We start from the raw sequence: 72,089 nt of genomic DNA, 5'->3' as shown, positions 1-72,089 counted from the left end.
GGAGCTTGGAATTATTGGTCAATAGGTCCCCGGGGCAGCTCTATTAACACTAATCAATATAAGAGTTGATACAAGGGTTAAACTGTGAATGTGCTATTTGAAAAAAATATTTATTCTTCAGGATAAATGTTTAATTATGTGATAATTGAGGTTGCAAAATTTATTATTGCATTTGTGCAATTTTTGAAATTGTGTAGAAATAGAATAAATTGATTTTAATCAATTATTTTATTTAAGTGTGAATAAATGAATATCGATAATCAAAATTAGTTTTGATTATTATATTTATTTAATTAATAATAAGATGATAATGGAAATTCAAATTTTGAATTTTGAATTTTGAAATTTAAATTGTTATCATCCTTAAAAAGATGATACCTTATTTGGATATCTAATTATTAATTAATTGAAATAAAAACACATGAAAAAATCAAAATCTCATTTTTTAGGGATAGGCCACACGCATAGGGCTTGGACTGCTTTACATGTGTGGCACATCTGATGTTATCAGATTGGTTTTTTATTTTTATTTTTAATTAATTAATAAATTTTTTTAAAAGTGGTTTGAAAATAGAATGTTAGATTTTGATCTATTATCATTACTATTATTATTATTATAAAAGATGATTGATTTTATTATTATTATTATTATGGTAATAATGCATATATATTCTATATGATAGAAAATAGAAACAACAAGTTTTTAACAGAGAAGAAAAAACTATAATCTTTGTCACAAAAGCAAAACCCTTTTCTCTCTAGCCTATAACCAAAAGTCTCGTGTGTTGAGAATACTTTTGATTCACAAAATTGATCATTTTTCTCTATTTGCCCACCCACATCTTGAGGTGTAGAGAACGTCTTGGAAGATCTAGGTGTGAGTACTCTAGCAGGGATATGAAGATCGAAATACATACAAAAAGATTCAAGGATTCTTGATAGGCTACAAGAGGTATATCATTTTGTATTATTTTTCATATACATATTATATATATATTAATTAACATATTGCATATTAAAAGATCTTCATATAAATTTGTTTATATGAAATTTTTTTGTTGTATACCATTATCGCAACTTCCGCTGCGCACTAGGAACCGTTCCTAACAATTGGTACCAGAGCGAGGTTTAATCCCTGCATATGTTAATTACTGTGTGGGTATCATACACATTTTTATGTTATGTATGATATATGAATGGATGGATGTTTGTGTATGAATCGTTTATGTTCTTAAGGTTTGGTTTTCATGGTGTTTTTTGGGTGAGGAAAATTTCTTAAATTTTCTAGATATACAAAAATTGTAAGTCATTTTGGGGCATAGGAATTTTATAATTTATTTTTTTTAAATTCTGAAAAATTGTGTAATGGCCTGAGCCCCGAGCACAAACTCCGAGGCCCGAGTCGCTGCCCCTACAGCCGTGTGCATGCCTGCGCGCCCAGCGCCCAACCACCTGCGCACCCAGCGACCCCGTGCACCTGCACCCACCTCCAGCCGCACCCCTGCCAGCTGCAGCCCAACAATGGACACACCCATTAGGTTATGTGTCATGCAAACCTTATTGGATGAGTAATTATCCATTTGGGCATGTTTAAGCCCAATATAGTTAAAAGTGCTTTAATTATATATTTTGAATTAGTTGTAATGAGTCCAAATTCTAATTGGGCCTCAATAACTTGTTGGGTATTAAAACCCAAAGTTTGATTATTTTAAATTTTTTTAAAATAATTAAAAGATTATTTAATTCAAAATGGTTAATTAAAATGGTAATGGCCCAAAGACTAAAAGAGAAGATCCAAGATCAAAGGAGTTGCTCTTTATTAGGCCTTAGTTAGTTTAATTATTTTTGTGTATTTTTTTGCAAGTGTTATAATTTTCTAGAATTACCCAAAACACTCAACCCACATTTATTTATTTATTATTTATTTTCTGGAGCATGATTAAATTTTTAATACTTTATCATGCATAATATCAAGCCATACATATTACCACATAGTACATATTAAGCATGCATTTTTTTTTATAAACATGCTTATAATTTATTATATGTTTTTATTTGATAACTCATACAATTATTTTAGTCTTAATTAGTTAAGATGGTAAATAGAATTTAAAGTTTTTTATTTTCTTATTTTATTAAATAAAATGGTATTCTATTTAAAAAAGGAAAAATAAAATCTAGGGCACGATTATTAATTTTGCATAATATGATTAGTATTTTTTTGAATATCATTTGGTAAAATTAATTTAATTAGTTTTACAACCTAATTGAAAAATATTGATTTTGAGATTTTTTTTTTTAAAATAGTGAGTGGGAGAGAGAATTATGACAATAAGTCTCATGGTCTCCATTATTGGTTGAACAACGAGAGGCAAAGGAAGGGCCTCATGCTGCCTTCATTGTGGCCTCCCTAAGGGAAGACTTCTGAATATGTTTATTTTATCTCAAGGTTGACTTCTCATAAGAGAATATAAGATTAGTAATTTATTTCAAGTTATACTGACCCTAAGACAAACTCTTGAGTTAAGTCATTGATCGAAAAATAATGGGTTACACTCTGAAGATGTATCTAGTCTTTTGAACGCGACTAGTGCATCTCGGCCAAAATAATGGTAATTCATGTCAAAAGAGAAAAATGAGTATTTAAGTTTTCACTTATGGAGTTGAGATCTTGTCTCAAGGTTAATTTGTGATTAGTCTGACCTACCATAAGGTGGTCAATTAATTTTTAAATTAATCTATCGTGGACTAGTAATTAATTTTTTGTGTGTTATTTTATATGTTGCATTCATGCATCATATTTACTATTCCAAATATAAATTGATATTTATTATATGAATTAATTCATTATATTTTATTTATTTAATTTTAAGCAATATGTCTAATTCAAACCCTGTAACTACTTTACTTGCTAATGAGAAGTTGACTAGTGATAACTACATGAAATGGAAATCAAACATGAACATTTTTTTGATATGTGAAAATCAAATGTTTGTCCTTAATGAGGAATGTCCTGAGGTTCCTGCTCTCACTGCTGCCAAAGCTGCTAGAGAGAAATATGACAATTGGATCTTATCTAACAATAAGGCCAAATGTTATATGCTTGCTAGTATGAGCGATGTGCTCAGAAAAATGTTTGAAACTGTTGAAACAACCTATGAGATTTGCAAATCTCTACAAGGCATGTTTGGCCAGCAATCTGATAAGTGCAGACATGATGCTACTAGAAGCTTCATGAATATGAAAATGAAGAAAAATGTTTCTGTCACAGAACTTGTCCTAGACATGATCAACATATTGCACGATGCAGAAATCCATGGTGCGACAATTGATGAGAGAACTCAAGTAAGTGTAATACTTGACTTTCACACCAGCTTTTGCGACATTCACTACCAATTATGCTATGAAATAGTTGGAGTACAATATGACCCCAACTGTTGAATGAATTGAAAACTTTTGAATCTCTAAATAAAAGTTCCACCAAGGTTAAGAAGGAAAATGTTGCTGAGACCAAGCCTTCCAATTCAAATGGTAATTCAAAGAAAAGGAAGGGTGGCCAAGGAAAGGACAAGAAAAATGACAAACAACCAGAGAAGATCAACAACTCTTCCAAGAAGAATAATTCTGCAAAGAACTCCAAAAGAAGGCACTGAAAGGCGCATGCTTTCATTGTGTAGTTGACGGTCATTGGAAAAGGAATTGTCCTAAGTACCTGATTGAACTGAAAGACAAAAAGAAGTGTAAATTTGATTTACTTGTTTTAGAATCTTGTTTAGTGGAAGGTGATTTTTTATATCAGATAGTTGATTCCGAAGCCACTAACCATGTTTGTTTTTCTTCGTAAATTCTTAGTACGTCAATAAAGCTGGCTCATGGAGAGGTGACCATGAGAGTTGGAAGTGGATATGAGATCTTGGCAACTGAAGTTGGAAAAGCTCGCCTAGATTTTGATAATAATAAATTTATTGTATTGGACAATGTTTATTTTATTCCTGGATTTACTAGAAATTTTATTTCCTTATCAAAATTGCTTGAACAAGGTTTTAATGTTTCTTTTAATAATAATTTGATTGTTATTTAAAAATATGGTTTTCACATTTGTTCTGCATAGTCTGAAGGTGGAATTTACAAGTTAAAGTCCAATATCGAGCATGTTTATAATTCTGAATTATTTAAAACAACAAATCCTAGATCTATTAAAAGACAAAAGACAGATTTCGATAGTGAAAAATTTCTGTGGCATTTGAGATTGGGACATATTGGTATAGACAAAATTAACAGACTAACAAAGGATGGTCCTTTAAGAGAACTATCTATTGGTTCTCTCCTAGTCTGTGAATCCTGCCTAGAAGGCAAAATGACCAAGAGACCTTTCTCTGTTAGAGGTTCAAGAGCCACAAAACCACTTCAACTTGTACATATGGACGTTTGTGGTCCACTAAATATCCAAGCTAGAGGAGGTGATGAATATTTTGTCACTTTCATTGACGATTATTCAAGATATGGTTACCTATACTTAATGCAAAGGAAATCTGAAACCTATGATAAGTTTAAAGAATTCTGAGTAGAAGCTGAAATGCAATTAGGTAAATCATTGAAAGTACTTCAATCTGATCAAGGTGGGGAGTACTTAGATTATGAATTTGAGGACCATTTGTGTGAGCATGGAATTCAATCCCAACTCACTGCACCCGGAATGCCACAACAAAATGGTGTTTCAGAAAGACGAAACATAACCTTATTAGATATGGTTAGATCGATGATTAGTTTTTCATCATTGCCTTTGACATTCTGGGGTTATGCAATAAAATGTGCTCTATACAAAATCAATGTTCCATCTAAGTCTATTAAGAAAACACCATTGGAATTATGGAATGGTACTAAACCTAGTTTATGCTATTTTCGTATATGGGATTGTCCTGCACACGTGCTTAAAGGAAAGACTGGGAAGTTGGAATTACGCACTAAAGTGTGCATGTTTGTAGGATATTCCAAAGAAACAAAAGGTGGTATATTTTATAGTCCTAAAGATAACAAAACATTTGTATCTACGAATGCTACTTTTCTGGAACATGACTATATAAATAACCACAAGACCAATCACTAGCAATGGCAAGAGAAAAACGACCAGAGGATATCGCCAGTTCTAGTCAGAAAAATAGAGAGCTTCGTCGTAGTGGGAGGGTTGGTAAACAACTAGTACGCTATGAACATGAAGTTCAGATGCTTGTGTATGACACAAACAAAGATGATCCATTGACTTATAAAGATGCAATGGAAGATTCTCACAAAGAAAAATGGCTAAACGCCATGGACCTTGAAATGGAATTGATGTATTCCAATTCTGTCTGGACTCTTGAAGATACACTTGAGAATTTTAAACCTATTGGTTGCAAATGGATATTCAAGAAGAAGAGAGGAGCAGATGGGAAAGTAGCGACTTTCAAAGCAAGGCTGGTAGCAAAGGGCTACACACAACAAGAAGGAGTTGATTATGAAGAAACTTTTTCACCTGTGGCCATGCTCAAATCTATCCGCGTACTCTTATCCATAGTTGCATGCATGGATATTGAGATTTGGCAAATAAATGTCAAAACAACTTTTCTGAATGGCTATCTTGACTAAACTATTTACATGTCTCAACCAGGAGGGTTCGAAGCTAAAGGTCAAGAGAAAAACGTTTGAAATCTTCTTAAGTTTATTTATGGACTTAAACAAGCTTCGAGATCTTGGAATCTTAGATTTGATGAAACAATAAAAACATTTGGTTTTGAACAAAACGTTGATGAACCTTGTGTTTACAAACGGATCAAAGATAAGATTGTGGTATTCCTTTTTCTTTACGTTGATGATATTCTACTCATTGGGAATGACGTAGAAACATTATCAAAAGTAAAGAAATGGTTAGCTGAGCAATTCCAAATGAAATATTTTGGAGAAGCCAAATATGATTTGGGAATTCAGATCTGTAGAGATCGAACGAACAAAATTTTGGCACTGTCTCAAGCAACTTATATTGATAAAGTGCTAGAACACTTTGGCATGCAAAAATTCAAGAAGGGCACTATGCCTACCCGTTCAGGAGTTAAATTTTCTAAAGAACAATGTCCACAAACACCTTAGGAAGAGGAGGACATGAGACAGTATCCCTATGCCTCTGCAGTAGGCAGTCTAATGTATGCAATGTTATGCACCAGACCTGACATCTGTTATGCAGTAGGGATAGTCAGCCGTTATCAATCCAATCTTGGATTGAGTCATTGGACAACAGTAAAGAATATTCTCAAGTATATTAGACATACTAGAGATTACATGCTTGTGTATTCAGGTGGAGACTTGAACCCCACTGGATATACTGATTCTGATTTTCCATCAGACAAAGATAGTAGAAAGTCGACATCTGGATCAGTTTTCACACTTGGAGGAGGTTCTGTAGTTTGGAGAAGTATTAAACAATCTAGTATTACAAACTCCACCATGGAAGTGAAATATATTGCAGCTTGTGAAGCAGCTAAAGAGGCTCTGCGGCTCAAGTTCTATATTGATCTGGAAGTTGTTCAACGTATGGATCAGCCACTTGTTCAGTACTGTGATAACAGTGGGGTAGTAGCTAAATCAAAGGAACCCAAAAGTCACAAGAGGGGAAAGCACATCGAGATGAAATATCACTTTATCTGAGAGATAGTCAACCGAGTAGAAGTTGTTGTCTTAAAGATTGCCTCTGAAGATAATCTTCCCGATCTGTTCACAAAGACTTTATCAATTCAATATTTTCAGGGTCATGTAAGAAGCATGGGGTTAAGTGAAATGCCTCATTTGCTTTAGGGCAAGTGGGAGATTGTTGGGAATTGTACCCTTAAAGAAATTATAGTAAACAATGGTTTTAATGAAATAAATGAATGAATTGAATTATTGTATATATGTAGCTTATGTACTATATTATTGCTAATAATATTAAGTAAATATCAGAAAATTCCCAAGTTCATCTATGTGGTCTCAATCTCATATTGGCATGAGAGGATAGAGGTTGAGAAAATGAACTGAAATAGTTCGCAATAAAATAAAGTTATGGAATCTGTAGATTAATTACTACTAGTACAGTCCACTAATATTATAAATACATGTGACCTAGATCCAGGTTACTAATGTAGTAGGACACTTTAGTGAAGGTACTTTACATGCTGAGAGTATGTAGAACTGGACCAGATGTGATTTAATAATACTTGTTTAAATATCATTTCGTAGTATTATAAAACACATCATCTAATGATCATATACAAACTGATCTTATTCCTTAAGTTACTATGAACTCGTATCTATTTCATTTGATCCTTTGGTTCATGCGTTACGGTTTGTCAGAATGATCGGGCTAAGAACTATTGTTTTAGGGTCTCAATGATGTATATGGATGAGGACATAACTTAATAGATATGGAATTTATACCTTCTTATAGATTGAATGATGATTCCCTATTGGGTTGGCTTTTGGAACTGAAAAGGTTATTGACGTCAAATTCATAATCAGATTATGAATTAACCTTCACTAGTAAAGTCAGTACAACACGAGGAATCAAGATATAATTAAAAGGGTTAAAGGGTAATTTTATTCCCACTTAATTATAAATCATCAATAGATGATTAATTTGTATGTAATGATTATATCAATAGACACTTTATGGTTACAATAAAGTATTTAGTAAATATATGACTATAATTCTCAAGAGTTTGGTCTCATATTTATAGTAGAATAATCATGAGATTAATAAATATGATTATTGAATCAAAGAGTTTTGTTTAATAATCTTTTATTTATTGGAGCTTGGAATTAATTAAAAGGGTAAAAGGGTAATTTTATTCCCACTTAATTATGAATCATCAATAGAGGATTAATTTGTATGTAATGATTACATTAATTGACATTTTATGGTTACAATAAAGTACTTAGTACATATATGACTTTACTTCTCAAGAGTTCAGTCTCATATTTATAGTGGAATAATCATGAGATTAATAAATATGATTATTGAATCAAAGAGTTTTGGTTAATAATCTTTTATTTATTGGAGCTTGGAATTATTGGTCAATAGGTCTCCGGGGCAGCTCTATCAACACTAATCAGTGTAAGAGTTGATACAAGGGTTAAACTGTGAATGGGCTATTTGAAAAAAATATTTATTCTTCAGGATAAATGTTTAATTATGTGATAATTGAGGTTGCACAATTTATTATTGCATTTGTGCAATTTTTGAAATTGTGTAGAAAAAGAATAAATTGATTCTAATCAATTATTTTATTTAAGTGTGAATAAATGAATATGGATAGTCAAAATTTGTTTTGATTATTATATTTATTTAATTAATAAAAAGATGATAATGGAAATTCAAATTTTGAAATTTAAGTTGTTATCTTTTCCTTAAAAGATGATACATTATTTAGATATCTAATTATTAATTAATTAAAATAATAACACATGAAATAATCAAAATCCCATTTTTGATGGATATGCCACACACATAGGGCTTGGATTGCTCTATGCGTGTGGCACATATGATGTTATCAGATTTTGGTTTTTTTATTTATATTTTCAATTAATTAATAAAATATTTTAAAAGGGGTTTTAGAATGGAACGTTAGATTTTGGTCTATTACCATTATTATTATTATAAAAGATGATTGATTTTATTATTATTATTATTGTAATAATTCCTATATATTCTATATGATAGAAAATAGAAACAGCAAGTTTTTAACAAAGAAGAAAAAACTATCATATTTTTCACAAAAGGAAAAACCTTTTTTGTCTAGCCTATAATCAAAAGTCGCATGTGTTGAGAATACTTTTGATTCACAAAATTGATCATTGTTCTCTATGTGCCCACCCACATCTTGAGGTGTAGAGAACGACTTGGAAGATCTAGGTGTGAGTACTCTAGCAAGGATAGGAAGATCGAAATACATACGAAAAGATTCAAGGATTCTTGATAGGCTACAAGAGGTAAATCATTTCGTATTATTTTTCATATACATATTATATATATTGATTAACACATTGCATATTAAAAGATCCTCATATATAGTTGTATATATGAAATTTTTTTGTTGTATACCATTACCGCAACTTCTGTTGCGCACTAGGAACCATTCATAATAGAATGAGCATTGGTCCAAGGTGTTTGCCAATGGGAATATTGAAATTTACTTCACATTTGGAAAAAATATTTCATTGACCAATGTATTGTATGTTTTGGATATGATTAGGAATCTTGTGAGTGGGCATTTGTTGAGCAAACTATGCATCAAAGCGGTGTTTGAGTCCAGCAAACTAATTCTATCCAAGGGCAACTACTTTGTGTTTGATGGGATGATTAAATTTTGTTCCAAAGAAAATGGTTTTGATAATAATTCATGCTCATCTTCCTCTTATGTGGTTGGTTTTGATTCTATTTCTTTGTGGCATAATAGACTTGCTCATATAATATATAGTACAATTCAAAGAGTTATCAAATGTGGCTTAATCTTATGCAATGATGTTGAGCATGATAAGTGTGAATTATGTGTTAAATATAAGTTGGTAAAGAAACCTTTCCCAAGTGTTTAAAGGAAAACCAACTTTTTAGATTTGATACATAGTGATTTATGTGAATTGAATGGAATAATTACTACAGGTGAACATTGGTATTTTATTACCTTAACTGATGATTGATCTAGATTAACATATGTGTACTTGCTTAAGAATAAGGATGAGGTATTTAGCATGTTTAAAATCTATAAAGACGGAGTTGAAAATCAATTAGAAAAGAAAATAAAAGTGATTAGAAGGGATAGGGGCAGTGAGTACTTTTTCAATGAATTCAATGTGTTTTGTGAGATGCATGGTATAATACATGAATGTACAGGCCCTTAGACACCCCAACAAAATGGTATAGTGGAAAGAAAGAATAGAACATATGTTGAAATGATAAATGTTATGCTATTACATGCAAATTTGAGTTTTGCGTTATGGGGAGAAGCCTTGCTTACCGCTTGTAATATTCTAAACCGGATTCCTCTAAAGAAGAATCAAATTTCACCATATGAGATATAGAAAGAAAAGCGGCCCAACCTAGGGTATCTCAAAGTGTGGGGGTGCCTTGCTTATTGCAAGAGCACGGAGCGTAAAAGGACCAAGTTAGGTCCAAGGGCCATCAAATGTGTAATTTTAGGCTATGCCTCAAATAACAAGGCTCATCGGCTATTAGACTTGGAGTCTAATGTGATAATTGAATCAAGAGAAGTTGAGTTCTTTGAAAAATTGTTGTATAGTGACAATCAGCCTCAAGAATTGATCTCATGAAAAGGAACTCAAGAGGAGCTACCTTCAAGGGTTGTACATCAACTAATATTGCCTCGAAGAAGCCAAAGACTTAAAGAGAGTGGATCACAAAATGAAACCTCTTAAGTGGAGACTCTTTACCTAGTAGAGGGAAACCAGAAGGGAGTCACTTGGAAGTATCATATGGTACTTCAAGTGGAGGATGTTCCTAAGACTTTCTAAGAAGTTTTGTCCTCAAGGGACTCTAAATTTTTGAAATAGGAATTAAATGATGAGATGGATTCAATTATGTTTAACCACACTTGGGAGAATGTTGATCTACCTCAAGGATCAAAGCCAATAGGTTGCAAGCGGGTGTTTCAAAAGAAATAAAATATTAGTGGGACCATTCAAGCCTATAAGGCAAGAATGTTGTCCAAAGGTTTTAGACAAAAAGAGGGCATAGACTATTTTGATACCTTTGCATCAGTAGCAAGGACAACATCTATAAGATTGTTGTTTGTCTTATCATCAATACACAACCTATATGTTCATCAAATGGATGTCAAAACGACATTCCCAAATGGTAACCTCAATGAGAAGGTGTACATGGAACAAACAGAAGGATTTGTTTAAAGGGGAAATGAACATATGGTGTGTAAGCTTGTTAAATCATTATATGGTTTAAAACAAGCGCCAAAACAATGGCAAGAGAAGTTTGATGAAGCCATTGTTTTAGATGGGTTTAGACACAATACAACTTATACTCTAACACTTGTGATGACTATGTCATCTTAGTGTGTCTATATGTTGATACTAAGTAACGACATGAAAGGCATAATAGAAACGAAAAAAGTATCTATCTTCTATCTTCAAAATGAAGGACCTTGGAGAGGTTGATACCATTCTAGGTATCAAAGTTATAAAAAATATGGATGGTTATGCCTTAGGTCAAGCTCATTATGTTGAGTAAATGCTTGACAAGTTGTAATGCCCCGAATTCTCTGATGTGGTTTAATGGCGAGACTAGTAGGCCGGAAGGTCCATACTAGTTTAATTATGCCATTAAATGATAATATGCATGTATATGAAGATTATATTATAATATGATGTTAAATGTATGCATGTGGGTCCGCATTTTAATTACAGGGGTGTGATGGTAATTTGGCCCATTGAGGGCATAATTGTATAATTGTATGCATGTCGGTGATATGTTGAGACCACATTATAATGTGGGTTTGTTCGAGCTATTCGGCATGAGACGATCTTGGAATATTGATTAGCGGTCTAGTCACAACAGGTTCAAGTTTGGGGCTCGGGATGAGTCCTGGGGTGATTTTAATGATTAGAGCGTTACCGGGAATTAAAGGGTAATGGGACATGAATTCTTGGTGTTTGAGATTATTGGGAATAGCGGGAATTGGAGAGCGTTAATTATGATTAACGAGATAGGTGGAAAATACAAATTTTGCCCTTGGGAGCATTTAGAAACCTTAATTTGACCTCGGGGTATAATGGTCATTTCATCCCTAGGATAGATATAAAAAAATTTGGCTGAGAAAGAAGTGAGAAAACAGAGCAACTTGGAGAGTCTTCCCGTACCATCTTTTTCTTCAGTTTCCTTTGGGATTTTTGAACCATTCTTGAGGATTCAAGCTTGGGAAGTAAGCCTTGGGAGTTTGGGAGTGTGTTCCACCCTTGAAGAGCATCATAAGCTGAGATTTGGGTAAGTTTCTAACCATTGAATTCTCTGGTTTGCCCTGTTTTAGTTTTGTTTTGCAGCTGAGATTTCTAGGTTGAGATCTTGGTTTTGTTGGGATTTTTGGCTAGGGTTCTTATGGTTGTGATGTTTGGGGTGTGTTAGGATGGTTTTTGGGTTCATTTGGTATCAAAAATGGGATTTGGATGCATTGGAATCAGGTTAGAATCGAAGGAGAATAAAGAAGGACGTTTCAGGGGGCATCAGGTCTGGAGGTAGCGCTATAGCGCCCATCCTAGGGTGCTACAGCGTTACACATGGGTCTTTTGGGCGTGTTAGGGGTTCTGAGTATAGCGCTGGGGCGCTAGGGATCAGCGCTACTCTGTTCCTTCAAAGTCCCGTTTTGGGTGTTTTTAAGGGTTTTTGACTTGGGGTTTCAATCCTTAAGGCCCGGGATCAAATCTACTCACCGTGTGGGCATGTTTCGAGGTCCTGAGAGTAGTGCTTAGGTCAAGACCCTATCCATGTTGATTCTCATTAATGGAGGTTATAATTGGTTATGATTAGGTAATCGCTAAGGAACTAAAAGATTGATCGTTCTCAGGAGTCGTTCTTATTATATTTCTCGCTCGAACACGAGGTAAGAAAACTGCACCCCGTGTATATGACATGCATGATAGTTGTTGAGGCATGCTGATTGATAAATGGGGACACGAATTGCATATTAAATGCTAGTGAATATTGTATACTTGTATATGGCACTGACTAGTCAGGAACACTGACATAAGAGTCAGAAATGGCATAAGCGTCCTGAACGCAGGGCTGAATGAAGATTAGATCTAATCGATATCAGTGTTGAATGGCTCTAAGGCATTAACACTGGACCGACCCTAAGGTCGATGAACTTATAAGCGCTTAGCTAGTCTAAGACTAGTTACTGAGAGCCAGGGCATAAGGCCCAGGTGACTGCTTGTCACATGGCTAGGGAACGATGTTCCAGGGTTATGACTCTATGGTCATGAGGAAGGTTATGTTGGTGACCAGTCATCATGCACCTATCCTGGTTAAGCTAATGAAAGGTTCATTTATCTGTTAAGCCCCGGTGACCCTATCGTCACAAGGCTGAAGGGAGTTATTCCCACATTAGTGACTTTTGCGACTGTCACCTATCTATTTTGGACTGATAGTCCTGAATGATTATTATGATCATTGTTGATATTATATCATGCTATATTGTGTTTTCTTGCTAGGCCTTGGCTCATGGGTGCTATGTGGTGCAGGTAAAGGGAAAGAGAGGCTCACCCAACCTTGAGTGGAGAGCTTAGGTGGTGATGTGTACATATGTGGCCGCTTGACCACCACGGCCAAGGAGTTCTTAGAGGAACTAGGGGGTTTACCCTATTTTTGCCGCTTAGGCCGGCGGGGTTGTAAATTTAAAAAAACAGTAATGACCTTTCTATATTACAAATAACGTGTAAATATTTTGATAAGCTCCCGAACAGTTTTAATAAAATATATCCTTTCCTTTTTATTGGTTTTCCACCTTAACCTGTTAATAACAATTAGAACACGTTTTCAACCAAAGGACTCGGGTAGTGGGTCAAATTTCCGGTTCACCGATCACCGTAACTGTTCTGGGGTAACCAGGGTGTTACAACTTGGTATCAGAGCATGCCAAGGTTAGAGTTCCTGCAGACTGGCTGGGCATGTACACACATCACTGAAGTCAAGCTCGACTCATGGTTTGGTAACTATTTATGTAGTTATATGTATAACTGCTTAAATATAGTATATATGCTTTACCTGTATGCATGAGACACCATGTTAAACCTGTGCCCTGAATTCTTATATCCTCAGCAACTATGTGCTTATTAGTACTGGGAGCATACTTATTAGTATTATTGTTTATGAACTATTATGTGATACATGCTGAGTGCTAAATGCTATAGACATGTATCTGCTTGTATATTTGTATGACTGTGGAATGTGATAATTGTCTATTTGTTCTTGGACCGTAAGGCAGCAAGAGGTTTAGTTATTACTACCTGACTGGCCGTATTGGTCATTATTTCAGCAAGGTATCAAATAAGAATGAATCCAGGGTAGACAGACACTTCAGCTGGCCAAAGTGATCAGGGCCAGAATAATAATAATAATAGCCAGGGTCAAGAAAATGACTAGTCACAGATTCCACAGCCAGCTCCTGTAAACTGGCAGTAGATAGTCAGTGATCTGCAGGGTACAATATTAAGATAGGGAGAAGAGCTACGTCTCCTGAAGCAACAGCAAATGCCTGTAGTGGCTAATGTATCGGAGGCACGTCCTGTGTCGGTGCCAGCAGCTGGGCAGTTGCCTGAGGTTAGAAATAAATGGGAACCTCTCTATGAAAGGTTCAGGAAGCAACAACCTCCAGTATTTGAGGGCAGTGCAGATCCTGCCAAGGCTGAACAATAGATGAGCATGATTACCACTATCCTTGACTTTATGAGGGTAACTGGTAATGAGAGGGTGGCCTGTGCCACCTATATGTTTCGGGAGGATTCCCGGATTTGGTGGGAAGTGATTACCCAGACCAAGAATGTAAATGCCCTGAGTTGGGAAGAGTTTCAAACTCTGTTTAATGAAAAATATTATAATGATGCTATTAGGGCGGCGAAGGCCGATGAGTTCATTAGGCTACTTCAGGGGAACTTATCAGTCACTGAGTATGCCTTAAAATTTGATCGTTTGGCAAAGTTTGCCATGGAGCTGGTGCCCACTGATGTGTTAGGAGTGTGTCCTAAAAGCATGTAAAGACTTTTGTTTTTCTGTGAATAAATAAATACAATGGTTAATTATTATTGTTATATTTAGATTGTTAAATTATTGTAATAATAATTTTGTAAATATCAGAAAAATTCCATATTCATTATTGAGGATGTGATCTTGTATTAGTACGAGAGAATTAAGATAACATGAATGAATAAAAATAGTCAACAACAACAAATTAAAGTTATGGAATTCTTTAATTGGAGTTGTAAGTACGGTTTACTGAGTATCATAATGACACAAATAATCTAGATTCAGATTATTGATGTGGAAAGACATCTCGGTAAAGGTGTTTTATATAATATGATTATATATGACATGAACCGATATGAATTAAATTCTTTATCCAAAAACCATTTAACAATAAAGACTTATAATTCATATCATAACTGATGATCATTTATAGATCAACCTAAATCCTGAGTGTTCATGAACTCTTGTTCATGTTTATTAAATCTTTTGATTCATTCGTTAAGGTCTCTTCAAAGAATGAAGCTAATGACTTTTGTTTTGGAGATTTAATATCATGGATGGCTGGGAACATGTATCAACAATACGAAATCTAATCTTTCCTAACAAATCTTAAATTAGTCCCCTTAAGGGTTAATTCTGGAACTGAATGATTTTGAGCTCAAATCTATAATTAGATTATAGATTAATTATTCACTAGTGAATTAATGGTACTTAAGGAATCCGAAGTAAATTAGAAAGGTAAAATGGTAATTCTTCAATTCTAATTTATGAACTAATTAATTAGAGGGTTGAACTATTGTAAGATGGTTATATCAATGGACGACTTAAGAAAAGATTTCTGTAAAAGTGTATCTATAACATAAAGAGTGCAATTCTGAATTTATAGTGGAGTAATATCAGAATTAATAAATTAACTATTATAATTAAAGAGTTTAATTATTTAGTTTATTTATTGGAGCTTAATGTTATAGGTCCATGGTCCCCGAAATGGCTCAAACAATCACTAACAAAGGTAAATACAAAAATGGGCAAAAATGACATATGTGATAAGTAAAATATTTTTTTATGTATCAAACATAATTATTGTTTAATTATGTGTAATTAATTAATTATTTGATTTAACAAAAATATAATTAATTTATTTTTTGGGATTTTTGGTATTTAAATAATAATAAAAATTGGGAAAAATCACATGCCATCATTGGCATGTGGTACACGTGTAGCACAATGCACACTCACTGTGCTACACGCATAAGAGACTGTGATCAGTTTCTTGGTTCTACAATTTTAGTTATTTAAATATTAAATAAATAATGAGATATTTTAATATGATTAAAATATTATTATTTAAACAAAAATCTGATAACTGATCAGTTATTTTAAATTGTTTAAAATAACAAATATTTTAATATATTGGATATATTAAATATAGGATATCAGTTTTATAGAATTTAACTTTTCAGGGATAGAAAAATATCTAGAAATCTCTCTCAGAGAAAGAGAATAGTGACACAAACAAAAGTCACTATTCTTCACAAAACCTAGGTCCAAACTTTATCAAATCTCATGTGTTGAGAACATCCGATAAGTAGTTTTTTGCCTATTGTTTGTATAGCGAGCCCACACTTGTTCTTTGTGTGCTGAGAACATTTTGGAAGATCTTAGTGTGAGATCTCAAGGATTTAGCCATACAAAAAGATAGCAGCAAGGAAGGACCTGAGGTAATTTTTCTATTCTTGTCTTTGATTCAATATATATATGCATGTGAAGAAGTAGATCTAGAAATCTTTTGGGATTAAACTGACAATTTGATTGTTGTTCCGCTGCGTATAATCTCTGGTTTGATCAATAAAAACCAACAAATGGTACGAGAGCCATCTTCACATATTTATATATATTGAATCTGTGTGAGTTTAATTTTATGCATTTATTTATTTTGATGAATGGATGGATGGCTTAATGTGATTGAATGCATGCGAATTTTTAATCGTTAATTATATGGTGTTTTTGGGTTAGGATTTGTTTATGATTAGATCATTGTGTAAGCCATTAAAGGGCATAGGATTTATGTAATTTTGTTTGGTTTTTGACACCATAAAATTGTAATTTCAATCACACAAAAGTCAGAACGGAGCCCGGGATTCAGAATTCAGCCACCGATCCTCCGAGGCCGACCTCCAAGCCGCTGCCGGGACGTCGTACGGACCAACCCCGGTGGCCCCGTTTGACTCCACGTGTCCCCGCCTGACTGGTCCAAAATATTTTTTATTTTTTTCTGAAATTAATCTGTTATTTTTTTAAAATTTTAAAATGTTTAAATATCCTATTTTTGAAATTTGATATTTAAATAATGAGATATTATTGTTATCTTAACAAACTTTTTTGAATATCTTATTTAATTTTTTTTTTTCAAAATAACAGATTTTAATTTAAATTCATTTTAGTTTTAATTAAAAGTTGTTTTAATTAAAAAGAAAAATAAAATAATGATTATTTGAAAGTTTGTTTTAATTAATCATAAATAATTAGAAAATTGTTTTCTTATTATTATTCTGGACCAACAATGACACATATCCTACCGACAGTAAAGTAAAGAAGCTCGATGGAGATTCAGGCGGTTTTATTTTATTTTTTAATTTTATAAAGTGGTTGTAAAATTAGAAATACCCAAAAGCACCCGGTTCAACATTTATTGTTTATTTATTTATTTAAATAATTATTTTCATGTGATTAATGTGATTGATAACATATTCATGCATTGTATGCCATACATAAAAACCCACACAGTCATAATCATGCATCTCATTAGTAGAAACATGATTATTAGGATTGTCCTATGTGTTTATATGAATTGTTTTGCGAAATCAATTGCATGTAAATTACTTAGTTTTATTTTGAAAACTTGGTAAAATATCACACCGAATTTAAGTCTTTATGACTTAATTTCTTTAAACCAACTTTATTTAAAAAGTGTTCTTTTTTTAGTAAAGTTTAGATGAACATGATTGGTAATTTAAAATTGGATATGGACCTAGAAACTCGCTTTCTTTCCAATTTTAATTATGTTCATAAGGTTTAAAGATGTTATAATTAATTTGGAATTAATTAGGTTAAAAACACTTATTTCAAAATAGTGAGTGGGAGAGGGTTGATATCTCAAACATAACCCATGGTCTCCATTATTAATATAACACCATGAGATATGAATAGCGCCTCGCGACGACTTTGTTTTCGTCCCCATAAGGAAGGTGTCTAGACATATCAATAGCAAGGTTGTATTTCTTACATAGATAGGAACTAATGATGTATTTTAGGCTTGACCGACCCTAAGGCGACATGTCCTAAGTTAAGTCATGAACTCCGAAATAATGGGTTACACTCACAAAGTTATGATTAAGCTTTTCCAGTGGATAATCATAACTAGACCAAATTAAGCGGCACTTTTATGTTTAAAAGAGAAAATAAAGAGTTATTTTAAGTATTAAACAATAAAGATAAGAATGTCTTATAAATTCTCTAAAATTAATTTGACTGACCCTAAGGCGGCACTTTAATTGTTAGAAAATTTTATCGTGGAAATTATTCTTTATTTTATGTGTTTTAATTGTGCTCATGCATCACGTTTAATTTCTGAAAACTTTGATATTTATTTTTCTAAATATAATAATAATATTTGAATTTTTTATTTTATTCAGAATATGTCTATCTCTGGAAATCTCATCACTGCTTTGATTGCACAAGAAAAATTAACTGGTGATAACTTCATAAAATGGAAATCAAATATGAATCTGTTGTTGGTTAGCGAAAACCACAAGTTTTTCCTAAATGAGGAATGTCCTGAAGAACCTGGCGCCAATGCCCCGAAACATGTTCGGGACAAATTTGATGCATGGATTCAATCCAATAACAAAGCCAAGTGCTATATGCTTGTAAGCATGAGTGATGTCTTACGAACAAAGCATGAATCCATGGAAATTGCTTTTGAGATATTAGAATCTCTTAAGGAAATGTTTGGCCACCCATTTGATCAAAGCCGTCATGGGGCTACTAGAACCTACATGAATGCTAAGATGAAGAAAGGTCAATCTGTGCGTGAGCATGTTTTGAACATGATCAGTGTACTTCATGAAGCTAAGACGCATGGAGCAGTCATGGATGAAAAGACACAAGTAAGCATTATACTTGAGTCTTTAACTCCTGCTTTTTCTACATTCACAACCAATTATGTCATGAACAAATTGGATTTTAATATGACACAATTGCTGAATGAATTACAAACTTTTGAGTCTTTGAATAAGACCATCTCAAGTCAGGCTGAAGCAAAACCATCTTCTTCTGAGAAGAAAAGAAAAGGCAATAACAATGGTAGCAAACCTAAAAAGGACAATCCGAAAAAGGCAAAGAAGTCATCCAAGGCACCCGAGAACAAAAAGAACAATGACCCCAAACAAAATGCACCCAAAGGAAAGTGTTTCCATTGTAATGTAGATGGTCATTGGAAGAGAAACTGTCCAAAGTATCTCGCCGAGCTAAAAGAGAAAAAGAAAGGTAAATCAGATTTACTTGTACTCGAAGCTTGTATGGTGGAACAAGATAAATTATCATGGATAGTTGATTCTGGTTCCACTAACCATGTTTGTTCTTGTTTGCAGATGTTTGAGTCCGCAAAGCAGTTGGAGCAAGGTGAGATGACTATGAGAGTGGGAAGTGGAGTGCTTGTTTCAGCTAAAGCATGTGGAACCGTCCGTTTGAATTTTAAGAATAATTTTCTAGTTTTGAATAATGTGCTATTTATTCCTGAAATTACTAGAAACATTATTTCTTTATCTTTGTCACATGAACAAAAATTTGACATTTCTTTTAATAATAATATGATTTTTATTTCAAGGAATGGGAACAAAAGGACGGACTGTACATGCTTAATCCAATAGAAAAATCGCTCAATAATTCTGAATTTTTTAAAGTAGCTGTTCCACAAAGTAACAAAAGACAAAAGGTTTCTAAAGAAAATGACACGTATCTATGGCACTTAAGATTAGGTCATATTAGTCTAGATAGGATAAACTAGTTAACTAAAGATGGACCTCTAAGGGAACTAACAGTTGGAACCCTACCAGTTTGTGAACCTGTTTAGCAGGAAAATTGACTAAACGACCTTTCACTTCGAAGGGAACTAGAGCCAAAGAACCACTAGAGCTAATACATAGTGATGTATGTGGTCTAATTAACATTCAAGCTTGAGGTGGTTATGAATACTTTGTCACATTTACTGACAACTATTGTAGATACGGTCATGTGTACCTAATGCTTAAGCAGTCAGAAACTTTTGATAGGTTTAAAGACTTCAAAGCTTTAGCTGAGATGCAATTAGGTAAATCTTTAAAAACACTTCGATCTAATCATGGTGGTGAATATTTGGATTCTGAATTCAAAGATTTCTTGTTGGAGCATGGAATTCTATCCCAACTCACAGCACCTGAAACGCCACAACAAAACGGAGTTTCAGAGAGAAGAAACCAGACTCTGTTGGACATGGTCAGGTCCATGTTAAGCTACTCTACACTTCCCTTATCATTTTGGGGATATGCACTTCAAATGGTTAACTACATTTTGAATGTAGTTCCATCTAAAGCTGTGACAAAGACACCTCTGGAACTATGGAATGGAAGTAAACCTAGTTTACGACATTTTCGTATTTGGGGTTGTCCTGCTCATGTGCTAAGACCTAAATCTGGAAAACTGGATTCTAGGTCTGAAGTGTGTATATTTGTGGGCTATGCTCCAGAAACAAGAGGTTGATATTTCTATAGCCCAAGTGATCAAAAGGTATTTGTTTCGACAAATGCAACCTTTTTAGAACACGACTATATGAATGATTTTAAACCTCGGAGCAAAGTAGTTTTAGAGGAACTAATGACATATAATATTTTATCTCCATCCTCTTCATTAGTTAATGATAAAACAACAAAAGAAACCCCAATTCCTGAAAAAGGAAAAACCAGTGCAACGTCGTAGTGGGAGGATTGTGAGACAACCTATTCGCTACGAACACGAGGCACACGTTCTTGTATCAGATACTGAAAAGGATGATCCATTGACTTTTAAAGAAGCAATGGAAAACCCTGATGTTGATAAGTGGCAAGATTCCATGAATCAAGAAATGGAATCAATGTATTCCAATTCAGTCTGGGAACTTGTAGATCTGCCTGACAATGTTAATGCCATTGGATGCAAATGGATCCACAAGAAGAAAAGGGGTGCAGATGGAAAGGTAGAGACCTATAAAGCAAGGCTTGTGGCCAAAGGCTACACACAGAGAGAGGGTGTGGACTATGAAGAAACATTTTCTCCTGTGGCCATGCCTAAGTCCATTCGCATACTCTTATCCATAATTGCCATCTATAATTATGAGATATGGCAAATGGACGTCAAGACAACTTTTCTGAATGGCCACCTTGATGAAACCATTTATATGGAACAACCAGAAGGGTTTATAAAGAAGGATCAAGATCAAAAGGTATGCAAATTGTTGAAATCCATATATGGATTGAAACAAGCATCAAGATCTTGGAACTTAACATTTGATGAAACTATTAGAATATATGGTTTCGAATAAAATGTTGACGAAGCATGTGTTTATAAATACATCAAAGGAAAAATTGTGGTTTTCTTAGTTCTTTATGTTGATGATATCCTACTCATTTGGAATGATGTAGAGACATTATCAAATGTAAAGAAATGGTTGGCTGAAAAATTCCAAATGAAAGATTTGGGAGAAGCGAGCTATGTTCTAGGCATTAAAATTCTAAGAGATAGAAAGAACAAGCTCCTAGCACTTTCACAAGCAAATTATATTGATAAAGTGCTTGAAAGATTCTCTATGGAGAATTCCAAAAAGGGTCAATTGCCGACTAGACATGGAATTACTCTTTGCAAAGATCAGTGTCCAAAGACACCACAAGAGCAAGAGGATATGAGAAAGTATCCCTATGCATCAGTTGTAGGGAGCCTAATGTATGCAATGTTATGTACTAGACCTGACATATGTTATGCAGTAGGGATTGTCAGTCGTTATCATTCAAATCCAGGTTTGGAACACTGGATTGCGGTGAAACATATTCTCAAGTATCTTAGGAGAACGAGAGACTATATGCTAGTATATTCGGGTAGTGACCTCGAACCTACTTGATACACTGACTCAGATTTTCAATCTGACAAGGATAGTAGAAAGTCTACTTCTGGGTCAGTATTCACTCTTGGTGGCGGAGCAGTTGTCTGGAGAAGCATTAAGCATTCTAGTATAGCTGAATACATAGCATCTTATGAAGCAGCTAAGGAAGCAGTTTGGCTGAAAAATTTCTACACAGATTTGGAAGTAGTTCCAGAAGTGGAGAAACCACTTGTTCTTTACTGTGACAACAGTGGAGCAGTGGCCAATTCTAAAGAACTAAGAAGCCACAAGAGGGGAAAGCATATAGAGCGCAAATACCACTTAGTCAGAGAAATCGTACGTAGAGGAGATGTGACCATTCTGAAAATCGCATCAGAACACAACCTGGCGGACCCATTCACGAAGACGCTTCCAACAAAGCAATTCGAGGGTCATGTACATAATATGGGATTGAGAAAAATGCTTCACTTGCTTTAAGTACTAGTGGGAGATTGTTAGGAGTGTGTCCTAAAAGCATGTAAAGACTTTTGTTTTTCTGTGAATAAATAAATACAATGGTTCATTATTAGTGTTATATTTAGATTGTTAAATTATTATTTGAATAATTTTGTAAATATCAGAAAAATTCCATATTCATTATTGAGGATGTGATCTTGTATTAGTACGAGAGAATTAAGATCACATGAATGAATAAAAATAGTCAACAACAACAAATTAAAGTTATGGAATTCTTTAATTGGAGTTGTAAGTACGGTTTACTGAGTATCATAATGATAAAAAATAATCTAGATTCAGATTATTGATGTGGAAAGACATCTTGGTAAAGCTGCTTTATATAATATGATTATATATGACATGGAACGATATGAATTAAAGTCTTTATCCAAAATCCATTTAAGAATAAAGACTTGTAATTAATATCATAACTGATGATTATTTATAGATCAACCTAAATCCTGAGTGTTCATGAACTCCTGTTCATGTTTATTAAATCTTTTGATTCATTCGTTAAGGTCTCTTCAAAGAATGAGGCTAATGACTTTTGTTTTGGAGATTTAATATCATGGATGGCTGGGAACATGTATCAACAATACGGAATCTAATCTTTCCTAACGGATCGTATATTAGTTCCCTTAAGGGTTAATTCTAGAACTGAATGATTTTGAGCTCAAATCTATAATTAGATTATAGATTAATTATTCACTCGTGAATTAATGGTACTTAAGGAATAAGAAGTAAATTAGAAAGGTAAAATGGTAATTCTTCCATTCTAATTTATGAACTAATTAATTAGAGGCTTGAACTATTGTAAGATGGTTATATCAATGGACGACTTAAGAAAAGATTTCTGTAAAAGTATATCTATAACATAAAGAGTGCAATTCTTAATTTATAGTGGAGTAGTATCAGAATTAATAAATTAACTATTATAATTAAAGAGTTTAATTATTTAGTTTATTTATTGGAGCTTAATGTTATAGGTCCATGGTCCCCAAAATGGCTCAAACAATCACTACCAAAGGTAAATACAAAAATGACTTATGTGATAAGTAAAATATTTTTCTATATATCAAACATAATTATTGTTTAATTATGTGTAATTAATTAATTATTTGATTTAACAAAAATATAATTAATTTTGAATTAATTTATTTTTTGGGATTTTTGATATTTAAATAATAATAAAAATTGGGAAAAATCACATGCCATCACTGGCATGTGGTACACGTGTAGCACAGTGTACACTCACTGTGCTACACGCATAAGAGACTGTGATCAGTTTCTTGGTTCCAAAATTTTAGTTTTTTAAATATTAAATAAATAATGAGATATTTTAATATGATTAAAATATTATTATTTAAACAAAAATCTGATAAGTGATAAGTTATTTTAAATTGTATAAAATAACAAATATTTTAATATATTGGATATATTAAATATAGGATATCAGTTTTATAAAACGTAACTTTTCAGGGATAGAAAAATATCTAGAAATCTCTCTCAGAGAAAGAGAACAGTGACACAAACAAAAGTCACTATTCTTCACATAACCTAGGTCCAAAATTTATCAGATCTCATGTGTTGAGAACATCTGATAAATAGTTTTTTTGCCTATTATTTGTATAGCGAGCCCACACTCGTTCTTTGTGTGCTGAGAACATTTTGGAAGATCTTGGTGTGAGATCTCAAGGATTTAGCCATACAAAAAGATAGCAGCAAGGAAGGACCTAAGGTAATTTTTCTATTCTTGTCTTTGATTCAATATATATATGCATGTGAGGAAGTAGATCTAGAAATATTTTGGGATTAAACTGACAATTTGATTGTTGTTCCGCTGCATATAATCTCTGATTTGATCAATAAAAACCAACATGATGGGACCAGGAGAGAGAGATTTTTGCTGGGGCTACAGCCCAGATTAGCCCGAGATGTACATATCACCACTGTGGCTGGGGTTACTACCTATGCACTGGTGGTTGAGAAGGCACTCATAGCTGAGGGTGCAGAGAACAGAATCTGGCATGACAGTGCAACCAGAAAGGAATTCAGAAGGCCAGGTCCTTCATTTGTTGGTTCAGGTAGGGGTGGAGGCCCCAGTGATCAGAAGAGGAAGGTTCCTGGCACCTTCCCAGTTCCAGGTTCTGATAGGTGGGCCCGTTGTATTTCTATGGGCCGTCTAGGTGGTAGTGAAGCCTGGAAGTCTTATCCTGAGTGCCCTAGATTCAAGAGACATTATCTGGGAGAGTGTAGGGCAAGGGCCTGCTTCTCATGTGGAGCAGTGGGTCATCTTAAAAAGGATTGCCCTAAGGCAAGAAAAGAAGAACCCAGAAAGGCGGACAGCTCGGCCCCAGCCCGAGTGTTCGCATTAACTCAAGCAGAAGCTAAGGCTTCTCCCTCAGTTGTTACAGGTCACATTCTTAGTGTTGGAACCCCTTATAATGTATTGATTGATTCTGGTGCTACACACTCTTTTGTTGCTAGCAATGTTATTAATAGATTGTGTAGATCCTGTGATTTTTATGCTGTGGGGTTTGGTACTTTGCTACCCACTGGAGAGTTAGTGGTATCCAGGAGATGGGTTAGATCTTTGCCAGTGACGGTGGAGGGCAGAGAGTTGTCAGTGGATTTAATATAGTTGGTTATGACTGACTTTGATATGATATTGGGTATGGACTAGTTGGCAAAGTATGGGGCAACCATTGATTGCAGATGGAATATGGTCACCTTTGAGCCTGAAGGTGAGGATCCTTTTGTGTTTGTTGGTGTTGTGCATGGACCTCAAATTCCTATGATTTCTGTATTGAGGGCTAGAGATCTATTGCAAGGAGTTTGTATTGGATTCTTGGCCAGTGTGTTTGATACCACTCAGGTCATGCCAGTGAGACCAAAAGGGACCAGACTTGTTTGTGAGTTTCTAGATGTGTTTCCAGAAGATTTTCCAGGGTTGCCACCACACAGAGAAATTGAGTTCGTGATAGAATGGCACGAGGGACGGAGCTAGTGTCTAGAGCACCTTACAGAATGGCCCCAGCTGAGTTGAAAGAATTAAAAGTACAGTTGCAAGAACTGTTGGATTTGGGTTTTATCAGACCTAGTTTCTCACCTTGGGGTGCGCTAGTTCTGTTTGTAAAGAAAAAGGATGGTTCTCTGATAATGTGTATTGATTACAGAGAACTGAATAAGATGACAATTAAGAATAAGTATCCTTTGCCAAGGATAGATGATCTATTCGATCAGTTGCAAGGTAAGAAGGTATTCTCTAAGATCAACCTTCATTTTGGTTATCATCAATTGAGGGTCAAGGAGGGAGATATACCAAAGACTGCTTTTCGTACCAGGTATGGGCATTATGAGTTCCTAGTTAAGTCTTTTGGATTGACTAATGCCCTTGCTGCTTTTATGGATTTGATGAACAGAGTGTTCAATGATTATTTGGACCAGTTTGTGATCGTCTTTATCAATGATATTCTGGTGTATTCTCAGACTGAGTCAGAACATGAGTATCACCTGAGGCTGGTTCTACAGAGACTGAGGGAACACAGACTGTTTGCTAAATTCAAGAAATGTGAGTTCTGGTTATCTTAGGTATCCTTTCTTGGGAACATTGTCAGTAAGGAGGGGATTAAGGTAGATCCAACAAAGATTGAAGTGGTCAGAGATTGGCCAAGGCCAAAGAATGCTTATGATGGTAGAAGTTTCCTTGGATTGGCAGGCTATTATAGACGTTTCGTGGAAGGGTTCTAAAATATAGCCAGTGCATTGACTGAGCTGACACGCAAGAGCCAGAAGTTTGTGTGGTCAGATAAGTGTGAGAACAACTTCCAGGAACTGAAGCAGAGATTGATTACAACTCCGATTCTGAGTCTTCCGACAGATCAGGAGAAGTTTGTGATTTATTGCGATGCTTCTCATCAGGGATTGGGCTATGTTTTGATGCAATCAGAGAAGGTAATTGCTTATGCTTCTCGTCAGTTGAAGGAGTATGAAAAGAGATATCCCACTCATGATTTAGAGTTGGCGGCTGTGGTTTTTGCCTTAAAGATATGGAGGCATTATCTCTATGGAGAGAAGTGTGAGATCTATACAGACCACAAGAGCCTGAAATACTTCTTCACCCAGAAAGATCTAAATATGAGGCAAAGGCGTTGGCTAGAGTTGGTAAAAGATTATGACTGTGAGATTTTGTATCATCCAGGAAAGGCCAACGTGGTAGCTGATGCTTTAAGCCGAAAGGGTCCAGGACAGATTCATGGCATGAGGCTGATAGCCAGGGAGTTAGCAGATGATATGACCAGAGCTGTTATAGAGTTGCTGGTGGGCCAGTTGGCTAACATTACGCTACAATCTACACTATTGGAGAAGATCAAAGAGGGTCAGTTGAGTGATCCACAGCTAATCAAGATCAGAGTGGATGTTCTGGCTGGAGCATCCAGAGATTATATAGTGTCTGAGATGGGTTTGTTGAGATACAAAGGGCGAATATGTGTTCCGTTAGACACTGCCTTTAGACAAGAGATTCTGGATGAATCTCATACTACACCTTACTCTTTGCATCCAGGCACCACGAAGATGTATTGGGATGTGAGATCATTGTATTGGTGGCCAGGGGTGAAGAGAGATGTAGTAGAGTATGTGGCTAAGTGCTTAACATGTCAGCAGGTCAAGGCTGAGCATCAGAGGCCGACAGGGTTATTGCAGCCTTTGGATATCCCAGAGTGGAAGTGGGAAGACATCACGATGGACTTTGTGGTGGGCTTACCCAGGACTGTTGGTCAGCATGATTCTATTTGGGTAATAGTGGATCGCTACACCAAGTCAGCTCACTTTCTGCCAGTGAGGACTACATATACAGTTGACCAGTATGCAGATCTCTATGTGAGACCACATTATAATGTGGGTTTGTTCGAGCTATTCGACATGAGAGGATCTTGAAATATTGATTAGCGGTCTAGTCACAACAGGTTCAAATTCGGGGCTCGGGATGAGTCCCGGCATGCTTTTAATGATTAGAGCGTTACTGGGAATTAAAGGGTAATGGGACATGAATTCTTGGTGTTTGAGATTATTGGGAATAGCGGGAATTCGAGAGCGTTAATTATGATTAACGAGAAAGGTGGAAAATACCAATTTTGCCCTTGGGAGCATTTAGAAACCTTAATTTGACCTAGGGGTATAATGGTCATTTCATCCCTAGGATAGATATAAAAAAATTTGGCTGAGAAAGAAGTGAGAAAACAGAGCAACTTGGAGAGTCTTCCCGTACCATCTTTTTCTTCAGTTTCCTTTGGGATTTTTGAACCATTCTTGAGGATTCAAGCTTGGGAAGTAAGCCTTGGGAGTTTGGGAGTGTGTTCCACCCTTGAAGAGCATCATAAGCTGAGATTTGGGTAAGTTTCTAACCATTGAATTCTCTGGTTTGCCCTGTTTTAGTTCTGTTTTGCAGCTGAGATTTCTAGGTTGAGATCTTGGTTTTGTTGGGTATTTTGGCTAGGGTTCTTATGGTTTTGATGTTTGGAGTGTGTTAGGATGGTTTTTGGGTTCATTTGGTATCAAAAATGGCATTTGGAAGCATTGGAACCAGGTTAGAATCGAAGGAGATGAAGAAGGAGGTTTCAGGGGGCATCAGGTCTGGAGGTAGTGCTTTAGCGCCCACCCTAGGGCGCTACAGTGCTACACAGAGGTCTTTTGGGCGTGTTGGGGGTTCTGAGTATAGTGCTGGGGTGCTAGGGATCAGCGTTGTAGCGCTACTCTGTTCCTTCAAAGTCCCGTTTTGGGTGTTTTTAAGGGTTTTTGACTTGGGGTTTCAATCCTTAAGGCCCAGGATCGAATCTACTCACCGTGTGGGCATGTTTCGAGGTCCCGAGAGTAGTGCTTAGGTAAAGACCCTATCCATGTTGATTCTCATTAATGGAGGTTATAATTGGTTGTGATTAGGTAACCGATAAGGATTTAAAAGATTGATCGTTCTTAGGAGTCGTTCTTATTCTATTTCTCGCTCGAACAGGAGGTAAGAAAACTGCACCCCGTGTATATGACATGCATGATAGTTTTTGAGGCATGCTGATTGATAAATGTGGACAAGGATTGCATATTAAATGCTAGTGAATATTTTATACTTGTATATGGCACTGACTAGTCAGGGACACTAACCTAAGAGTCAGAAACGGCATAAGAGTCCTGAACGCAGGGTCGAATGAAGATTAGATCTAATCAATATCAATGTTGAATGGCTCTAAGGCATTAACACTGGACCGACCCTAAGGTCGATGAACTTATAAGAGCTTGGCTAGTCTAAGACTAGTTACTGAGAGCCAGGGCATAAGGCCCAGGTGACTGCTTGTCACATGGCTAGGGAACGATGTTCCAGGGTTATGACTCTATGGTCATGAGGAAGGTTATGTTGGTGACCAGTCACCATGCACCTATCCTGGTTAAGCTAATGAAAGGTTCATTTATCTGTTAAGCCCCGGTGACCCTATCGTCACAAGGTTGAAGGGAGTTATTCCTACATTAGTGACTTTTGCGACTGTCACCTATCTGTTTTGGACTGATAGTCCTGAATGATTATTATGATCATTGTTGATATTATATCATGCTATATTGTGTTTTCTTGCTGGGCCTTGGCTCATGGGTGTTATGTGGTGCAGGTAAAGGGAAAGAGAGGCTCACCCATCCTTGAGTGGAGAGCTTAGGTGGTGATGTGTACATATGTGGTCGCTTGACCACCACGGCCAAGGAGTTCTCAAAGGAACTAGGGGGTTTACCCTATTTTTGCCGCTTAGGCCGACGGGGTTGTAAATTTAAAAAAAAATAGTAGTGACCTTTCTATATTGTAAATAACGTGTAAATGTTTTGATGAACTCACGAACAGTTTTAATAAAATATATCCTTTCCTTTTTATTGGTTTTCCACCTTAACCTGTTAATAATAATTAGAACATGTTTTCAACCAAAGGACTCGGGTAGCGGGTCAAATTTCTGATTCATCGATCACCGTAACTGTTCTGGGGTAACCAGGGCGTTACACAAGTTTAGTCATCTTAATATCAAATAGGCAAACACACCCATTGATTCAAGTCTGAAGCTTGAAAATAATGAAAGGAGAGTGGTGGCTCAACTAGAGTATGCAAGTGCAATTGGGAGTTTGATGTATGTCGCTCATTGTACTAGAGCAGACATTGCATTTGTGGTTAGTAAACTAAGTAGGCTTACTAGTGTCCCAAGTATCTTGCATTGGAAGGACGTGGAAAGAGTATTTGGATACCTTAAAAGGACCAAAGAGTTATGCGTCAAATATTCTAAGTTTTCTAAGACACTTAAGAGATATTCTGACGCAAGTTGGATATCTGGTGTATGAGATAATCTCTCCACAACTAGTTGGGTGCTCACCCTTGGAGGGGGTGCATTTTCTTGGGGATCTAAGAAACAAACATGTATATGTCAGTCAACCATGGAGCCTGAGTTTGTAGCTCTAGCAGCAACCGACAAAGTGGCTGAGAGGCTAAGAGATCTCATGTTGGAGATACCAAAATCCACAGTTGATGTATCGACGATTTTGATACATTGTGATAATCAAGTCACTTTGATTAGAGCTTACAATACGATATACAATGGGAAGTCTGGATATATAAGTCTAAGAAATGATTATGTGAGGGAATTAATTGATAAGAGTATCATATCAATTTCATATGTGAAATCTTGTGAGAACTTAGTGGATCCGTTTACCAAATCTCTCAGGAGAGATTTGGTTAGTTCCATAAATACAGGGATGGGACTAAAACTCCTTGACAAATAGATTTCCCAAAGATTTTAACCCTAATCAAAACTTGTATACATCAAGTGTAGAGTTCAATGGGTAAAAACAAGTCATTGATAATTGAATAGTTTCAATATTAACAACTTAAAGGTCCCAACAAGAGTGAGTTAATGTTGGTTGCTACCGGACGTGAGGGTTAAGGCATAGGCTTTTAATGAAATCTAGTTGAATAGCAACAAGATTCTATAAATGTAGCAAAGATGCTATAAGAATTTCACCTATGCGAACCTAGAGATTGTGTCGGCTCTCAAGAGAGTAAGAGTTTTCTCAATGGATGGTTCATGAATGGATCAAGCACAAGGTCATTAAAAGTTCTAAGCGCAAACAGTGGGAAATACATGAGTAATCAAATAAAGGTGTGTGATACATTACCAACTTTTATCACTAGAAATTTTGGGTTCAATCTTTTAAGAATACCTTAGCATTTCGGTAGATGCTTTGTAGTGTTTTTACAAAGGTAAAGTTCAAACCCAAAAGGTACTTTACTTTATGCACTAATATTGTTTTGCTAGAGAATTGAGGATGTATTTAACCAAGTTGGGGAATGTTATAATTTGTTAAATACATGGTGAAATTGGTTAGGTATGAAGAGGTACAAAAACCATAATGATTTCACAAAAGTTCAAATGTGAGAGTTGACTTTCAGTGTTGGCATTTACAAATCATATTTTTGGGTCAAAGTGTTTCTTTTGAGTCTATGAGAGTATCCAAAATTTTTGGGAGCATTTGGGGATATTTTGAGACAAATTTTGGAGCTTCAAAATAGAGGCATCGACAATGCGTTGCCTAGTGCTAGGCCACACGTCACCCAGTGCTAGACAACACATCGCCTTTATGCGATGCAGCACCTAGGCCATTCATAGGAGTTCGTACAGTGACATGTTTATGGCTCCAAAATTAAAATTAAAATGCTCTAATCTCATTAGTTGACTCTAATAAGGTTCCTATATTATTTAAAGGGTTCATATGATGTAATTAGTGACTTGATCACTCACCTCTCTCTCTCTCTCTCTAAAGAACTCTCTCCTTCTCTCTCTCTAGCATTCAAGATTGCTAGTTTTCTCGAAGATCTTCATCAACAAAGCTTGACTTGTGTGATGGATTGAGGCTTGTGAATCACAATCTTATTCCATTGTAGTGATTTCAAGAAATTCCAAGGAGAAGGCTCACAATAGAGATTTTTGGACCAAAAATCTACATTTGTGTCAAGCCTTGTTACTTTTGTGTTTCACATAAAATCATAGATTTGTGATTGTGTGTTTGAAGGTTGTTCTTCCAGAAAGGTCCACTCTACACTTTGTCTTTTGTTTTTATGTAATTTCTGATTATCTTTCGTTAGATTTAGATTACGTGTTGTTATTACTTTGAGTTGTAATACAAAACAAATGTTGATTATGCCTAACCCCCAGCAATTACTTTGTTGGTGCTTTGGTTGGTGAATTTGGGAATTGTTATGGTGAAGAATTAGGTGCTTTGTGTATCCAAGGGAAGTCTATTTATGATTTTGTAAAGTGAAAAATATGGCACCTAAGAGAAGCATAGAGAATTCTCAAGATGGACCCTCTTTCGGTCCACAATATGATACCGCTAAGTTTGTTTCCGAAGAGGCGTTCAAGCGCTACCAATAGGCCATCACCTAAAGGATCGTGGATTTGATTTAGAGTTTCATCATGCATACCCCAAGATTGTTGATCAAATTTAAAATAGGCATTGGCAGAAATTTTGCTCACAACTCGACGCCACAGTGATATCTATAGTGAGAGAGTTTTATACCAACAGAGTTTCTCATGTTTTCTCCAAGGATATAGTGAGAGGGGTTGGTGTGACTTTTTCATGATCTGCCATCAATCAATTTTATGGGCTTCCTGATATTAATGACGATGAGTATAGCCAAATGGCAGAGAATGTGAATCATGATGAGATCGTCTAATTTCTTTGTCAACCAATAACTCAATGGAATAGGAGTGATTCCGGTGAACCTACGATGTTTAATGAGATGTCATGGGTGTTATTTCACAAGCTTGGCATAAGTTCATTGCAGCAAAATAGCTTCAAACAAAACACTTTAACAAAGTTGACAGACATTGCGGTTCTCCTCTATGCCATCATGAACGGGAAAACAATTGATGTGGGTCGTGTAATTTGGTCTTCCTTCCTTAGAAGCATCAGAAACATGAAAAATGGGTTCTGCCATCCCCATTTGATCATGACATTGTGTGATGAAGCAGGCATTAAATAAGATCCTTTGGCAGCATTGTTGCAACCCATGCACATCTTTGACAAACCTAACATTTTCCACTTCAAGACAAATGAGACCCTTGGGGTGAGCTCTTCCTCTCATACTCAACCTTAACCATCACTAGGGGGAAAAACATGTCTTTGGAAGACTAGATGACTTTAGGGGAGCAAGGGTTACAGAACACGACTCAAGAGTTACATGCCCACCGCAATGAATTCCAAGCACACAAGTAGAGGATGGTAGAGTGGGCCATTTATCCTCCTGGATGTGACTTCTTATCCTTCTGCACCAACTTGGCCACAACCATATCCACAACAAATATCGATGATGTTGGATGATGAAGAGGAAGGTGAAGCTGATGATGATCAGGCATATATGTTTGATGAGTGATTGTTCCTACATCCGAGGGAGTTTTCTTTTCCTCATCTTTAGTTTTATTTTCATTGAGGACAATGTAATGTTTAAAGGTGGGGGAAGGGAAAACTATATTTTTTATTTTTATTTGTCATTTCTTTAGTTGTTATTTGTGTTTGTGTTATGTTTAGTTGCTTTTCGTCGTCATTTTTTAGTTTAGTTTTTTTAGGTTGTGATAAGCATGGTTAAGTTGAAAGACGTGTGTCGATGATAAAAATTTCGATTCTGACAGAAATAATTCCAGGAAATTGTGAGTTCTACATAAATTGTGTGCTTAACTCTTGTTTTGGTTATTACTTAAGCTCGAACTTAGATTTTTCAAATGATGAACACAATTGGATTTACCTTTTCACTAGTATTTGGAGAGATTTATGCATGCTAATATATATATAGTCTTGACCACTCTAGAAATCGTTGATTAATTTTTTGAGATTAAATCATAAGTACACATGATTAGGAAGATGGTTAAGGCAAGTTCTTTGGATCGTTTGAGCCTTTTGCGCCAACCTATGATATCCAATTCCCTAGTTTCTCATTTTTGAGTCATAATGACTAATCTTTTTCTTCTATGAATCCAATATCTAAACATTTGCACCTGTGAAAATTCTATCCCTTTTTGTAACCCATTACACCATGGCTCTATTTATATGTTTAATTTTGGGGGATGGATTGTAATGCCCTGCTAATTAGGGTCTGTTACCACGTCTGTTTAAATTAGTGTGGGACTCGTTAAACGAGTCATTTGGACTAAAACATGTGATTAAGCCACTATGGGTTCATGCATTAAAAATCTTGGTCAACAAATGGACATTTACATTAAAAGAAAAAAACTTTAGTCTTTACATGGGATCCCAAAACATAAGTTTAATTTTTTTTTTACAATTCATGGATTACAAAATAAGCCGACCTAAGTGGCAAAACATGGTCTAACCCTTGTTCCTCTGCGATACCTCAGTCGTGGTGGTCGAGCAGACTGCATATGTACACATCGCCCCTAACGCTCTCCAACTCATGGCTGGACAAGCGTCTCCTTACCTTTAACTGCATCACGAAGCACTCGTGAGCCAAAGGACTCAGCAAGAAAACATACTAACAGATTCAAATAGTAAAAAGAATATAACAACATGCTTGACAGTAATAACTGAAATCGAGCACACATACTATACTAGCAAGTTACCATAGGGTCACACAAGTGCGTGTCGCACTCCCATTCATTCATATGGTATCTGTAACGTTCTACTACTCTGGTATCATTACGCTGTGTATTTCAAATAGTTCTTAACTCGCTAAACGAGTCATTTGGCCATAATCGTGAACTAAGAGTGATTAACGGTTTAGGGTTAAAAAATTTGGTCAAAGATACAATGTTTCACTAAAACATTTGCATAGATGACTAATGAGTCTATCTCTGGGGATCTGCTCCCTGAATAGATGACTAATGAGTCTATCTCTGGGGATCTGCTCCCTGAATAAATGACTAATGAGTCTATCTCTGTGGATTTTCTCCTTGAATTGATGACTAATGAGTCTATCTCTGGGGATCTGCTCCCTGAATAAATGACTAATGAGTCTATCTCTGTGGATTTTCTCCTTGAATTGATGACTAATGAGTCTATCTCTGGGTAGGTGACTAATGAATCACTCTCTGGGTAGAGGACTAAGAAATCTCTCTCTGGGGCTCTGCGCCCTAAGCCATGTGACGTTTCAGTCACTTGAACCGTTCGACCCTGGCTCTAAGTAACCTGCCTCTAGACTAGACAAGCACTTTAGTTTTCTATGACCTTAGGGTCAGTCAAGCAATTAATGCTCATGTTGATTAGATCTAATCATTTTAGCTCTGCGTTCAATACCCTAATGCTGCTCTTGACTCATAGGTCAATTCCATACGACCAGCGCTCAGTACTATTGTCGATCATGACTGATAAGTCAAGACTTCACGACCAGTACTATTACCAATGTCGTTTTTGACTAATGAGTCAGTGCCACTCACAAGTAAGCAATTTATCCATGCATATATCATATGTATAATATCCAAACATAAGGCATTCAACATGCTTCCTCAACATTCACCAACATAATTATGATCATGCACATTTACAGAGGCTCAAGCTCTGACCAATTCCATATTCAATATTTATACCATGCCATAACCACATGTATCATATACATCACATGCATAACATACTGGGTGCAGTTTTCTAACCTTTGGTCCAAGCCCAGGTTACCAATAAATGACCCTCAAGCACAATCCTGTTTCCAAGCCCCTAGCGATAACTTAGTCACAACCATAATATAAAACCCCATAAGAAATGAGTAAATAAATACTTCTGGACCAAGTCCTAGCCTCTAGGACGTCGAATCCAACCCAAATGGGTAGTAGGATCGATCCCGAGCCCTTAAAGTTAAGTTCCCATGACTAAAAACCAAATATGGGCAAAACTGAACTTAAGCGCCGTGGCCCCCCAACCTTGAGCAGCGACCCGCCTCCAGACAGAAGCTAGACCACCTCTATGCTTGCACCTTGCTTCGCGACGCACCTACCTTGCGTCACGATCCTATCTGTCCATCACCAGATTCCATCATCTTCGTCAAGCCTGGGCCGCGATGCCCAAGAATAGGGTCGCAGCCCGACCTCAACCCAGTCATTTTTCCTCAATTTCTTCATTTTAAAACCTTTCATTAACCTATCCAAACAAAGTTCCCAAACATCCCAAATATCCAAAACAATTAAAACCCATTTCTCAAATCATCCAAAAACTCATCAAAACATAAAATCCAATCAAAGCTTAAAAACTTGAAAACTGAAAACTTGGATTACCTTTGATTAAGTTGTTACCCAACTAAATCCTCCAGCTAATAAGCTTTTAATCTTCCCTAGAATTGTTATGCCTCGATCCTTGCTTGAATCTGAGTCCTAAAGCTCGAGTTTCCTTCGAAAATGTGATCAGTGTCAAAAAGGGAACAGGAGAGAAAGAGAGAGAACGTTCTGAACGTTCTTTTTATTTCTAACAGGTTACTTCTAGCTTAAGTAACCTCAAGCAAATCCTAATGCTCGATGTCCCAAAAATGCCCCCGAGGTAAAATAGTCAAAATTTCCAGAATTCCCTCCTGATCTCACTAACTCCCAATTTATCATCAAATATTTATTCCCATTACCCAATATCCCGGTAATGTGCTAAATACCCAAAATACCCCTTGACTCACTCCGAGTCAAGTATGAATCTCGTTGTGAATTTCCCATTAGCTTGCTCCCTAGGAACGTCTCGTGCCGAGTAACCCAAAAAAGCTCCCATAATAATGTGGTCCCACACATATATCACATGTATGCCAAATATACCCAAAACGGACCAAATTATGAAAATTGCCCAATTAGACAGAAATGGGCTCATATGCATATTTAATACGCCTAAACATGCATATCAAGTAATATAACTCACATAATCACATAATGAGGCACATAAATATCATATAATCACATAATTCCATAATTTTCCATCCTAGCCCCCTAATCAAGGCCCTAAGCATTATTAGGAAATTTGGGACGTTACAACATCCGAGCCAGTCAAGAGCATGATGCACTCCTAGGGTGGTGTAGCCATAACGGCATGCGCTTAGCACGCATAATGTTGATCATGACTAATAAGCCGACCCTTGAAAACCCTCGACTCATAAGTCGATCCTTGTGAACCCTAGACTTATAAGTCAAGCCTTGTAAACCCTCGACTTATAAGCCGGGCTTTGTAATCCCTCGACTTATAAGCCGACCTGGTAAATCCTTGATTTATAAGTCGACCTTGTAAATCCTCGACTTATAAGTCGGGCTTGTAAATCCTCGACTTATAATTCGAGCCTTGTAATTGCTCAACTTATAAGCCGACCTAGAAAATCCTCGACTTATAAGCTGGGCCTTATAATTTCTTGACTCATAAGTTCAGCCTCATGAATCCCTCGATTCATAAGTCAAGCCTTGTAAACCCCTCAACTCATAAGTCGAGCCCTTTTTGAATCAAATATACCTTGGACTAGTAGGCCGAGATTTTGGTTATGTACAATAAATAGACTCCTGACTTATAAGACGAGCCTCCCAATCGAGAACAGACATACATATAATATCTTTATCATACATAGATACAACGCATTACAATGTACTTACACCGGTATACACATGCATAAGTATGATCATGCTCATTAGTTGGGCCCGAGCCCTAATTAGGTTAACATTTAACAGTTAGGCCAAGTCCCAATAACATTACGTTTAACAGTTGGGTCAAGCCCCAATCATATTACATTTAAGAGTTGAGCCATGCCCTAATCATAATACATTCGATAGTTGGGCCGAGCCTTAATCATATGTAAAACGCCCTAATCTAGTATTTTATAAAACATTTGAATACGCATGAAATTATAAGAGGAAAGACACTTATTATAAAATCTCAGCAGGGTCTTGCTAAAAAAACATGCAAGTTGGGCCCAAAATTTTAAAAAGAAAAATAGTAGTTTTCATGCAAAGTTCTTAAAAACAACCAAAGTTGAAGTCCCACTGATAAGTTTAGAAAGTCCCATTTAACATAACATTATTAAGAGAAAATGGCATTTAAACTGATCGTTTCTCGTCCATAGGATGCCCCCACGCCGTACACACCACGACGATAGAACTCCCCACATCACCACGCGTGCCATAGATAAACCTATTTGCTACTTGAAAGGGAATGTAAGGGGGGTGAGCTAAAAGCCCAGTAAGGAAGTACAAACAACACACAAGTAAATCACAACAAATCATAATCGCATCATACATCGCCACACATCATAGCATCATTATCGTAATAGCATCATCATCGTAACATAAACATAATCCTAATAACATTGGCATCATATGCAAAATCATCATCATCATCATAACATCATCACATAAACATCATATCCTTGTGATCATGGCCCGCTAACTTGTCCATGTCACCCTTTGAGGTCTTGAATAACCTCGGCGCGTCCGCCCTTAGAGTTACGTCTTGTTATCCTTAGTAACTCGGGTTACATCTTCATATCCTTCGCAACCTCTTTTTTATGTGTCACGTTCATCACGCTAACATCCATTCATAGCATACAACATTCGAAATGACAAACAATCCAATGACATCATCATATTAAAGCATCTCATAATTCATAGTGCAAACTATCATTAATGATAACATTCTCATTCATACAAACGATCTTACCATTCACAGCATAAATAAACAAAATTTATATTTAACTTCCTTACCTCAGGTCCAAGCAAGGTTAAATGACAACTTCACAACGAGCCTATACCATAATCAAAATTGTAACGACCCGAAATTGCTAATCAGGCTTAGGGCCTTGATTAGTGTGCCTGGAGGGCAATAAGTGATTTAATATGCCTATATGTGGATTTATGTGAATATATGATTATGATGCATGTTTAATTGAGTTAAATGTGCATGTGGGCCCCGTCTGGATATTAGGGGCATAAGTGTGATAAATGAGATAAATGTTGTATATATGTGATATGTCTGTACAGCACGATTCGAGACAGTCCAGGGGAGCGGTTAGCCAGAGAGTCACAACGGGGTTGAGATTCGGACTCGGGGCGAGACGAGGGGTAATTTGGGTATTAGATGAGTTATGGGGTTATCGGGACATGAAAATAAATATTTGGAGATATATTTGAGGATAGAATGTCTAGGTGGGAATATTTGGGAAATTTACCATTTTTCCCTCGGGGACGTTGTGGTACCCCAAGCCTTGAGGTAACCCTTTAGACTTAAGTCAAATAAAACAAAAAGGGAGAATTGTTTAAAAACTTGAGGAAACCGACCCATATTTCCCTTGAACTGAAGATAGCTCTTGCATCTCTCTCTCTTTCACTCTCTAAGGCAAAACTCAAAGGGAACTCAAAGGAGTTGGCTAGGAATTAAAGGGATTTCAGCTGGGATACTCTAGGAACTTGAAGCTTGGGGATTGAGGATCAAACTCAGGGACTGAGCTCTGCAAGGTAAGCTTTAATTACTAAGGTTTAGTCTTAAATTTCTGCTGGTTATAAGGGATTGCATGTTAGCTAAGCTTGATTTATCTTTGGGTGTTCTAGCTGAGTTTTTGGTGCATATTTTAATGGGGTCTTGATGTTGTTTCTGAGCTGGAATAATTGTGCTGGATATCTAGGAATGTTGGCCAGGTTTTAGGATGAATTGGCTTGAGGAAAGGTTTAGAAAATGGTGTGAAAATCTGGGTTCGGTGGGGAGCGTCGCGGCCCTAGGAGGGGTACGCCGCGGCCTGTGTGCGTGCGCGGCCATGGGAGGCCGAGAAGCTCATGCGCGCCGCGACGCCTGGTGGGCGCGCCGCAGCCCGTGTGGGAATCAGTAAGGTGCTAGCCTCAGTTTCGAGGCTAGCCGCGGCTCTTGTGGGTGGGGTCGCGGCCCTTAGTGCCAGTTTGGGTTTTTAGGGTATTTTAGGCTTGGAAACTCAAGGGGTAAGGCTCGGGATGGATTTTATCACTCGAATTGATATAATTCAAGGACCCGGAGGTTAGGGTTATGGCTCGAAGTTATTTATTGGATTAGAATTGGATGGATGGACGTTGTAAATGTGTTGTGACTAGGGTTTCGGCGAGGCTCACGTTAGAGGACTGTGCCCGGGGCATCGGTGCTCAAAAAGCTCGGAACTCAGGTAAGAAAACCCTTGTTCCCATAGAGCTTGTGTGCAAGGCTGAGTCCAATGTGTTTGAATGAAACTGATATGTAGGGCCGAGCCCAATATGTTAGAACTGCAAGGTGTAGCCCTTTATCTGTTTATGCTGGAATTCTGTACTTGCTTGATATATTATGTGTGTTATTCTATGAGTGAACGGCAAGAGCCAGGAACGGTGTAGACTGAGAACGGCAAGGGGCCGGGAACGTCGTTGGGCACATTGAGTGCAAGGCCGAGAACGGCCAAGGGCCGGGAGCAAGGTTGAGCACGTGGAGCACGAGCTGCCAGGGCGGGTCCCTAAAAGGATACCTGGGATATCCTTACGGTGTGGTCCGAGAACCTAGGGCTTGGTAAATGCCTGGGACGGCTAGGCCGTATGTGTTTAGCCATTGGTGGCTTGTTTATATGCTTGACTTATGTGTTGCATATGTTATCTGTTTGTGGGTTTTCTTGCTGGGCTTCGGCTCACAGATGCTATGTGGTGCAGGTAAGGGTAAGGAGAAGATCAACCAACCATGAGTACAGCAAGCGTGAGGCGGCGTGTACATGTTTGGCCAGCTTGGCTGCCACAACCAGAGGATATTTTGGGAGATGCTTGTAAATGAACTTGAATTTTGTCGTTTAGCCGACTTAGAACAGTTTTTATGTTGTAAATATTTCAAAACTGTATTTTGGGATCCCAGGTGTCAAGCTTTTATGATTTACTATAAAAGATTACTTTCTCTAATGTTTTTCCTTTGTTTACGGCTTAATTACACTGTTTGACCAAAAACCTCGATTAGCGAGTAGAAATAAGGTTTTTTAAACTCACTTAATAACGGCTCTAAGGTAGTAGGGCATTACAAATGGTATCAGAGCCTTGACCTAGGCGGAAGTGTGGCCGACGGGGACGTCGGGCCCGTAAGGGGGGGGGTTGATTGTGACAGTCAGAATCCCGTGATCTGTCAGGGGAAAGACCGGGTAATCTGTGCAATCCCACACCGCCTGGGGAAGGTCAAGTGTGATGATTCTAAGATTGTGTAGGTATGGGACTACACAGTTGAAGAAGGCTTAAATGGATTGATGGGTACTACCTATATCAACAAGATGCATCTTCTTTTCGGGAGCCCATCACTTGAGAACTCCAAAGTTAAGCATGCTTGACCTGGGGTAATATAGGGATGGGTGACCTCCTTGGAAGTTTTCCTAGGAAGCATGTGAGTGAGGACAAAGCACGCTGAAAAGACTCGTGTTGGTTTGTAGGGCTAGTCGTCATTACAGAAAGCAGCCATAGTGACGTGGGGCGTCACAAATAAATGGTATCAGAGCGAGCCAAGGTTATTGGTTCTGGAGATTGACCGAACATGTACACACGTAGTCAGTGACAGGCTTAACTCAGGGTTGGTTGATAAGATTAGCTGATATGTCTGAAAATGTGTTTGCATACCCTGTTTGCCTGCCTATTTTGTATAGAGCATGATGAATGAATTAGCATATGCATGATGCTAGGGCATGGCCCGTTGTGTGTTATATGCTATATGAGTTATTATGGGTGGATTACTGATGTGCCTCGGAGGTGGTTATGGATGTTGTTATCATGCCTAATGAGCGGCGTCGTTGGTTGCAGGCATATTTGTTGAGATGCCTCGGCAATCAGCTAGACTCCGCGGCAGTAGGGTCGAGGATGACAATCAGGGTCAGGACCCTCCACCTGCCCCACAGAACTGGCAATAGATATTAGCCGAAATAGAGGCTAGACTGCAGAGAACAGAGGAAGAGCTGCGACAGATGAGGCAACAGGCTCCGCCTCAGGTTACTGGGCTGCCAGTGCAGCAGGCTGCAGCGCCGGTGCCAGTTCAGTCTGCTTTGGAGAATAAGTGGGAACCTTTGTATGAGAGGTTCAGGAAGCAGCAACCTCCTACCTTTGTGGGTGGATCGGACCCACTGCTGGCAGAGCAGTGGATGAACATGATTTCCTTGATCTTAGATTTTATGAGGGTCGAAGGGAGTGAAAGGGTTGCTTGTGCGAGCTATATACTTAGGGATGGTGCTCGCATCTGGTGGGATGTGGTAAGTCAGCGGAGGAATGTTGCAGTCATGACATGGGAGGAATTTAAGAGTGTCTTTAATGAGACATACTACAGTGTGGCAGTACGAGCTGCGAAGGTTGATGAGTATATCAACCTGACTCAGAATCGATCAACAGTAACAGAGTATGCAATAAAGTTTGATAGATTGGCGAAGTTTGCGCTAGATCTAGTGCCGACAGATGCGGCCAGAAGGGATAGGTTCGTGCGGGGGTTGAATGTCATGATCGCCCGCGATGTGAATATTACCTTGGATCCAGTGACTACTACTTATGGTTAAGCTGTGGATAAGGCCCTTACTGCAGAGAGGGCTGAGGATCAGATATGGAAGGACAGCGCTGTTAGGCGCGATGCCAGGAGGGCGGTGGCTCCTTTTGTTGGGTCTAGTCGGGGCAGTGGCCCCAGTGAGCAGAAAAGAAGGGTTCCAGATTCATTTACCCCTCCTAGTTCTGATAGGTGAGTGCGAGGTGCATCTACTGGCCGTCAGGGTGGCAGTGATAATTGAAGGAGTTTTCCTATGTGTCCATGGTGCAGGCGTCGACACCAGAGTGAGTGCAGGATCAGGGCCTGCTTTATTTGTGGGAGTGCCAGCCATCTGAAGAGGGATTGCCCTCAAGTTAAGAAGGAGGAGCAGAAGCAAAGTGACAGTCTTGCTCCTGCCAGGGTATTCACTTTGACACAGACTGAGGCGAAGGCTAGCTCCTCGGTGGTGACAGGTCAGATCTCTAGTGCTGGTTCTTTGTATACTGCGTTGTTTGATTCAGGGGCTACCCATTCATTTGTATCTGCTAGGGTGATAGATCAGCTTTGTAGACCTAGTGGTGTGTATGCTAGGGGATTTCAGACTTTGTTGCCAACATGAGAGTTGGTAGTCTCTAGGAAGTGGATTAGGGCATTGCCAGTGGAGGTAGATGGTAGGGAATTATTTGTTGATTTGATTGAGCTGAAGATGGATGATTTTGACATGATCTTGGGAATGGATTGACTATCCAAGTATGGGGCAACGATTGACTGCAGGCGCAGAATGGTGACTTTTGAACCAGAAGGGGAGGTACACTTTGTGTTTGTGGGGTCAGTTAGTGGACCGCGTGTGCCAACGATTTTAGCCCTTAGGGCTAGGGACCTGATGCAGGAAGGTTGCATAGGATTCCTAGCAAGCGTTGTAGATACCTCTAGGGTGGTGTCTGTTGGACTGGGTGAGATAAGGGTGGTGTGTGAGTTTCCGGATTTGTTTCCGGCGGATTTGCTAGGGTTGCCGCCTCAGAGGGAGATTGACTTTGTTATAGAGGTTGTACCAGGAGCGGAGCCAGTATCTAAGACACCTTATAGAATGGCTCCAGCAGAATTAAAGGAGTTGAAGATTCAGTTGCAGGAGTTACTTGATTTGGGGTTCATCAGACCGAGTTTCTCGCCATGGGGTGCTCCAGTGTTGTTCGTTAAGAAGAAGGATGGGTCCCTTAGGATGTGTATTGATTACAGAGAGCTGAACAAGTAAACCATTAAGAACAAGTATCCATTGCCTAGGATCGACGATTTGTTTGATCAGTTACAGGGAAGAACAGTGTTTTCCAAGATAGATCTCCGATCAGGTTACCATCAGCTAAGGATTAAAGAGGAGGACATACCAAAGACCGCTTTTTGAATGAGGTATGGACACTATGAATTCCTGGTTATGTCCTTTTGATTAACCAATGACCTAGCAGCTTTTATGGACATGATGAATATGGTTTTCAAGGATTATCTGGACAAGTTTGTGATCGTATTCATCGACGACATCTTAGTGTACTCTCAATCAGAGATGGAGCATGAGCAGCATCTGCGGTTGGTATTACAACGATTGAGGGAGCATAAGTTATATGCTAAGTTCAGTAAGTGTGAGTTTTGGTTGCCACAAGTTACATTTCTAGGCCATATCGTCAGTAAGGAGGGGATTCTGGTTGACCCAAGTAAGATTGAGGCGGTCAGAGATTGGCCTAGACCGAGCAACGTTCCTGAAGTGAGAAGTTTCTTGGGTCTGACAGGGTATTGTCGGCAATTTGTTGAGGGGTTCTCCAGAATAGCTACGCCATTGACAGAGTTGACAAAGAAGAAGACCAGGTATGTCTGGACGGACAGATGTGAGAACAGTTTTATGGAACTAAAGTGGCGATTGATTACTGCGCCAGTACTTAGCTTGCCGACAGAGAATGAAAAGTTTTTGGTCTACTGTGATGCATCCAGGCAGGGTTTGGGGTGTGTGTTGATGCAAGCTGGTAAGGTGATAGCTTATGCATTGAGACAGTTGAAGGAATATGAGCAGAGATATCCTACGCATGATCTAGAGTTGGCAGCGGTGGTGTTTGCACTTAAGATTTGGAGGCATTATCTTTATGGTGAGAAGTGCGATATACACCGACCATAAGAGCCTAAAGTATTTCTTTACCCAGAAGGACTTGAATATGCGCCAGAGGCGGTGGCTAGAGTTGGTTAAGGATTATGATTGTGATATCCTTTACCACCCTGGGAAGGCTAATGTAGTGGCTGATGCATTGAGTCAGAAGGGCCCAGGGCAGTTGTTTAGCTCAAGGAAGATATCTGATAAGTTAGCTGAGGAGATGACCAGAGCAAGTATAGAGTTAGTGGTTGGTCAGTTGGCCAACATCACTCTTCAGTCTACACTCCTTGAGAGAATCAAGGAAGCACAGGGGAAGGATTCTCAGTTGCGAGGCCATAGGGAGAATGCCTTAGTTGGAGCGACAAAGGACTTCTCCATTTCAGAGATGGAATTACTGAAGTATAAGGGTCGGATCTGTGTTCCGATGGATTCTGATATCCGGCGAGTGATCTTGGATGAATCGCATACCACTCCCTATTCCTTGCACCCGGGTACGACGAAGATGTACCAGGACTTGAGAGCTTTATATTGGTGGTCGAGCATGAAAAGGGATGTGGTGGATTATGTGGCTAAGTGCTTAACTTGTCAGCAGGTTAAGGCTGAGCACCAGAGGCCAGCGGGGTTATTGCAGCCTTTGGGGATCCCAGAGTGGAAGTGGGAAGATATAACTATGGATTTCGTAGTTGGTTTACCGAGAACTGTGAGACAGCATGACTCAGTGTAGGTGATTGTGGATAGGTATACCAAGTCCGCCCACTTTCTGCCTGTTAAGACAACTTATACTGTGGAGCAGTACGCTGAGTTGTATGTGAAAGAGGTTGTTCGACTTCATGGAGCTCCGAGGTCGATAGTGTCGAACAGAGACCCCACCTTCACTTCCAAGTTTTGGGAGAGTTTGCAGAAGGCTATGGGCACGCAGTTACGGTTTAGTACCGCTTATCATCCTCAAACAGATGGGAAGTCTAAAAGGAAGATTCAGATATTGGAGGATCTGCTGCGAGCCTGTGTGCTTGACTTTGGGGGATCGTGGAGTAAGTATCTCCCTTTGATCGAATTCTCGTACAACAACAGTTATCAGGCGACCATTGGTGTGGCTCCGTACGAGATGCTTTATGGAAGGAAGTGTAGATCACCTATTCACTGGGATAAGACAGGTGAGAGAAAGTATTTGGGTCCAGAGATGGTTTAGAGAACAAATGAGGCAGTTGATAAGATTAGAGTGCGTATGCTCGCCTCCCAGAGTCGACAGAAAAGTTATTCAGACCTGAGACGCAGGAGCGTGGAGTTTTAGGTTGGTGATCATGTGTTCCTTAGGGTTTCACCCATGAGGGGTGTGAAACGGTTTGGTGTTCGGGGTAAGTTGAGCCCCAAGTATGTTGGCCCCTTCAAGATTCTAGAGCGAGTTAGTGAGGTAGCATACAGATTAGCGATGCCTCCAGCTTTATCAGGGGTTCATGATGTATTTCAATACTCTATGCTCCGGAAGTATATATCATATTCAACGCATGTTTTAAGTTTTGAGAATTTGGAACTTGATCAGGATTTATCCTATGAGGAGAAGGCGGTTCAGATTCTTGACCGAAAAGATAAGGTCTTGAGGAACAAGACCATCACATTAGTGAAAGTGTTGTGGAGAAACAACAAGTTTGAGGAGACGACGTGGGAACTTGAGTCAGAGATGAGGAAGCGGTACCTCGAGTTGTTCAAGTAATTTCGAGGACAAAATTTTTGTAAGGAGGGGATAGTTGTAACGACCCGAATTTGCTAATCAGGCTTAGGGCCTTGATTAGTGTGCCTGGAGGGCAATAAGTGATTTAATATGCCTATATGTGGATTTATGTGAATATATGATTATGATGCATGTTTAATTGAGTTAAATGTGCATGTGGGCCCCGTTTGGATATTAGGGGCATAAGTGTGATAAATGAGATAAATGTTGTATATATGTGATATGTCTGTACAGCACGATCTGAGACAGTCCTGGGGAGTGGTTAGCCAGAGAGTCACAACGGGGTTGAGATTCGGACTCGGGGCGAGACGAGGGGTAATTTGGGTATTAGATGAGTTATTGGGTTATCGGGACATGAAAATAAATATTTGGAGATATATTTGAGGATAGAATGTCTAGGCGGGAATATTTGGGAAATTTACCATTTTTCCATCGGGGACGTTTTGGTACCCCGAGCCTTGAGGTAACCCTTTAGACTTAAGTCAAATAAAACAAAAAGGGAGAATTGTTTAGAAACTTGAGGAAACCGACCCATATTTCCCTTGAACTGAAGATAGCTCTTGCATCTCTCTCTCTTTCACTCTCTAAGGCAAAACTCAAAGGGAACTCAAAGGAGTTGGCTAGGAATTAAAGGGATTTCAGCTGGGATACTCTAGGAACTTGAAGCTTGGGGATTGAGGATCAAACTCGGGGACTAAGCTCTGCAAGGTAAGCTTTAATTACTAAGGTTTAGTCTTAAATTTCTGCTGGTTATAAGGGATTGCATGTTAGCTAAGCTTGATTTATCTTTGGGTGTTCTAGCTGAGTTTTTGGTGCATATTTTAATGGGGTCTTGATGTTGTTTCTGAGCTGGAATAACTGTGCTGGATATCTAGGAATGTTGGCCAGGTTTTAGGATGAATTGGCTTGAGGAAAGGTTTAGAAAATGGTGTGAAAATCTGGGTTTGGTGGGGAGCGTCGCGGCCCTAGGAGGGGTGCGCCGCGGCCTGTGTGCGCGCGCGGCCAAGGGAGGCCGAGAAGCTCATGCGCGTCACGGCGCCTGGTGGGCGCGCCGCGGCCCATGTGGGGATCAGTGAGGTGCAAGCCTCTGTTTCGAGGCTAGCCGCGACTCTTGTGGGTGGGGTCGCGGCCCTCAGTGCCATTTTGGGATTTTAGGGTATTTTAGGCTTGGATACTCTAGGGGTAAGGCTCGGGATGGATTTTATCACTCGGATTGATATAATTCAAGGACCCGGAGGTTAGGGTTATGGCTCGAAGTTATTTATTGGATTAGAATTTGATGGATGGACGTTGTAAATGTGTTGTGACTAGGGTTTCGGCGAGGCTCACGTTAGAGGACTGTACGCGGGGCATCGGTGCTCAGAAAGCTCGGAACTCAGGTAAGAAAACCCTTGTTCCCATAGAGCTTGTGTGCAGGGCTGAGCCCAATGTGTTTGAATGAAACTGATATGCAAGGCCGAGCCCAATATGTTAGAAGTGCAGGGTGTAGCCCTTTATCTGTTTATGCTGTAATTCTGTACTTGCTTGATATATTATATGTGTTATTCTATGAGTGAACGGCAAGAGCCGGGAACGGTGTAGACCGAAAACGGCGAGGGGCTGGGAACGGCGTTGGGCACATTGAGTGCAAGGCCGAGAACGGCCAAGGGCCGGGAGCAGCGTTGAGCACGTGGAGCGCGAGCTGCCAGGGCGGGTCCCTAAAAGGATTCCTGGGATATCCTTAAGGTGTGGTCTGCGAACCCCGGGCTTGGTAAATGCCTGGGACGGCTAGGTCGTATGTGTTTAGCCATTTGTGGCCTGTTTATATGCTTAACTTATGTGTTGCATATGTTATCTGTTTGTGGGTTTTCTTGCTGGGCTTCGGCTCACAGATGCTCTGTGGTGCAGGTAAGGGTAAGGAGAAGATCAACCAACCATGAGTACATCAAGCGTGAGGCGGCGTGTACATGTTTGGCCAGCTTGGCTACCACAGCCAGAGGATATTTTGGGAGATGCTTGTAAATGAACTTGAATTTTGTCGTTTCGTCGACTTAGAACAGTTTTTATGTTGTAAATATTTCAAAATTGTATTTTGGGATCCCAGGTGTCAAGCTTTTATGATTTACTATAAAATATTACTTTCTCTAATGTTTTTCCTCTGTTTACGGCTTATTACCCTGTTTGACCTAAAACCTCGATTAGCGAGTAGAAAGCACGTTTTTAAAACTCACTTAGTAACGGCTCTAAGGTAGTAGGGCGTTACAAAAATAACCTTCCTTAGCATCACATAAACTCTATTTTGCCCACTCATATAACCCTTATGTGCATGGGCCATGCACACATGGTGAAAGTTATTCACAACATCCAAACAAGGCATATTTACACATAAGGTCATAAAAGAATAATGCACATTCTACCTATATTACATGCATGGTCTTGCTATAAAAACTATATGGTTGCATAATAGATATATTTTTTAACATAAAAGTGAAATTGCATGCGGCATGCATACGTGGGAACGTTGTTAAAAAGCGGCGTTAAAAACGATAATTCCTACGCACTTATTTCTATCGTTTTTTAAAATAATGAAATTGTAACATGCTTTGATTTTTCCATTGTTTGTCCTTTTAGAATTACTAGGTTGATTAAATATCTCAAGACATTATTTTATTACCTAAAATAATTTATTTAATCATTTAAAATATAATAACTTCATTACTTACTTTTAAATTCCATAAAATAACCAAGACTAAAAATTATGAAAAATACTCATAATTTGACATGTTTATTTAAAAAAAATAACACTATAATCCAATTAACAAATTTATAAATTTAATGTGAGAAAAATCTAATTTAGAAGTGGAAAAACATATTTTTACGTGTGTTATTTTTAAGATCAAATTTTTAAAATAAAATAAATTCACATATGAAAATCAAATGATTATTTTTTATAAATACTTAACTAAACTTTCAGCCATGATTTAATTTATTTAAAAATCGCATGGAAAATAATTTCACCATTTTTCTTAATTAAAAATAAAGAAAATAATAACTTTTAATATAAAGTCTCATAGTCATAATAGAAATGCCATCTTTAATATTTTCATGGGTTAGGATGTTGATTTATTTCACCATATACACAAAACTCCTTTTATTTTAAAACACAACTTCACATTTTTATTAAAATTCCAGCAACTAACTATATACTCAAAATCACCATTTTTTTATGTTTAAAACTCATATTTTCTCAAAAATAAAGAAAAATCTGTAGGTAATTAATTATGCAAAATATCATTTCAAGGCATCTTAAAACCTTCCATTTAATTTCTTGAAACATCAAAACACCAGCTAAATTATTTAAACCTCCAAAAGCATTATTTTCATCATATACTAACCATTTAAACACCAAAATCAGCAAGCTTAACAAAATAAAAATCCATCTTTACATCATGCTTTCACAAAATTTACATCATTACCATTCATGTTTAAGTCTATTAAATTAATTCACAAACCCTAGCATGTTCCTAATATGCATGGGTAACACAAAATCAACAACTTCATCATGCATTATACCCTTTTAACCAAAACCCTCATGAATTAAATATCAAACCGAATTCTCATTTACTTCCACATGCATCCTAGCATGTTGCTATCATCTTTCATGCATACAATAACTTATTGATACATATTCATATAAACATATTTACCAAGTTTCATGGATTCAATAACAAGAGTCCTAATTATTTATTATACCCAAGATTACATAGGGTCCTAGAACATGGATCTAACATATTGACATAATAAAATAACAAAACATGGGGAATCCATAGACATACATAGGCCAAAACTCACATGTATACAATCATAAAATATCATCCATCATAGAAAATTGTAAACATCATATTATCTACAACATATATCAATAATAGACTTCATGGACATACTATGAATATACCTATGAGAATTTCAATCATAAGAATCATACCAAAACAACATTAACACCCACGTCCATGCCTAGGTTAATTCCCTCATGCATCAACATAAATTATAACCATCAATCTCATAACCCAAGAAACACAACAAACACTAGGATTAGAGATCCATTACCTCTCTTGATTGTAAAATCAAGAACACACAAGATAACCAATACCCACAACTATAATCCCCCTTGCTCAATCCTATGGTTTTCGAAACCCATGAAGAGAAGAAGACAACAATCCAACCAAGAGAAGAAAATAAGGTTTTAGTCATCAAGAAAAAAAAAAGAAACAAGAAGAGGTAGAGAATCAAATTACAAGAGGATCAAGAACACAAACCTAGAGTTTTCCCCAAGACCTTCTTCTTTCTCTTCTTCTTCCTTCTCTCTCTCTAGCTCACGCCACCCCTTCTCTCTCTCTCTCTCTCTAGAATTCGGCAACCCAAGGTGTAGAATGTCTTCTTATTTTTACTCTTCCCTTTTTATTTTAATTCCCCCATAAAACCCCAATAAAATACTTGGTAAGTTTCCCTTTATTATTTATTCTAATTAAGTCAAAAATCAATTCCAAAATAAAGAACCTTTCTAAAAGGGAATTTCACTAATCGCCTTACCCAAAATAACATTTGTCTTCCAGTTTTAATTTATTTTCTTAAAAAAATGTATGGAATAATCCTCTTCATTTCCCACTACACTACACGTCAAAGACCATTATTTCCCCTTTGTTTTTATTTTATTATTTTTTTAATAAAATCTAATAAAAAGGAAACTATAAGTGTGTAGAAAATTCTACACATGTGCACCATACTACCATGCACTTGCACACACTCAATAACTAGGGTGCATCACTACCTACCATGCACCTTAGTGCATTCAACCAAAACTCACATAATTACATTTTGAAAATAAATTAATAAATAACATTTAACAAATAAATTCACAAAATTCTACCAAACAATTCTAACAATTAATTTAAACAAACAAACAATTAAAAATAATTCACAATACTTATCAATTAAATAAAAATAAAACACACCACTTAACAATTAAATAAAATAAAACACAAAAATTTTAATAATTAAAAAAAAAAAAATTTGGTGCACTACATCATAATACATTTAATAGCTGGATCGAGCCCTAATCAAAATACATTTGATAGTTGGGTTGATCCCTAATCACAATACATTTAATAGTTGGGTCGAGCCCTAATCATAATACATTAGATAGCAGGGTCGAGCCTTAAACATAATATATTCAATAACGAGGCCAAGCCCTAATCACATTTCTCACGCATAGGGTGCATTTTTCTTACCTTGATCCTCGTGCGAATAATGAAACGACCTTGAGCGCTAATCCAAACCTGAGCCTGGCGGAAACCCTAGTCACAACACAAATATATATTCATCAAGACTTAACAATAGAACCAGAGTTCCAAACCGAACTCTAACTCTTAAAACCATGGTTCCTAGTTAACGGGGCACTTCAAATGTCCCCCAAGCCCTCAAGCGGGCTCCCAAGTTAGATTCCCCGAGCCCCCGGGCCTAGCCCTAAAAATCAACATTTCATCATTTCGAGGCTGTAGCATCTTGGAATTTTACTTAGCTAGATAGTAGGAGCTTGTGCTGTAGTATTTTAGTTTTTGTGGTTATTGGTTCAAGTCGTGATTTAGTTGGAAATGCATAGAGATAGTTATGGATTTTATAAGTTTAGCCTATATTTTAGAAATATAAATTTTATCAAATGGTTTGATTAATATTGCTGGTCCTAGAAATTGTATTTATAATACCCTAAGGTCTAGATAGAAAAATTAAGAACGTGATACTTGTCACATGTATGTTTATTATGGATTTAAGGATTTTAGATGAATAATTTAATAAAGGAAAAACCTAGGAAGTCTAGAACATTCCCTCATCTGTTAGGATCACGTTTTACTCAGTCAAAGTGGTTTTAAACAAATTCAAGTATGCTGAAAGTGTGCAAAAATGTGTTTGATATATCAGCGTATACTGATATATCATTGCTATAAGGGCCGATATATCGCCTATGGGTGATACGGAAAAAACGTCAACTTCGCACGAACAAAACCATGGAGGCTCGGGATATAGGGGCAGGCTATATATTGCCTTTTGGGGGTGATATATCGGCTCCCTTTGGCATTTTTGAAAATCCGTGGAATTCGAGCTAGAAGCAGCCCTCAACAACTTGGACTTCCTCTTGAATGTTTTTGACCAATTTCTGGGCACATGTTGAGCAGAAAATTCAAATTTTATTCAATTATTTATTCATTTTAAAAGGAGTTAGTTTCACTCCTTGAACTCTATAAATAGGACCTTTCACTCAGCCATTTGCTTCATCATTCAAGCATTTTTCAGAGCCTCCAAGCTGCTAAGTTCATTCTAGAGAGAAACACTAGGGTTTTGGGGTTAAAAGCTTTCCAATCTAAGCTTTTATAAACACTTGGGAAGTAAGATAGAGTGATATTTTGGTATTGAGGTGTAGATGAAAGCTCTAATCTATCCAAGGTATTCTCTATTCTCATGTTTAGTTCATTATAGTTCCTCTTATTCTTTTCATTTCTTCCAAATCCTAACTTGTTATAATGACTTTTGGTTAGGTGTTTGAGTTTCTTGAAACTTAAGGTTTTTCGATAAGTTCTTATCTTGATGTTTTAGATCTTCTTTTCATCTTCTTCTCTTTAAAAAACTTATGATATTTACTGTTTGCTTTAGGAGTTTTCAATCCTGTTCTTGTCTCCAATATCCTGGTTTTTTGTAAGGAAAATATGTTAGATTTTATGTGTTATGATTATGTTTATATGCTATGTATATGTATGTATATATGTATATGTTTTTTGTTGTAGTCGCTTGGGTAATATAGTTGCTTAGATAGCAAATCCAAAGATTTTTATCATTATCGTAGACTATAGTTATGATTTAACCTACTTCGAATAGTAGCAAAAGGACCTAGATGGTTTCTATCACATGCTACGGTAATGAGTTAATGGCCATTAATATTGTAGTCCTATGTTGTATGATTTGCATTTTTATGTCATACGTTTTATGATTTATGTTTTTAGTCTTATGATTTATGATATGTTTTAATTGATTTTCCTTGCCGGGCATTAGACTCATTCCTTTTTATTTTAGAAGGTGCACGAAAATGAGCTTGGTAGGTGGGACAGATTCGTGGCAGCTTTGGCATGTGTATTGGGTGAGAATTGAGTGAATGGACTGATGGGAAAGATCGAGGATGACATTTTGTTTTTAAGTCTTTTTAATTATGTATTATGATTTTTTCACATTTATTATTTGAAAATTTAATTAAAGGTTTTGTTTTCTTTGTGATTTTATGTAATAACAATGAGATCCTGTATTTTGTATTTTTATAATAAAGTTCTATTTTTTTATGCATGTTTTCAAAAATAGTAGTTATGTCTTAGTTGTTTTAATAGTATGAGGTCTTTGAGTTAGTTGAGTCATTACAGTTGGTATCAGAGCCACAGTTCATATGCATGAAGTTCTCCTTGATACACACGCAAAAGCTCCGGATCTAACTGCCAATGTAAGTGTTTATGTTATGAATGTTATGTTTATGTTAATAGCTAATGTTTTAGTCATTATTTTTTTAGTCAAAATGAATGGAGCTTTGACCTATCATGATATCCGAGCAATTAAGGCATTGAAAAGGGTTAGAGAGCCAAGGGATACAATATGAGTGCTAGAAAGAATCACTCAGAGATTGGTCATTTTTCACAAGGAGATAGTTCACCTTCAAATCGCTAGGCAAATCATGATGAGAGCTATGGAACAATATGTCCTAGTAATTAGGCTTTTTAAGGATTTTCCTACTGTAGTTTCAAAATTGGAAGAATTATGGGAGACTATGGATGATGAAGATGATTTACCGGTAGCCATGATATATTATTTTCTTATACATAGGTTTACCTATAGGTTTGAGTTTCAATTCACTAATGAACAAAAGCATAATATCCTAATGACTATTCTCTGAGGTAGTTTTGAGGCTCATGATAATGATGATTATGAGGAAATAAATGATGATATGCTAGATGAAGGGTCAGATGTAGAAGATCCCGATTTTTAGAAATTTTATCCTTGTTATTATTAGTGTAGTTTCTTTACTTTGAATTTATGGTTGTAATAAGTGAAAATATATTTTTCCAAATGAATAAAGTTGTTATTTTTGAATGGAAAGTATGAGTTTGATTTTTTTTTTTTTTTACAATCATAATAAATTTAGAATAAATTCAATAAATAATGACTGAGTTCGGTGAGGGTGGATACAAATCAATGAATTGGGTTCTGTATTAAGAGTTTAGGGGGCCATAGTAGTGGGAACGATTTTACTGATCCCAACCCTCCCTCAATATGGTTAACTTTGCGACAACGACGAGTTTCTAGCGTGAGAATTAAGTTATGTAAGGTGGTTAGAAATAGACTTAGAAAATAATATAGATGCCTTAATAGTTTAAGTATAGAAACACACCCTAATATATAAAGATGACTTACATATTTTTTTTTCATAAGAAATCATAACTGATAGGTCCGAGTTATGTTTGTTTAGACTAAGTTTTTCCTTAGAAACTATTAGGGTAAGTTCTAACGTGTTTTCTCAATTGTTAGATATTACTGAAGATGTCGCTACGAAGATCTGCACGCATGAACGACAATGCCTCTAGCACCGCCAACAAGATTCACGAAGCCCCTCCATTCTGAAGAAGGGGAATGCGTGCTACCAATACTGTTGCTAATAGAAATGCACCACCTCTGGTTGATCACACCGCTGAGATTATCCGGTTACGGCAACAAGTGGAGGAATTGTTCTAGCAACAACGACAACAGCCTCAGCCACAACCTCAACCGCAGACTCCGTCGCAGCCTCAGCCAACGGCTCTAGCACCCCAACAATGGTAGAACATGGGATATTCGTATGGGGGATGGCCAGTGGCAAACTATGCACCTTATCCAGGTCAGTACATAGAGCCAATCTACGAGCGTTTCCGTATGCAGCACACTCCAAACTTTGAAGGGACAACTGACCCCTTTGAGGTTGAAGAATGGCTCAGGAATGTAGTGCCTATTCTTGCACACATGAACCTCAACAACGCGGTGCGTTTCCTCCCTACTGAAAAAGGATGCCAAAATCTAGTAGGATTTGGTACAGCAGACTCATGATGTCGTCACCATGACTTAGGCTAGATTTGTGGAGCTGTTTCACAAATAGTATTACAACTCAGTAGTCATCACTACCAGGGTGGAAGAATTTGTTAGTCTGAAGCAGGGTAATTTAACATTAGTCAAGTACGCTCGTCAATTCAATCGTCTAGCCAAGTTCGCACCAGAGTTGGTCACAACCGATTTCTTGAGGGTTACCAAGTTCACCAGGGGACTCAGACCCAAGATTGAGTCAGGTGTCAAGCCGGCAAATCCTGGAATCACTTCTTACGCCGATTTTCTAGAAATGGCTATAGAGGTGGAAAGGCTCCAAGAAAATGTTAGTAAAGAGGAAGCAAGCAAGTCTGAACCCAAGCAACAGAATCAGATGCATTATGTTCAAAAAAACAACAACAACCAACATAGCAATAATGGGCAGAAATGAAAGCATCCTAATAATAAGCATGCCGACGCTGACAAAGATCAAAGACTAACAATAATAATAATAGGTCGTGTTATGTAGAATACCCCCAATGCTCCAAATGCCAGAAAAGACATCCTAGGGAGTGTCGTGCAAACACCAAGGGTTTTTTCAATTTTGGCAAGGACGGTCATCAGAAAAAGGATTGTCCGCAGCTCAAAAAAGAAGAAAAGAAGGACAACAAGATGGTTTGACCCAGAGTCTTCTCCTTGACCCAGGGAAAAGTCAAAGCTAGTAACAAAGTGGTCACAGGTCAGCTTCATATCCTCAAAAATATATGTTCAGTATTGTTTGTTTTGGGAGCAACACACTCGTATATCTCGTTAGGAATGATAAGAAAAATTAGACAAACCCTGTGAAAGATTTAGAACTATGTTTGTTACGGAACTGCCTTTAGGCAAAGTAGTTTTATCATCACGAATAGTACGAGGAATATCGATCAAAATCAAGGGCACGGAACTAGAAGGAGACCTGATAGAGCTAGAGATCAAGGACTTCGATGTAATACAGGGCATGGACTGGCTAGCAATGCATGGTGCAACCATCGACTGTAGACGCAAGCAAGTGATGTTCGAAACTCCTAACGGTCAGAAACTATGTTTTCTGGGAAAGATTTTAGGACTACGGACATCGCTTATCTCATCTCTCAAAGCTCAGAAGATGATAGAGAAAGGATGTCACACATTCTTAGCAAGCGTAATGGATGTGGCACAAGAAACACCATTAAAGGTTGGAGACGACCGCCTTATAAAGGAATTTCCAGAGATATTTCCTGACAACCTACCAGGGTTACCCCCTACTCGGGAAATGGAATTCACAATCGAACTAGTATTGGGAACCGAGCCTATCTCAAAGGAACTATACTGGATGGCACCTACCAAACTCAAGGAGTTAAAAATTCAGTTACAAGAACTCCTAGACTTGGGTTTCATCAGACCGAGCGATTCTTCATAGGGAGTACCGGTTCTATTTATGAAAAAGAAGGATGGAAGCATGCAGATGTGTATCGATTACCGCGAGCTAAACAAAGTGAAAATTAAGAATATGTACTCGCTACCCTAGATCGACAACTTATTTGATCAACTCCGAGGAGCGACTGTATTTTCAAATATTGATCTACGGCCCGGTTATCACCAGCTCAAGGTAAGGGAAGAGGATATACCAAAGACAACTTTTAGGACTCGATATGGACATTACGAGTTTCTAGTTATGTCTTTTGGTCTTACCAATGGTCCAGCCACATTTATGGACTTCATGAATCGGGTCTTTAAGGATTACTTGGAAAAATTCGTTGTAGTGTTCATTGATGATATTTTGGTGTACTCCAAGGACGAAGTCGAGCACGAGGAACATTTAAGACTGACCATGCTGCGACTAAAGGAGCATAAACTTTATGCCAAGTTCAAGAAATGATAATTTTGGCTATCGCAAGTGGTGTTCCTCGACCATATTGTATCCATGGATGGAGTCGCAGTAGACCTAACTAAGGTAAAGGCTGTGAAGGATTGGCCAAGACTTAACAATGTGTCAGAGGTTAGAAGTTTTCTCGAGCTAGCAGGCTATTATCGGAGATTTGTTGAAGGCTTTTCTAAGATAACCACTCCGCTTACCAACCTAACCCGGACTTAGTATTCCGGAATGGAAGTTGGAAGACATAGCCATGGACTCCGTGACAGGATTACCACAAACGAATAAACAACATGACTCGGCTTGGGTTGTGGAAGATAGACTCACCAAGTCAGCTCACTTCCTGCCTGTCAAGACTACGTACACTGTGGACTAGTATACAGACATGTATGTTTGAGAAATTGTACGACTGCATAGAATCCCTAAGACCATAGTATCCGATAGAGGATCGGTGTTTACATCGAGATTTTGGGGAAGCTTGCAGCAAGCCATGGGTACCAAGCTAAGTCTTAGTACGACATTTTATTTTAGATGGTGCAGGAAAATGAGCTTGGAAGGTTGGACGGATTTGTGGCAGCTTTAGCATGTGTATTGGGCGAGACATGAGTGAATGGACTGGTGGGAAAGATGGAGGATGGCGTTTTGTTTCAAGTCTTTTTAATTATGTATTATGATTTTTTCGCATTTAGTATTTGTACATTTAATTAAAGGTTATCTTTTCTTTATGATTTTATGTAATAAAAATGGGATCTCGTATTTTTTATTTTTATAATAAAGTTCTATTATATTATGCATGTATTCAAAAATAGTAGTGATGTCTTAGTAGTTTTAATGGTCTGAGGTCTTTAAGTTAATCGAGTCATTACAGAGGCCCCTGGAGCAAGCACGCCTACCCTTGGCACAGTCGCGCCCACAAAAATATTGGGACTTCTGGGCCATTGGCACGATCGTTCCTATCGGTCGTGCCCCTCAACTTGAGCCCCCAAATTGGAACCCAATTTCCCCCTTTCTAGGACACCAGTGCGGTCGCGCTAGGTCACCAGAACTCAAAAATCTGCCCAGAACACAAGTGTTCTCCCCCAAATAGCAACTATGTGATTTCTAGCCAATTCCAAACCTCAAATCCAACCCATCCAAGTGTTTTTAACATAATTCTAGTCACATAAACTATATACTAAGCCTAAGTAACAAAACCTTCTAATCAAACCATCCCAAACACCACATACAACTCAACTAGGAAATCAAAACAATAGAACCTTACAAACACCACTTTAATATCTAAATAGAGGAATCTCACCTATGAATTTCGAACTTCTGAAGTGGTGATGACCTTAGAGTTGTAGCCCCAAACTAGAATTGCAATTCCTCATGAAATGGCTCCAAATCTCCAAAATTATAGCTTGATTAATCCTTGGAGTGCCTTGTGTTCTTCAATGAGAAACTCTCAAAATTCCCTAGAAAAGCTTGAACGAGAATGAGCTAAGCTCAACTACTGGCTTAGTCAAGTGACTCATGTGGTCAAACGACCACTATGTCCCTTGCCCCTTTTTACCTTAAAAGTTACCCTCAAGGGAAATTTAGTCATTTAGCATAATTCTCACTAACCTCAAATTATCTCATACAAACCCAAATAATCTATCAAACCAATGCTCATGAATTAATTCTCACTACTCTATAATTCCCAGTAATTTGCTGAATTACCAAAATACCCTTAAGCTCACCCCGAGCTCGGCATTTTACCCCGTTGTGACTTTTCCGCTACCTAGCTCCCTAGGATCACCTCGTGTCGGGTAACTCAAATAATGTGGTTGCAATCTTATATCACACATATTTACAATTATACCCTCAACGGGTCAAAATTACGAAAATGTCTTTCTAATAAGATAAGGGCACACATGCATACTTAATACACTTAAACATGCAAGCATAATCATATCATAATATAATTCACATAATTCACAAAATAACATGCTCATAATACCTAAGCATATAATTAATTCAACTATTGCCTCCCGACCCCCTAATCTAAGCACTAAGCCATATTAGGGAAATTTGGGCGCGACAATTATCCCCTCTTTGCAGGAATTTCATCCTCAAAATTTTACCTGAACAACTCAGGATATTAATCCCACCCATTGGATTCTCACTCCCAGACCATCTCCTCGACCTTGTTGTTCCTCCATAATACCTTATCTAAAGGTATGATTTTGTTTCTCAAGACCTTGTCCTATCTGTCTAGTGTCTGGACTAGCTATTCCTCATAGGAGAGATCTGCTTGAAGCTCCAGTCCCTTGTAACTCGATACATGAGTCACGTCTGACACATACTTTCGAGGTTTCAAAACTTAAAGTACATTGTGTATGGCTGACAGTGCCGGAGTTAAGTCCAATCTATAGGCCTCCTGACTGATCCCCTCCAAGATCTCATACAATCTCACAATTCTAGGGCTTCGCTCACCCTTTATCCCAAATCTCCTCACCCCTTACCATTGTGAGACTCTATGGAAGGCATAGTCCACCACTTAGAACTCCATGTACCTGCATTTTGGATCAGTATAACTTTTCTGTCTACTCTGTGATGCGAGCATCCAAGCTTTGATCTTTTCAATAGCCTCATTGGTCCTCTGAACTGCCCCAGAACCTAAGTATCTACATTCACCCATATCATCCCATCGAATGGGTGATCTACATTTCCTACAATACAACATCTCGTAAGGAGCCATTCCTATGGTCACCTGGTAGCTGTTATTGTAGAAAAACTCTATCAGAGGCAAATACTTACTCCAAGACCCTTCAAGGTCCAGCATATAAGCTTGCAACATGCCTTCTAATATTTGTACCGTCCTCTCATATTGTCCATCTGTCTGAGGATGATAAGTTGTACTAAACTTCAGCTACATGCCCATCACCTTCTACAAACTTCCCCAAAACTCAGAGGTAAATGTGGGGTCCCGATCTGACATGATCGACCTCGGGGCTCCCTAAAGACGTACTATCTCTCTCACATAGAGATCTGCGTACTGGTCTACTATATAAGTCATCCTCACTAGTAGAAAGTGAACTGGTTTGGCGTATCTGTTTACAATAACTCACACTGAATCATGTTGACCCACCGTCTAGGGCAATCCCACCACAAAATATATTGTAATGTCTTCCCATTTCCATTATGTGATATCCAAGGGCTGTAGTAGCCCCACTTGTCTCTGATGTTCAGCCTTGATCTTCTAACACATCAGACCATTGACCACATACTCGGTTACGTCCCTCTTCATCCCTGACTACCAATATAAGGTCCTTAGATCCCAATACATCTTCATGCTGTCGGGATGAAGAGAGTACGTGTAACGATCCAAAATTCCCTAATGTGGCTTAATGCCTGGATTAGGGGGCCAGGAGGGCCATAATTGATTTATTATGCCATTATGTGATTATATGCATGATTATGTGAGTTATATTATTATATGATGATAAATGCATGCATGTGGGTCCACTTTTCATTATAAGGGTATTTTGGTAATTTGACCCATTGAGGGCATATTTGTACACTGCTTAAATAAAATATAAATGCTTTACCTGCTTACATGAGATGCATTGATAAGGCCGGGCCTTGACTACTGCATCATAAGCAAGAACGTGCTTATTAGTACTGATATTGCTAGAACATGCCTATTAGTATTGTTAATTGTTGAACTATTAATTGATAAGTGTTAAATCTTAAATGCTATGATCATGTATTCATATGCTTATCAGTAGGATTGTGGAACATGGATGATTATCAGTTTGATCTTGGACCGTGAGGCAACAAGAGGTTTAGTTATCACTGCCTAACTAGCTGCATTAACTATTGCAGCAAGGTTTAAGTTATAAATGTGATTCCAAGCCAGACAGATTCATCAGTTGGCCAAGAAGATCAAGGCTAGAATAACAAACAGGGTTAAGAGAATGACCAGAATCAGATTCCATAGTCAGATCCTGATAACTGGCAGTAGTTGTTTGCTGATTTACAGGCCAGAGTATTAAGGCATGAAGAAGAAATCTGCCTCTTGAGACAACAACAGGTTCCTACAGGGAACAGTTTATCAAGGGCACCACCTGTAGCGGTGCCAACAGTTGAGCAGCTACCAAAGGCTGGAAGTAAATGGGAACCTCTTTATGAAAGGTTTAGGAAACAACAACCTCCAGTTTTTTAGGGTATTGTAGATCTAGCTAAGGCAGAGCAGTGGATGAGCATGATTACCACCATTCTTGACTTTATGAGGGTATCTGGTAATGAGAGTGTGGCCTGTGCCACATACATGTTTTGGGAGGATGCCCGAATTTGGTGGGAAGTGATATCCCACACCAGAAACATCAATGCCCTGAGTTGGGAAGAGTTTCAGACTCTGTTCAATGAAGAGTATTACAATGATGCCAGCAGGGCTGCAAAGGCTGAATAGTTTATTAGATTACTTCAGGGGAGTCTATCAGTGAATGAGTATGCTCTGAAGTTTGATAGATTGGAAAAGTTTGCAATGGAGCTGTTGCCCACTGATGGGACTAGGACAGAGAGGTTTCTCTAGGGGCTATAGCCTGGATTAGCACAGGATGTTCGTATCACCACTGTGGCTGGAGTTACTACTTATGCACAGGTGGTTGAGAAGGCGTTCACAGCTGAGAGCGCAGAGAACAAGATCTGGTGAGAAAATGCAGCCAAAAGAGAGTTTAGGAGGATAGGCCCTCCATTTGTGGGTTCAGGTAGGGGCAGAGACCCCAGTGATCAAAAGAGGAAGGTTCCTAATACCTTCCCAGCTCTAAGTCCCAATAGGCGACCACGTGGTATTCCAATGGGCTGCCAGGGTGGCAGTGAGGCCTGGAGGACTTATCTAGAGTGCCCTAGGTGCAAGAGACGCCATATGGGGGAATATAGGGCAAAGGCTTGCTTCTTATGTGGGGGTAGTGGGACATTTCAAGAAAGATTGCCGAAAAGCAAGAAAAGAATAACCCAGAAAGGCGAACAGCTCAACCCCAGCTCGAGTGTTTGCATTGACTAAAGCAGAAGCTGAGGCTTCACCCTCAGTAGTTACAGGTCAGCTTCTTAGTGTTGGAACCCCTTATAATATTTTGATTAATTCTGGTGCTACACATTCTTTTGTTGCTAGTATAATTATTGATAGACTGTGTAGACCATGTGATTATTATGTTGTGGGATTCAAGACCTTATTACCCACTAGGAGTTAGTAGTATCCAGAAGATGGGTCAGATCTTTGCCAGTGACAGTGGAGAGGGTAGAGAGTTGTCACTGGACTTGATAGAGTTACTTATGACTGACTTTGATATTATTCTGGGTATGGATTGGTTAGTGAAGTATGGGGCAACCATAGATTGCAGAAGGAAGATGGTCACCTTTGAGCCTGAAGGTGAGGATCTTTTTGTATTTGTTGGCACTGTGCATGGACCCCGTATACCTATGATATCTGCTTTGAGGGCTAGAGATCTATTGTAAGGAGGTTGCATAGGATTCATAGCCAGTGTGGTTGATACCACTCAGGTCATGCCAGTGAGACCAAAATAGACCAAACTAGTTTGTGAGTTTCTGGACGTGTTTCCAAAAGATCTACCAGGGTTGCCACCACACAGAGAGATTGAATTCATGGTAGAACTAGCACCAGGGATGGAGACAGTGTCTAGAGCACCTTATAGAATTTCCACAAGAGAGTTAAAAGAATTGAAAGTACAACTGCATGAGCTGTTAGATTTGGGTTTTATCAGACCTAGTTTCTCACCTTGAGGTTCACCTGTTTTGTTTGTAAAGAAGAAGGATGGTTCTCTGAGGATGTGTATTGATTACAAAGAACTGAACAAGTTAATAATTAAGAACAAGTATCCTCTGCCAAGGATAGATGATTTGTTTGATCAGTTGCAAGGTAAAAGGGTATTCTCAAAGATAGACCTTCGTTCTGGTTATCATCAGTTGAGGGTCAAGGAGGAGACATACCAAAGCCTATTTTTTGCACTAGATATGGACATTATGAGTTTTAGTCATGTCTTTTGGATTGACTAATGCCCTAGCTGCTTTCATGGATTTTATGAATAGAGTGTTCAAGGATTATTTGGACCAGTTTGTGATTGTCTTAATCGATGATATCCTGGTTTATTCTCAGTCAGAGTCAGAACATGAGCAACACTGAGGTTGGTTCTACAGAGACTGAGGGAGCACAAATTGTTTGCAAAGTTCAAGAAGTGTGAATTCTGCTTATCTCAGGTAACTTTCATTGGGCGCATTTCAGTAAAAAGGGAATTAAAGTAGATACAGCCAAGATCGAGGCAATCAGAGATTGGCCAAGGCCAAAGATTGCTTCAGAAGTTAGAAGTTTCCTTGGATTGGCAGGTTATTACATATGTTTTGTGGAAGGGCTCTCAAAGATTGCTACTTCATTGACTAGGCTGACACGCAAGAATCAGAAGTTTGTGTGGTCAGACAAGTGTGAGTACAACTTCTAGGAACTGAAGCTGAGGTTGATTACAGCTCCAGTTCTGAGTCTTCCAACAGAACAGGAGAAATTTGTGATTTACTATGATGCCTCACATTAGGGTTTTGGTTGTGTTCTGATGCAGTCAGGGAACTTGATTGCCTATGCCTCACATTAGCTGAAGGAGTATGAGCAGAGATATCCCACTCATGATTTAGAGTTGGCGGCTGCGGTCTTTGCATTAAAGGTATGGAGGCATTACCTTTATGGAGAGAAGTCTAAGATTTATACTAACCACAAGAGCCTGAAGTACTTCTTCACACAAAAAGACTTGAACATGAGACAAAGGCATTGGCTGGAGTTAGTAAAAGATTATGATTGTGAGATCTTGTACCATCCAGGAAAGGCCAACGTGGTAGCTACTGCTTTAAGCCGGTCTAGGACAGATTTATAGTGCGAGGTTGATAGCCAGAGAGTTAGCAGAAGATATGACTAGAGCTGGCATAGTGTTGACAGTGGGCTAGTTGGCCAACATTACGCTACAATCGACACTGTTGGAAAGAATCAAGGAAGGTCAGTTGGGTGATCCACAACTGATCAAGATTAGAGAGGATGTTTTAGATGGAGTGTCCAGAGATTACACAGTGCTGAGATGGGCTTGTTGAGATATAAGGGTCAGATATGTGTTCCGTTAGACACTGCTATGAGACGGGAGATTCTGGATGAATCTCATACTACTCTTTACTCTTTGCATCCAGGCACCACGAAGATGTATCAGGATGTGAGATCATTGTATTGGTGGCCTGGGATGAAGAGGGATGTAGTGGAGTATGTGGCTAAGTGCTTACATGTCAACAGGTCAAGGATGAGCATCAGAGGCCAGCAGCGTTATTGCAACCTTTGGATATCCCAGAGTTGAAATGGGAAGACATCATGATGGATTTCGTGGTGGGGTTACCCAGGACTATTGGTCAACATGATTTAGTATGGGTTATTGTGGATCACTACACCAAGTCAGCTCACTTTCTTCCAGTGAGGACTACTTATACAGTTGACGAGTATGCAGATCTCTATGTGAGAGAGATCATGCGCCTCCATGGAGCACCGAGGTCGATCGTGTCAGATCGGGACCCTACATTCACTTCCATGTTCTGGGGAAGTCTACAGAAGGCCATGGGAACACAGTTAAAGTTCAGTACTGGTTAACATCCTCAGACAGATGGACAATATGAGAGGACGATCCAGATATTAGAGGACATGCTGCGAGCATGTGTGCTGGACTTTGGTGGATCTTGGAGTAAGTATCTACCTTTGATAGAGTTTCCTACTACAATAGTTATCAGTCTACCATTGGGGTGGCACCTTATGAGATGTTGTATGGTAGGAAATGCAGATCTCCCACTCATTGGGATGAGACAGGAGAAAGGAGATACTTAGGTCCTGAGGCAGTTCAGAGGACTAGTGAGGCCATTGAGAAGATTAGAGCTCGGATGCTCGCTTCTCAAACCATACAAAAAAGCTATGTAGATCCCAAGCGCAGGAACGTGGAGTTCCAAGTGGGAGACTACGTCTTCCTTAGAGTCTCGCCATAGAAAGGGGTGACAAGATTTGGGAAGAAGGGCAAGCTGAGCCTTAGATTCGTAGGTCCATTTGAGATCTTGGAGAGGATTGGTCAGGTGGCCTATATGTTGGTCTTACCACCGGCATTGTCGGCAGTGCATAATGTGTTTCATATCTCAACTCTTCGGAGGTATGTATTTGATGTGACTCATGGTTTGAGTTACGAGGATCTGAAACTTGAGGCAGATCTCTCCTATGGGGAACGACCAGTCCAAATACTAGACAGAAAGGGCAAGGTCCTCAGAAATAAAATGATACCTTTGGTTAAGGTATTGTGGAGGGACAACAAAGTCGAGGAAGCGATCTAGGAGTTGGAGTCAGATATGCAGAGTCAGTATCTCGAGCTATTCAGGTAAATTTCGAGGATGAAATTTATGTAAGGAAGGGATAGATGTAACGACCCAAAATTCCCTAATGTGGCTTAATGCCTGGATTAGGGGGCTAGGAGGGCCATAATTAATTTATTATGCCATTATGTTATTATATGCATGATTATGTGAGTTATATTATTATATGATGATAAATGCATGCATGTGGGTTCACTTTTCATTTTAAGGGTATTTTGGTAATTTGGCCTGTTGAGGGCATATTTGTATATTTATATGCATGTTAGTGATTTATGGATGAGATCACATTATTATGTGGATATGTTCGAGCTATTCGGCATGACACGATCCTAGGATGTAATTTAGCAGTTTTATCATAACGGGGTCAATTTTTGGGATATTGGATAATGAGAATGATTATTTAATAATATATTTGGAGTTAGTGCAATCAGGAGGAAATTATGGGAATTTTGACTATTTTTCCCCCGGGGTCGTTTTTGGGACCCCGAGCATTAGGATTTATTTGAGGTTACTTAAGCATGAAGTAACCTGTCAGAAGGAAAACTATGTTCAAACACCTTTTCTCTTTCTCCTGTTATCCACTTTTACAGTTCGTTGCATTTTCAAAGGGAACTTGAGTTCTAGGACTCGGATTCTTGTGAGGATCGAGTTATAGCAATTCTGGGGAAGATTAGAAGCTTATTAATCGGAGGATTTAGTGAGAAACGACTTAATTTGAGGTAATTAAAGCTTTAAGTTTTTAGTTTTTGAGTTTCTAAGCTTTGAATTGGATTTTATGTGTTGATGAGTTTTTGATTTGTTTGAGCCTCGGGTTTTGATAGTTTTGGGCCATTGGGATGTTTGGGAACTTTGATTTTAGGATTTGGGGATGTTGAAGTAGGTTTTTGGAAGGATTTAAAAGAGGAAAAACAAAGGTTTTCAGCTAGGTTCTAGGAAGGGTCGTGACCCTATTCTTGAGTGCCGCAGCTCGAGCTTAGTGAAGAAGAGAGGTGGAGTTGAAGGGCCTTGGGGCCGCGGCATCTAGGAGGTGGGCTGCGGCATGTGGTGCATGTGCTTAAGGCTAGTGCCTCTGTCTAGGAGGCGGACCGCGACTCAGTAGGGTGGTGTCGCGGCGCTTAAGGGCATTTGTGGCCAGAATGGTGTTTTAATCGTGGGAACTCAAACTTTAGGCCTCGGGATCGTTCCTACTACCTCGATTAGTAGGATTCGATGTCCCGGAGGCTAGGTCTCGGTCCGGGAACCTTTTATTACTTATTTTATTGATGGGAGTTTATATTTCGTTATGACTAGGTGATCGCTAAGGGACTTAAGGACTTATCATTCTCAAGGGTCGTTCTTTTATTATTCCACACTCGAACAAGAGGTAAGAAAACTGCACCCAGTATGTGACATGCATGGTTACTGATGAGGCATGTTGAGTGCTCTATTAAACAAATAATCATGAAAATAAAACATGTGATAAAAGTGATTAACCAAGTCAAAAAATAATTTCTATTCTTTTATTGATAAAAAATGAGATTATAAAGAATTTGAGTTTTAATTAGGGCATAAAACCCCAACAAACTCCCACTCGCACTAATTGAAACTAATGCCTTAATTATACTAATCCCATTTCCTTGATATGCTTATCAAATGTAGCTTCTGGTAGTGTCTTTGTAAATGAATCTGCAAGATTGTCATCAATTGCAATCTTCATAACCTTCACATCTCTCCTGGCCACATATTCTCGAATAATGTGATACTTCCTTTCTATATGCTTACTCTTCTTGTGACTTCGAGGTTCTTTCGAGTTGGATATCGCTCTTGTATTGTCACAAAACAACACAAGCAGTTTATCCATTTTTGGAATAACACCAAGATCCAAATAGAACTTCTTTAGCCAGACTATTTCCTTAGCTGCTTCTGACACGGCTATTTACTCAGCCTTCATGGTGGAATCTGAGATTGCAGACTGCTTTACGCTTCTCCAAATCACAGCTCCATCCCCAAGAGTAAACACCATTCCAGAAGTAGACTTCTTGTCATCGACATCAAATCTGAATCGGTGTAGCCTACAGGGTTCAGAACACCACCCTTGTAGACTAACATATAATCCCTAGTCCGTCTCAAATACTTCAGGATATGCTTAACTGCTATCCAATGTTCTGGTCCTGGGTTTGACTGATACCTGCTCATTACTCCCACTGCATAGCAGAAATCTGGTCTAGTACACAACATGGCATACATCAGACTTCCAACTGCAGATGCGTAAGGAACTTTTCTCATTGCATCTTCCTCTTCAGGAGTGTGGGGAGACTGCTTCTTTGAAAGATGAATTCCATGGCAGGACGGTAGATGCCCTTTCTTTGAATTTGTCATTGAGAAACGTTCAAGCACTTTTTCTATGTAAGCTGCTTGAGATAGAGCTAAGAGTTTGTTCTTTCTATCCCTGATGATCTGGATACCTAGAACATAACTTACTTCACCCATATCCTTCACCTGGAATTGAGTGCTCAGCCAATTCTTCACATTTGATAATTTCTTAACATTGTTTCCAATGAGTAAGATATCATCTACATAAAGAACCAGGAATACCACTATTTGATTTGCCTTCAGTTGGTAAACACAAGGCTCTTCAATATTTTGTTCAAAGCCATAGGTTTTGATTATTTCATCAAACCTAAGATTCTAGGAACGAGAAGCTTGCTTAAGTCCATAGATGGACCTATTTAACTTGTAAACTTTTCCTTCTTGTCCAGCTACTTTAAATCCTTCTGGCTGATCCATATAAATGACTTCGTCAAGCTTTCCATTAAGAAAATCTGTCTTGACGTCTATTTGCCAGATCTTATAGTCGAGAGCGCCTGCTATGGATAAGAGGATGCGAATGGATTTGATCATGGCTACCGGACTAAAAGTTTCCTCATAGTCCATGCCTTCTCTTTGGGTATAACCCTTTGCCACTAATCAATCTTTATAAGTCTCGATATTTCCATCAACACCTCGTTTCTTCTTGTAGATCCACTTGCACCCAATGGCCCTAAAGTCACTAGGTGCTTCCACAAGATCCCAGACGGAATTTGAGTACATGGACTTCATTTCCTGTTTCATGGCTTTGAGCCATAGTTCCTTTTTAGGGCTAGCCATTCCCTGTTTGAAAGACAACGGATCATCATCACTAGTGTCACAAACAACCATATTGGTTTCTCCATCCAAACCATAGCGAACTGGGTTCCTAGAAACCCTCCCACTACGACGAGGCTCTGTGACTGTTTGCTCAGGAACCGTGGTACTTTCTTCATTTAAATCAACTTGCGTCGGTTGGACATGAAGAGTGGGAATTTCATCATCAAATTGCATTGATGACGATGGAACATTGGTTGGAGTAAATTCTTTAACCATCTCCTCTAAAACTACTTTGCTGCGAGGTTTGAAGTTTTGGACATAGTCATTTTCCAGAAAAGTAGCATCCATAGAAGTAAACACTTTCTTTTCTGAATGACTATAGAAAAGTCCACCCCGAGTACCTTTAGGATAGCCAACAAACATGCAAACATCAGTTTGTGGTTCTAGCTTTCCCTCCTTTTTCCTCAGGACGTGAGCGGGACACCCCAAGATTCTATAATGGCGTAAACTAGGTTCACGACCATTCCAGCGTTCTAAAGGTGTTTTGGGGATTGATTTTGATGGCATGACATTGAGAATGTCATTCACGGTTTCAATTGCATGTCCCCAAAACGAAGTTGGTAGAGTAGAGTAACTAAGCATGCATCTAACCATTTCAAATAAAGTTCTGTTCCGGTGTTCCGCTACACCATTTTGTTGCAGAGTACTTGGGGCAGTAAGTTGTGATAAAATCCCAAGTTCAGTTAAATGATCTTGGAACTACATATCCAAATATTCTCCACCCCTATCAGATCGCAAGATCTTTAATGATTTACCTAATTGGTTCTGAGCCTTTGCTAGGAATTCCTGAAACTTTGAAAATGTTTCTGATTTCCTATGCATTAGGTAAAGACATGAGTATCTAGAGTAATCGTCAATGAAAGTGACAAAATACACAAAACCTCCCCTGGCTTGTACATTTAAAGGTCCACAAACATCTGAATGCACAAGACCAAGTGGTTCTTCGGCCCCATCACCCTTTGCAGAGAATGGACGCTTAGTCAGTTTACCTTCTAGACAAGATTCACAAACAAGTAATTCGCCTAAGGTGAGTTCCCTCAAAGGTCTGTCCTTTGTAAGTCTTTGAATCCTATCATAGCCAATGTGACCTAGTCTCAAGTGCCATAAATACATCATATTATCGTTATCGGTCTTTTGACGTTTATTGGTCCTAGGTTTAGCTACTTTTAATAAATCATTATTAAGAGCGAGGGCTTCATTAGGTCGCAGAATATAAAGCTCGTTTTCCAAACATGCAATACACAATTGTGATCCATTGAAAGAAATAGATATTTTAAAACTTGTGAAAGTCATAACAAATCGTTCTAATTGCAACATGGAAACTGAAATTAAATTTCTACTAAAATCCGAAATAAAAAATACATCTTTTAAAATTAAAAATTTATTTCTGAACTTCAGACGAGTTGTTCCTCTAGCTTGGACCGCAACGAACGCTCCGTTCCCAACTCTAAGCTTTAAGCCGCTTTCGTTCACTTCCTCCCACGATTCAAGAAGCTGTAAAGAGTTACAAACATGGTTAGTAGATCCAGAATCAATAATCCAAATAGAGTTATCATTCTCTAAAACACATGTTTCCAAGATAAATGAACTATAATCATTACCTTTGTTTTTATCTGCTAGAAACTTGGGGCAATCCTGTTTCCAATGCCCCTTCTCTTTGCAGTGAAAACACTTACCTTTACCTTTGTTGTTTTTCTTGTTCTTCCCCTTAGGCGTCTGTGCACTCGCCTTTGCAGCCTTGGGGTTGTTGTTTTGTCCACCTTTCCTCTTATTTCCAGCTTTCGAAGAAGAAGCTTGGTTAGCTTCAGCCTTAGTTGGATCAGCAGCAGTAGTAGTAGTTGTCTTCTTTTCTCCTCCCTTACTTGGTCCACCCATGATAGACTCAAAAGTCTGAAGCTCATTCATGAGCTGCGTCAGACCATAGTTGAGTTTATTCAACACATAGTTGGTGGTGAATGGAAGGAAAGCTGGAGAAAGACTGTTGAAGATTAAGCCAACTTGAGTTTCCTCATCTATTATGGCTACGTGCAGTTCAGCTTCCTGAAAGTAGTTTGTCATCTTGATCAGGTGATCACGAACATGTTGAGAAGGTGCTATTCGAGCATTGGCATATTTCTTGGTGGCCTCAAAACGAGTCTGCGCTGACTTGGCACCAAACATGTCTTGGAGCTGATCCATGATTTCGTCGGTTGTCTTGACATTCTCCATCTTTGTCTTGAGAGTGTCGACCATACTAGTCAACATGTAGTACCGCGCCTTGTTGTTAGCCGCCTGCCAACGCTCATACTTGTCCCTCACAGACTTGGTAGCTCTTTCAGCTGGAACTTCCGGGGATTCCTCAGTCATGACGAACTTGGAGTTGTCACCAATCAACGCAATGTTGATGTTTTGCTTCCATTTAAGGAAGTTTTCTCCAGTGAGTTTCTCCATCGAAAGTTGAGAAAGGATGGGAGTAGACAAAGCCATAACTTAAAACTACAAATTACCAACAAAATAGAAATCAATCACATTTTCTCAATAAAACTTCTATTCACACATATTTCAAGAAATAGCACAACATATACCAAAAATATGTAAGATATTAGAAAAAAATATCAAAAACAATCATATCTCTATTTCTTTAGGTTTTTAACTAATCTATGATATCCTTGTCCTGGTTGGCGAGAGTAAAAAATAACACTAGTTAAATAGAGTTGTAAACTCATTTAATAATGGACACCACTATTAACAACCTCCTATTCGATCAAAATAAGAAAACAAAATCTCTTATTTTATGAGCTAGACCCACGGTTTCAATAATCATAGATTTAGTCCTAGTAGTCACCGTAGGGGTGAGTCTAGTAGAATTTGACCTATAATTATCTATCTTTCGAAAGCTAACCTTGTCAAAATAACTAATGAACACCTTCCGTAGGGGGACGAATCAAAGCGCCTTGAGGCCCCATTAAGCTATTGACTATGTTAAACCAACGGTGGAGATCGAATAAAATTCTTAAAATAATCTCATTATAAAATTAAAAATAGTATTTTTATTATTTATTTTTAGAAAATTAATGACTATGATTTTCCCAAAAAAATTAAACAGATTAAAACTTTTAAAAACAACGTCCTATAATTTCCTATTAATTCTAAAGTGTCACATTGAAACAAATTCAATTAATTTAGAATTAATTTGTTGCTAATCAATATTTAAGTTTAACTAATATAATGAACCTATACAATTAAGTCCAACTCAGGTAAATGGGCCTTAACAATTGGGCTTGTATGGAGGAGGGCTGGGTCTAGTATGCCGTTCCCACTACAAAGGCCCCTATCTTCCATACAAAGTCCAAAATACATGAATTTAAACTTTTGTTTTATTAATTATTATTAATTGATTAGGCCCACTATATTCATGCAAAGCAAATGGGCCTTCACAAGTGGAATCACCCACAAAAGAGGAATTTAAACTTTACATTTTCTAATGGGCCCAAATAAAACCTATCATTTTATGAATATTATTTGGCAAAATCCATATATCTAACTAACATATGGGTCACTATATGCATCTAAGCTTAATTGCAAAAATACCACATATAGTGCAAACAGACATGTTATAATTGGATTGGCTTAATCATGTTACTATATGAGCAATTCTATGAATTTATGCAAAAATACCACAATTTATTTCATTTGCAAAAATACCACAATTAATTATCTAGAATTTATCAAAAATTC

The sequence above is a fragment of the Humulus lupulus genome, chromosome 3 (genome assembly GCF_963169125.1).
Source record: "Humulus lupulus chromosome 3, drHumLupu1.1, whole genome shotgun sequence".
Classification (NCBI taxonomy): Eukaryota; Viridiplantae; Streptophyta; class Magnoliopsida; order Rosales; family Cannabaceae; genus Humulus; species Humulus lupulus.
The sequence above is the reverse complement of the archived record's forward strand: the minus strand, read 5'-3'. Positions refer to the sequence as shown.